General features: G+C 35.8%; 3 protein-coding genes across 5 annotated transcripts in view; all 3 read left to right on the forward strand.

Annotated features, from left to right (window-relative positions):
• LOC128193098 (hemicentin-1-like) overlaps positions 1–4267 on the forward strand; it is a 16051-nt gene extending 11784 nt beyond the window's left edge. Inside the window, exons 15-17 of the mRNA XM_052866352.1 lie at positions 1639–1701; positions 1820–1974; positions 3132–4267. Coding sequence (XP_052722312.1) covers positions 1639–1701; positions 1820–1974; positions 3132–3317 — 404 coding nt within the window. The 3' untranslated portion in view covers positions 3318–4267. The remainder of the gene's footprint in view (positions 1–1638; positions 1702–1819; positions 1975–3131) is intronic.
• Positions 4268–23088: 18821 nt separating this feature from the next.
• On the forward strand, positions 23089–33172 carry LOC128188166 (uncharacterized). Its single transcript, XM_052859056.1, has 7 exons — positions 23089–23228; positions 24625–24864; positions 25085–25387; positions 26169–26453; positions 31154–31447; positions 31767–32058; positions 32384–33172. The coding sequence occupies exons 1-7, from the start codon at positions 23180–23182 to the stop codon at positions 32754–32756; spliced, it is 1836 nt and encodes a 611-aa protein (XP_052715016.1). The 5' UTR covers positions 23089–23179; the 3' UTR covers positions 32757–33172.
• Positions 33173–47182: 14010 nt separating this feature from the next.
• LOC128162420 (GDP-fucose protein O-fucosyltransferase 2-like) lies at positions 47183–60649 on the forward strand. 3 transcript variants are annotated; one of them, XM_052825632.1, is made up of 10 exons: positions 47183–47358; positions 48109–48359; positions 49412–49437; positions 52916–53008; positions 53874–54004; positions 54465–54531; positions 56415–56537; positions 58456–58636; positions 58916–59045; positions 59394–60649. In XM_052825632.1, the coding sequence occupies exons 1-10, from the start codon at positions 47213–47215 to the stop codon at positions 59545–59547; spliced, it is 1302 nt and encodes a 433-aa protein (XP_052681592.1). In that variant the 5' UTR covers positions 47183–47212; the 3' UTR covers positions 59548–60649. The 3 variants fall into 3 exon arrangements, with proteins under 3 accessions (XP_052681592.1, XP_052681601.1, XP_052681588.1); XM_052825641.1 differs by lacking the exon at positions 49412–49437 and adding an exon at positions 51970–51995; XM_052825628.1 differs by lacking the exon at positions 49412–49437 and having other exon boundaries at positions 52890–53008.
• Positions 60650–61307: the final 658 nt, after the last annotated feature.

Below are 61307 nucleotides of genomic sequence, written 5' to 3' on the forward strand. Positions count from 1 at the left end.
CTCGACTATCGCTCGGTCACGCCGATCATCGGCTCTAATTTTGTTAGTCGATTACTCGTTACAAAGTGAATATATTTTGAAAATATTGCTAATTTTTTTATCAACGCGGCAGTTTCTGTTGTACAAATGTAGATATCAGTTTTCTTTGCTCGACCTGTTTGATCCATAAGTACGCTCTTTTCCATCGATGTCCCTGGTGGATTTTTGAAGCGGCTAATGATTGACCTTCTTTGATTTACTTAGGCAGACATGTACTCGAGAATAATTTATGTTTCCTCTTATCAGTTATTAATTGGATTGGGTGTTTGTATAATCAAAAATTTAATTTGAATTTGGTAGATATCCTATGTATGTACAAAGAAAACTTCGTATTTTGAAATACTGGTGTAGCTTGCTGACAACAAATAATTGTATACTTCAGAACTGTTACAAATGTATAAGGAATTGTTATATGAATATGAAAAACAACAGTAAAAATGTAAAAACTGGGTAAGTCTCGTTAGAAATGAACTTTATTGTCTGGGACTTGGAAATTATTGGGAACAACAAGAAGTTACTAATGTTAAACAATTTGTTCTACTAGTTGAACAGAATTGTTATAGTATTTTTGAAAATTCTTCAAAATGTATAGTGTACAAGGAAATAGCTTCACATTTTTGTTTACAGAAATATCTTTTGAAACGACTGTCACATAAAGAAAAGTCTCTGTTATGTAAATATAGAATATCAGCGCATTCCTTAAACGTTGAAAACGGAAGGTATAAAAACATACCTAGAGATGACCGCAATTGTACTTTGTGTAATTCTCAAGAGATAGAGGACGAATTTCATTTTGTTCTGATATGTCCTGCTTTTTCGAATATTCGAGAAAAATAAATAAAACCTTACTACAAGAAGAAACCTTCCTTTTTCAAATTTATACAGTTGTTTAGTTATGATAATTTTAAATCTACTCAGAAACTTTGCCAATATTTATTGAAAGCTTCGAAGCTGAGAGAAAACTTATTATGTTAATCACTTATGATGTTATCTGTCTTACGTATATTTACATATCTATTATATATTAATAATATTGTACACCATTTGATATATATATCATGTAGAATCCCCCGCCATTCGCCTGTTAATTGTATGTATTATATGCCTATGAGCCACATGGCTCCTTTGGTCAATAAAGAATCTAATCATATCAATAATTATCTCAAGGCGTTTGTTTTTATAATCATTAATCTTTGATTGTTGATTAGGCACGGACAATGACTTACCGTGAAACAGGTCACATTTGATTTGCCAGTGAGCTCAATTATATGTAAGCGTCCCAATGAAAAAGGAAAAGCCAGGGCATTTTCTAACGGATATTTAGATAAAACACTTTTCAATTCATTTTAAATCATATACATTTAGTATATGTTATCATAAGTTTTTAATGTTCTTTAGTTGAAGATAAGATGTATATGGCAGTAGCATTATTTGATTTTAAAAGGACTCACGGTTTCTAATACTAGTAAATCATCGAGTACGCGACTATCGCTCGACTAAAGCCTCCGATTAATCGATTAAGCCAACCGAGTAAAATTGACATCCCTACTATCTATCTATCTTAATTTTAGTTTTTCAAATATTTATTTTATTACACAGAAGAAGCGCCCGGCACAGAAATGTATGCAGTTGTTGACAAGAACTTGAAGAGAAACAAAAGGGGCAAGTTACATTTATTTTATTATCTGAGTGATAAGGTATGCCTTGGTGCGTTAAGATAATATGCTTGCATTTGTTACAATATACAGTAGCAAAGGCATCAAATATCCGTTACTTGTAGGTGATGTTGGAGAGATGTCCAACAAAGCAGGTCAATCGAAACTATTGACCAAAGAGACCGCCGGAGAGAAGAGGAAACAGAGAAATAACGCGGCAAATCAGTCAGTAGAGGAGAGAAACTTGTCAACTGAAGATGCTGCTCGGGCTTGCAAAACGGTAAGGCAAAAAAAACCCTCAAATAAAGATGCTTTGTTAAGAGTATTATTTTAAATAATTTACATTTTTCAGTGTCTTTTCTGTGATAACACTACGAATCGATTCAGTAATGTTCAGTACAATAAATTCAAATGACGTATTGTTGGGGCGCAAGCGGGGTTTGCATAATTAAAAGAAATAAAAATCACATAAATCAGTGAATATTCTTTTATTTAATCGTACAATTGCTGAAAATTATATAAAGTAATATATAAGGGATCATTGAATATTATACGGTGATGATTTCGGTCGGGGCGTATCAAATCTATCATAAAGCCTTTTCAGTCCATTTAGACTTCGGATTCGACCACGCCCCTATCAAAATTATCACCTTATAATACTCAGAGAATGATTCCTTATTCCTTTATTCATACATACTGTGTGCATTGTGTAGCTTAAACTTCAATTTTAATGTTTATTTTCGTATTTTCAATTCAATTATTACGTGTTACCATAAAAGTTGGGGATCATCTCCATGTTACAGTGTAATTCAAGTTTTTGTTTGTAAATTTAAGAAAATTCTATGCTGCGCAATAAAGTAGGAAACTCCAAGTATCAAAGTAGAAAAATTAAAATAGAACATCAAAGTAGGTATTTGCTAATGACGAAGATACATTTAAAAGATCTACAAAAAGTGTTATACGGCAGAAAATAACAAATGATAAATTACTAATGAATGGTTGAACATTTATTTTCTTTGAATTTTCTTTTGAGTGGACTAAATAATGTTATTGATTTATAAAGGTGGATAATTCATTAAATTTTATTTTCCATGAAAAAAAAATTCATTCCTTACAAAAACTACAATTGCATTCAATGTATTTCATCCCTGTTGAAAAACCGACGCTGAAAACTTTATGGACTTTCACACAACAAACAAACATTGAGTTTCGCTTAAAACAATAGTTTACCAACTAAGAAGAAAATTATTCTTTTATTCCCAAGAAACAAATCGAATAAAGGAAACACAGTTTTCAATATCCTTTCATTCAAACTTTCATAACCACTCACATTCAACTGTGTTTGAAGTTAGAATTATAGAATATTGGAATAAAAATGTACTTTATATATTGTTTTGAGATTGATTTTAATCAATGTAGAATTAATCTATATTGTAGAATAACGAAGGGTTGGTTTACATTGAGGTGGATTTTACTAACCAATCAAAACGTTCCAAAACGAATCAAGCCCCCGTTATCCACGGAGAGGACAATAGAACCGAGTACACCTTCGTGGATTTCTCCAAAAAAGCGCCACCTATCACTGACGCAGACGACAAAGAGGAAAATCAGGAGGAAAGTTAAATGCTCCGACATCTTTACATTAAAGAAATATTTGACCGAAACATGCAATACTGTAAGTTCCTAATTTAATGCGAGGAATTAGTATCCGCGTAAAATCGAGAGAAGTGCCCTTCGCGGATTTTAAAATCTCGCCATTTCTGAGTGTTCAGTACTATAAGAAATAAGGAGAAAAGTTCCACGTTTGCGATTTTATACTCTTGCGATTTGATACAAACCAGCGGGATCGCGGAATGAAGTACTCGCATAATATAAAGAATTTACAGTATACGAAATCCCTAAAGTAACATGTTTTTCGAAGTTTTTTGTTTCATTTTTTTATGTTTCTTGATTAATTATTTTCGCAACTTATTTTTAATTATTCAATTCATTTTTTTTTAATTTAACATGAATTTTTTTTCTAGATTTGTTTAATTTTGATTATGCCTTTTGTATGATAGTGTTATATATGTTAGATTTTAACTTTTACATTGCATTATATACATTTATATGCAAACATTATAAAAGGAATTTTTACCTACCATTGAATCAAATTACAAAATCAAAAATAAAATAAAAAAAACTAAAGAAGTGTAACACGTGATACCGTGAATTTATACTTGTCACTGGTATCAATTTTTAGTTTGAGAATTTTGACAAACATTTTCAAGTTGTATCTGTAATTTACTAATTATATAAGTAAATACCTACTCTAAGGTTACCGTAGCTTACATAACAAATTGTTTACATTGTTCTGAAATTTTGTCGGCTCCAAGTCGAACCCTGTATTATCAAAAATAGGAATGCTGGTGTTCATGTTTGTATTTATTTACTGTTTTAAAAAGTGTTTTCATAAGAAACATTTACTGCATGCACACTGTATTTTTATAACCTTTTTGTCAATAACACCATTTTAGTCAAAATGAAAAATACATTTTACGTGGACTAGTTTAAGGAATAAGAAATCGTTCTTTTGATGTTATGAGGTGATCAAATACGGTCAGGGTGATCAAATCCAATAAAGGCGTCCGAAGGGCTTTATAATTGATTTGGTCACCCCGACCGTATGTAATCACCTCATAATATTCAAAAAATGATACCTTATTACTTATATTTACATTATTTTTAGCAATTGTATGATTAAAATGAAATTTATTGAACTTTACATGGCAAAATCGACTCGTTGTGTTATCACAAAGACACTGGAAAATGTAAATATTTACCTGCTGCAAGACTGTTCTCTCTGTGTCCTTTCGTATCTGAACTAACTTCTGGTTGTAATGTAGTTACATGTAGTCTGCACTGCTCACTCTCAGTTCTCTTTTTTATTAAAACCGTTTATGCTTTCATGACTAATAAATTATAAAACATATGCTAACATCAATGAAACAGTGTTATTTACCACAAATAATCGGCCAGGTTAAAAATTGAATACAAATTTAGGTGTGGTGTTCTACCTATCAATAGAAACGGGGCGATTTAGGGGGAGGAGGAACCGATAGGCTATGTATTATATGCATGTTCTGTAGAAGCAAGAAAAGACGAATTTCACTTTTTTATTGCACTGTGCATCTTATTCAAAACCTAGAATCGAAATCTTTACTAGTATTGGCTTTAATACTAGTAATCAATTACTAAATATGGCCGACTCAGACTGCACTGTTTTTCTCTTATCTAACTTTCCTAGACAAACTGCCATATTCTTATCTTCAGTTTTTATGTTCAGACAATCTATCCTATATGAAAATAGCAATGTGTTAAGTTATTATTACTTGTATATTCATATTTATAAAGTGACATATAGGTCCGATGGGCCGGATGTTTATTCATTAAGTTATGATTTAACTATATATTATTTCTATATTTGTTTAGAAAACACGTGTTGCTATAATAGAACCATTTTAACAAGAGGTTGTGCTTTGGGTAGTTGTTGTAAAATAGCATTGTGACATAGGCCTGTCTATTTTATTGTAGGCCACCCAGCCATTGCTCTTTGAAATCGACAAGATTTGTCTGGCTTTTGAGCTATGACTACGCAATCGGTGTACATTTCACTTGAAACCAGCGTCATTTTAACTTGTTTTGACACAAGAAATAAATAGATACGTCCTGCTGAAAGTCCAAGGCCTTGTTAAAATGGTTCTAAATTATTTACTTATTTACTTACTTACTCTGTATTATGGAAGTCTTAAAAGTACATGTCTGGGAGCATATTATTATTATCATAATAATTTTTTCTATTAACATTACATTCAAATGATTTAATGATAATGCAAGTACTTTCCAATAATATGGTGTGTTTTTTTTTAATTTTTCCAATATCTTTTTTTTTATTTGTAACTTACCAATTTTTAATAAAAAAAGAGCAAATCTGAAGTAATGTTATATTTACAGGATAAACTGTAACATGAAGTAATGTTATATCTACAGGATCAAACTTTAACCTGAAGTGATGTTTTATCTACAGGATTAAACTCCTAAAGTAATATTATATCTACAGGATTAAAGAATAGGTAACGAGTTTTCCACTTTTAACACCATCATGCTCCATGCAGATGAGTGAACATGCTTGGAAGGTTCGCCCGAGACAGGACTTTGGTGTTAGGCACCTTGTCCTGCCATGAAATGCCCAGGATGGGGCGCAGACATCGCATATGAAAGGTGTTGAGCCTTCTTTCCTGCCTGGAATACGTTGTCCACGACTCGCTACCGTACAGCAAGGATGCGCCTCTGGTTTTGTTCCAGTCCAATTGAACACACCTTCATCATCAAAACCAGTAGAGGAGATTCGCATCCAACAGGGCAGTTCAGGAAACAGGTCAATAGAGAGATCTCAGGACAGGTCCAGAGGAAATCCAGGGAGGGGTCAAGCAATAAGACTCAGGAGAGATCTCAGGATTCGTCAAGGGGGAATTCCAGGGAGATATCTCAGGAGAGGTCAAGGGGAAAACTGCAAGAGAGGTCGCAGGAGAGCCTGAGAGGAAAACCGTCAGAGAAATCCCAAGATAAGCCGAAAGAGCATCCAGAAGATGGTAGCTGCAGAGAGATTAGCAGGAGTACACCACTGGCTCGTGGACCTGAAGAGTCACGGAGGAGATCACAGGAGAGGTCACGAGGGAATGACACCTCACCAACAAGACTACTGTACGACATTGTAAATCACATGTTCCATCTCCAGATGACGATGCAGAATATCAACCATGAACTCCAAAGTCAGACTGATATATTGAGGAGCATGAGGGACCAGAGAGTAGACAGGAATAGATCACCACCACCAGACAGAAGAAATTTCAACAACAAGAGACCTGGCAATTTTTATAATGGACCAATGAAGAGATTTGATAGGAGACAGTGAACTTTTAGGAGTGGATTTATTTAAGGTGTTATTAACTGTAAATTTGGGTAAATTATTTTTAGGCATGGGTCTGGGGGTGGACGTTAGAATATATTATTATGTGGATGCCTTTGAGGATATGTACATTGATTATAATTACTAATGTGGCAATTTGTATATATATAACTGCATGTGTATGTTCCAGTGATTTAAACTAATAAATTGCATGGTCATGTTTTTATATTTATGTATTGTTGAAACCCTTCAATTGTTGTGATTATTCATGGGGACATGAATCTTTTCAAAATGGGGGGTAATGTAAAGTTATGACATTTTTTCTGTATATAATAAGTCTAACTACGTTCGTCAATCTATTAATTATAAAGTGAAAGTAGACACGTTTTGTACATACGGTATAATTAAGTAAGCATTACATTGTTTTTCATCGGATACTTTACGTATGCATTCTAATATGTAATATTTTACTTATAATCCACGTGTTTAGTATTCGTATGTAAAATTTGAACTGCTATTTTACCTGTATCTGTGTAAACACGCATGCTGCAGACATACTGTTAATGTTTGTATTTTTAATGTCGGCGCATTGCATTATGGTTAATTTCCGGTTTATTTTCTTTGATCCGCCTAAATATATCCCTACTCTGTGAATTTTATTGAAATACAAGAAAGATGAGTTTTAAGGTAATTATTTAAGAAATATAATTTCAAATGAATTAAACTTACATTATTTTAGTATGTTTTATACATTTAAAGTACTTTTAATTGAAAGATCTATTTTCCGTTGCTTCTCAACGGATTTTTCTCCGTTGGGTTTGTACAGATTCATTGGAAACCAACGGTCCGTTTATCCGTTGATTAACGGTAGTATATAAACCCGTCAGAGTCCTTTGACGGGGACTTCAGCATTTTTCTTCATCTTGTAAAGACGTAGGTTTATTTTTGAATAGGAACTTTAAACAATTTTTCTCTTCTAAATCATTTAACAAGTAGGTGAATCTATCGTAATATTTAATATTCTTGAATTGATCTTTTTTGGGGAAGTCTGTAGCTGTTGTTGATCTAATATTTATTTGTCATTTATTTTTAATTGTTGAGTTAAATTAAGAACGTTTGTATTTATTACGAAAAATTGTTTAAATGAAAACATAATTTTATGTGGTGATTTTAACTGTCGTGTCAATGATAAACAAGATAAAAGTAAGAATTATTTGATAAACTTGTTAAAACAGCTTGATTTGGTGGATGTTTGGGATAGAGAGCATCCTGAACTCAAAGGTGACACATGGTGTAATGCCAATGATATTCCTTTTAGTAGAATTGACTATATCTTTATGAGTAACAATTTTTGTTTTCAAGTAGGTAATATTATAGTAAGGAAACTACCGGGTACTCATTCCCGCGGCAGAAGAATGAGTGATCATAGATATTTAAAAATGTATTTCAATATCTCTGAAAATTCCAGAGGTCCGAATTATTGGAAATTAAATATTTCGTATCTAGAAAATAAGGAATACAAAGATTATATTGCAAAATTAGTTGATGAAGTAGATCAAGTGCAAAATCCAATAGATAAATGGGAACTTTTTAAACGTAAAGTTAAGGAATTTTCCATACTTTATGCAAAAAATAAACGGAAAAATATGAGACAAAAAATCATCTTAATTGAAAGAGAAATAGAAACGATTGAGAATAGCCAGTGTAACAATATTGATTATGGTAAACTGAAAGCACTTTATACCACTTTGAATGAGCTTTATGACAAAAAAATTAAGGGGGCACAAATACGATCAAAAGCAAAATGGATAGAAAGTGGCGAAAAAAACACAAAATATTTCCTTAATCTTGAAAAACAAAATCAAACATCTAATATAATCAAAGAACTAAAAACATCAAATGGAGATATGATAAATACCACAAATTCAATAATCGGAGAAATGATTAATTACTATACGAATCTGTTTAAAACCACAAATATTCCAACCGACAAGATTTTGACTTATCTAGACAATATAGAGGTACCAATGTTGAACGAGAAAGACAAATTGATGTTAGATGAATTCCCTACTTTCGAAGAATGCAAAAACGCCGTACTTGATATGAAAGGAGAAAAATTTCCTGGCTTAGATGGTATACCCTGTGAATTCTACCAATGTTTTTGGAACATTATTGGACCAATTTTCTACGCCGCACTTAAAGAAGTTTTTAAACAAAAAGAAATGTCTGAATCTCAAAGGCTCTCTGTGATATCACTAATATACAAGAAAGGCGAAAAACAATTGTTAAAAAATTATAGACCAATTAGTTTAACAAATACAGATTATAAAATTATAGCTTGTGTTTTAGCTAAAAGATTACAAAAAATATTAGCAAACACAATTAATAAAAATCAAACGGCTTATGTTAAAGGCAGATACATAGGTGAAAATGCTCGACTAATATTAGATATATTTGAATATTGCGATTCGGAGAACAAAAACGGCATATTATTATTTCTTGACTTTGAAAAGGCTTTTGACTCGGTAGAATGGAACTTTCTTTTTGAAACACTGAAAAAATTTAATATTGGCGATCAATTTCTTAAATGGGTAGAGATATTATATAAAAACCCTAAATTTAAAATGAAAAATAATGGATGGTTATCTAAAACATGTAGTATGACAAGAGGGATCAGACAAGGATGTCCAATATCTGCTTTATTATTTTTATTTGTAGCCGAAATTTTGTCCATAAAAATTAAAAACGAACAAAATATATCGGGGATCAGCATAAATGATAAGGAAATCATTAATATACAACATGCGGATGACTTAACACTTGCTCTTAAAGACGAGAATTCTTTAGATTTGAGTTTGGAAATTATAAACGAGTTTTGCAATCATGCCGGATCAAAAATAAACATAAACAAGACCGAATGTATTCTTTTAGGGGGGCTTAAAGATATGTATGATGAAATCAATGGCATTAAAGCAACAAATAAAGCTGTCAGGTGTTTAGGTATTTATATAGGACATGATAAAGAAGAATGTTACAATAAAAATTGGATGAAAATATATCACGACATGGAAAAGTTATTTGAATCATGGAAACGTAGAAAACTAACGGTGTTTGGTAAATCATGTATAATCAAAACATTAGCAACTTCAAAACTAGTTTATATTGCATCTATATTGTGTATACCAGATAAAGAATATATCTGTAAGGTCCAAAGACTCTTATTTAATTTCATATGGGACAAATCTGAAAGAATCAAACGAAATACCTTGATAGGCGATATAATAGATGGAGGTTTATCAATTATAGATATTGAAAGTAAGTTCAAGGCTCTAAAAGCAGCGTGCACAGGATGAATGACCATCTTTAAGTCCTCCTTAAAGATAGCTTAAAGGTGTTTAAAGGTAGCTTAAAGACGATCTTTAAGCAACCTTTAAGCTACCTTTAAGCTATAAGTATTGCTTAAAGGTGGCTTAAAGAAAGCGTAAAGATGGCTTAAAGGCAGCTTAAAGACCATCTTTAAGCCACCTTTAAGCCACCTTTAAGGACAACTTATAGGTCCTTAATGTCCAAACTTCTTTAAGCCACCTTTAAGCCACCTTTAAGCTACCTTTAAGCCACCTTTAAGCCATTAAAGAAAATTTAATTCAATATTGTGCTTAATTTCCAACAAAATGTATTAGCTTTATGAAAGAAAAGGTATTAAAACGGTTTTTGTTCTAGAAAGAAAAATGAAAAAAAAAACACAAAAAAAAAAACCGGCCACGGCGAGAATTGAACCCGGGACCCTTAGTTTACTAGCATCACCACACATCCTCTGCGCCACGGCAACTTACATATATGTGAGCGTTTTTATATCCTATATATCAGTGGATATTGAATCACTGTATTGAATGTGTTTACTTGAAAAGATTTTGACAAACCATTCAGTTTGTAACAATCAATTATATCTAATTTATAAATTACATGCATGCATGTATTTAGAATGAAATACGGAACTTGGTCTTCAGTGAACAAAAATATATTATACCTAAATGGAAACTGTTAGGTTCACTATAGTAGGCTTTCTTAGTTAATAAATTTAAACCGAGTAGATATACGTTCATCTAATTTATAGCTATAAAAATGTAAGAAAGAAAATGAAATCATTTCTTTTATTAAATGCATTGATACTATTAGGGTATTTGTTCAATTTCCCGCAATTTCCCGGTTTTCATGATCGCGGCGCCGTTCCAATGTGTTTAAATATTTACATGTAATTGTATGTACATGTACATGATTTTTAAACTATCAATTCTATAACAAACAAAATTACCAATTACCGGTGACGTATTTACTGCATGTGGCAATTGCAAATGACTTGTACATACAATTGTATGATGTGCCAGGCCGGGTATATTTGACATATTTACCCTTATACATATATTTAAATAATCAACCCCTATTTATGATCACCGGTACATTAATTAATTAGCCTCAAGATTTTATTCTTACATACATGTATCGTTAATTTGTAGACGTAACATCTTTGAAACCCAGAGCTAGGATATAATACTTTGAAAATGAATTACAAATGTAAATTAACTTTTATTCACTAGACTTATCGTATACTCGTACATACTAAGATTCAACGCCTTTAGAAACCCTGACGTGCACCTGGGCACACGACACACCTGTTGTGTATATCTTGTATATTCTGTGTTAGTTCCAGGGGTTTTCTTAAGTTGGACAAACAATAGACTTTAATTAGATATACACAAACATGCACCTGGGCACACGACACAACTGCTGTGTATATCTTGTATATTCTGTGTTAGTTCCAGGGGTTTTCTTAAGTTGGACAAACAATAGACTCTAATTAGATATACACAAACGAACAAAACTATGTCTAGACAAACAAAGCAGTAATATCCTGTCCGATATAACAAAGGCAGTTGAGAGTCTTTTCATCTTTAACATGTATCTAGCAGATCTAGAGTTAGAAATAATGAAAATTGAAAAAAAAATACAAACCTAAACCGATTAACAAATTAAATCATGCATTTTTGGTTCATTATCTTTATTTTGTTTAATAACCGGATGAACTGAGAGAGAGAGAGAGAGAGAGAGAGAGAGAGAGAGAGAGAGATTTTTTTCACCGATTAATTTATAATAGGAAACAAACATACTTTAATTAGTTTTATGCACATATTAAGTTACAGAGACTGCGCTCATACCTACAATAATTTTGAAACCCCCCAAAAATTATAAAGAATTTTATAACGGCAATCTGTGTCCATCAGAGCGGTGCTGATGATAGCGATCTGTGTTTAATGGAGCGACGATTAAAACCGCCTGGAACCCCACCCCCCCCCCCTTTCTTGGAAATTATATTATCACTCGGATGACCCCCTCCCATCTCTATAAAGATCTTTTGCATTTAATATATGTTTTTATTGTTCAGCTTGATCAATATTGACTTAAAGGCCACTTAAAGACAGTGTAAAGGCAGCGTAAAGAGAGCGTAAATGCCACTTAAAGATGCTTAAAGGTGGCTTAAAGGTGGCTTAAAGGTAGCTTAAAGAAGTTTGGACATTAAGGACCTATAAGCACTTGCTTAAAGGTGACTTAAAGGCGGCTTAAAGGTTGTATAGCCTTTAAGCTCCTTTAAGTCACCTTTAAGCCACCTTTAAGGACTTGCTTAAAGATGGTTTTTCGCCCTGTGGTGGATACCGCGATTGTTATCTTCTAAGGGCACTCTATTTGAAATCCTTGAGAGTTTTATGGAAAAAGCTAATTTAAATCTTCATTACGTCTTACAGTTTTCTGAAACTAATTTAAATGCACTGGATAGAATAGGCAAACTTCCACTTTTCTACAAACAAATTCTAAGTTCATTTAACGAATGTAAACAAAGGTGTAACTTCGATAACATATCACCTAACGATATTTTAAAACAACCCATTTGGAATAATAACAACATAAAAATAAAAGGAGAAACATTATTTTTTAAAAACTGGGTCAACAGTAATATACTTTACTTAAAGGACCTAATAGATGATAACGGAAATATAAAAACACTACAAGTGCTTTCCACTATTATTAAGAGAAAGTCTAACTGGCTTTGTGAATATAAAACTTTATTATCAGTTATAAAACCATTGTGTAAAAAATATGATTTTACAAATGTTAAATATTTGAACATAAAAAATGAAGGGAAATTTCATTTTGCAACAGGGGTGTCATGCTTAAATAATAAAAAATGCCAATTCTTTTATAAAAACTTAATACACAAGAAATTTGTTAAGCCGTGTTATCAAACTAAACTTTCTCAAGAGTTTGCAATACCGATAAAGGATTCAAATCTATGGAAAAATATATACACGAGAAAAGTCAAAGATATAAATGACAATAAAATAGCTGAATTCAATTACAAAATGCTCCATAATATTCTCTGCAACAATGCATATTTAAGTAAATGGTTAAGGAACAAGGGGGATAACTGTAATATATGCAAAACAATTGAAAACACTAAACATTTATTATTTGAATGTAAAAATGTTGAACATATTTGGAGAAAATTAGGTTCCTTTTTATTATTCGACATAAAATGGAAACATATTATTCTAGGCTTTTATTTAGAACAAAACGACAAGATTGAGTCGTTGAATTTATTGATTTCTTTCATTGCTTATAAAATATATAAATACAAAATGTACTGTAGAATTGAATCTCTGCAAGAAACTGAAATAAATGTGTGTAAAAGTGTCAAAAATGCTCTTATTCAATATTCTTCTCTGTTACGTCTTATGAAATGTGACAAACAACGTCTTTTCTCAAAATTTGCTGATACATTGTGATATATACATGTACTTACACGTTTTTAATTTGTAATTCTATAAAGTATTTAGCTACTTTGAGAAAACAGTCTCATGTAGCATCGTCCACTGGGGAGTGTTTGGACTTTTTGTGTTGTAAGGACCCTGGTGGACCATAATTATCAAATAGTATCAGAGTACTTCTATATTATACATATGCTTATGCAATGCAATTGGTTGTTAAAATACAATTTATCCAATTTATGTATATTCATTGTTTGAAAACAAAATATATTCGACTTAATGTACAAGATATCTATGTATTAATCGTCAAATCTAGATTTATGTTTTCCTAACTTATTCCTGTATTGTTTATGAATTATTGTTATCTGTATAAAAACTGAATAATAAATATTATAAAAAAAAAAAAAAAAAAAAGAACGTTTGTAATTTATACTTGAATAAAACATCTCAATTTTAATAAATCTTTCTCATTCTATCCGCTGAAGTCCGTTTCTTTCATAGGTCTTTATAAATTCTACTATACAAATTTCCGGTTTTTATTAAATCGGAATATTTCAAGATTCATAGCTATCCCGTTACGCTACTAATAGAATGATATAAAGCTTAAATACTGTATTCTGTAAAATAACGACTTAGATGACCCAATGGTGTTAAACTTGATTCTGTTGGAAGCCTGTCGTCCAATCTATTGGCAGTCATTGTAACACTATACATGTACTTGGAATAAAATCTGAATTGTTTCAATTTTAAGCAGTGTTAGATAGTTAGTAAATTGTTTGTATTTGCATTTTATTTGTTTATATCAATAACAAGAAACGAAATAAAATCTCTGTATTTCCTGAGACTTGAATGCAGCTTGCAAAGTGCTTGATACTCCAAGTTTCTTTAATCTACTTAAAGTTTTGAAATATTACATGCATTTCGGTATAATGTCTCTATGCTATATCTCGCATATCTATTTCCGCCATATTTTGTTGATTTTACTAATAAATACAAATACCAGACACACATACCTATCAGTAACGCTAAATTGAAATCGATGTTAAAAATACCCCCCCCCCCCCCAACCAACCAAAAAAAAAAATATATATATATACAAGAAAAAAACTCCAACAAAAAACTCAAGATCTCTTCGCTGAAGCATCCTCTTCTTTTACTTTGTAAATTGTAAAATCCCTATCGGGATTCGAACTCATGACTTATAGATCCGTTGCAAACCCTCTAATCCACTGCGCTACACTATCAGATGGTAATAATGGGAAAGAAACAACATATAACTAGATGCTGTCGTTAGACAGTAATACCCGCATCAAGTGTTTACCCCTAAAAAACACTGTTTTGTACCAGTTTAATTAAAAATGAAGGCCACATGCAAGCTCAGGTAATACATTTAAAAATTATAATTTTCATAACTGAAGGATGAGATCCCTTCCTATATGATAACACACATGAGTAGCACTTTATGTGCAATTTAGGGTTGAACTGTTTGCAGTCAATTTCCAGTTAATCAATAATCTTAACATTTCATGTCATAGAAAGTATAATGGTCTATATAATTATTACAACCAAAATTAAAAATTAAATTATTCCCCCTCCCTGTGGCGGTTGCCAGTTTTAGATTTGCTTCTGTGCCTACATGTACATCATCGTGTGCACAGATTTAGAGAAGGGGTGGGAGTGAGGGGTCCAGACCCCCCCCCCTCCCCAATGAAAATTCATTTATATCAATAGTAAAATTACCAAAAATACACCTTGGACCCCTATGCTCTTACACACATGTAAACGCTCTTACCCATTGCGATTCAATGTTAGGTAACATTATTTGGGGGGTAAATATTTAATTAATATTTAATATACTTTATTGTTTATCTCAATAGGAAGTATACATCACAAAATGCAGGTGTCCTGCACCACCTTAAAGCTGTTATTTACCTAATAAAATAGTGCAAGTGGATTTAAAGAATAGGTCATAAAAATACATGCATGTTATAAATAACTGAACTTTGTCTGAAGTTACGTACACAACACAGGTCTGCAGGTATCATTAGCGGGTACTAGTTTTATATACACAGCTCTTCGATTAGATGGGTTCACGTGTATACATACATGTATTTGTTTTCCATATGCATAAAAGAATTACTTAAGATCAGCTAAAGGAATTCATTATTGTGTTTTAATTGAATTATCATTATGATGTTGACCAATATATGTAAGCATAATGCATGTAGTAGCAGTAGCACAATATAATGAGATGCCAGCATACATAAGTTCTACTTTCACTTTTTAAATGTCATCTCCCTTTGACAGCATACTGTATCGTCATCTTTTAATATTTAAATAAGCTTATCATCGTTACATATCCTATCGCATTTGTAAAGTTTCTCTCATTTTAATTGCAAAAGCTTTTTTTTTCATTTGTCAGACTTGCACTATTGAGCTGACCCCATATTGACCCTGTATAAACAATTTCGTATTAAATTTGTGTATTACATGTAAGAAAGTGTAGACACTTATCATTTTTAGACGGGGTCACGTGACCCCGTCTATAGGTTTACTGTCAGGCGAAGTCTCAAACCGGAAGGCACGCGTAGAACACATGAATTGAGTCTACGCGTAAGAAAATAGTGCAGAAAGTTTTCATGCATTTCAGTAAATATGTATTATAAAAACACGCATTAAATCTTTTTAAGTCCTCTGTGTGTAAACACAATTCTATCTAGAAAATAAACAAAAAGTTTTATTGATCAAAATATTCTTGCTCGGGTTCAAATGTGGAATTACTTACGTAACCGAAAGCACACAGCGTCGTTGACGATTCAGTTGGTGTACGAGCTCATTAATCAATATAGAAGAGGTTGATGGTGAAATCGAAATTAAAGTTCCCAAACGCAATGTGCCATTTTTGAAAAGTTGTGAATTTTATTTTGACAATCGTTCACCGTAATACTACCACACTTCATGCGCAAGCCGAAGTTTAAATCGGGACGGGTTATACACAGATGTTTTACAAATTAAATAGGTGTTTATTTGGCTTCCAGTCTACTTGTTATAGCGAACACGCTTATAATGAATTGACGCTTATGGCGAAGTGATTTTTATTCCCCGTGACTATATTACATGTTGTAGACTTGACGAATAAAACGAATTACGCTGATAACGAAGCAAAATTGCCCGTCCCTGGCGCTTAGTTATAACCGTGTTTTACTGTACTACCAAACTTCATGTGCAAGCCGAAGTTAAAATTGGGACGGGTTATACACAGATGTTTTACCAATTAAATAGGTGTTTCATTGGCTTCTAGTCTACTTGCGGTATGACTGCTGTTAGTCTCTAAAGGAATTTTGTACAAAGAAAATAAAAACAAGTCTGAATTTGCCTTTTCGTTCGTTGGCTCTTTAGTTGATTAAACTGAATTTAAATTTTAAACAATGCATTGTAATCAAAATCTATAATATATTACACATTTTGGAAGACTTATACCTCATGTAACGTATACAATCTTATCGTTTGAAGAACCAAGTTAAATTTTAATGTTCATGTTTTCCGGCTTAGTTGGAATCAGGCTTGGGGTGAATTACATTGTAAAATGATGCATTACATTACAATTACTTCCTGAATTAGGGCATTAAATTACCATTACCATTACTGAATTTTCTTGAAGTAATGCTTTACATTACCATTACATGAGTAAAGTAATGCATTACCATTACTTTGTGAAAAGTCAATAAGTTTTAAAAAAGTAATTTAAAAACTAAAAAAAGAGTTTTTGTAAATATTTCATAAATAAAACATGCTTAAAATATGTACAGGTTCATGTTCATGTTCACTATCAGGTTCAAATTTAATGACTTATACAAGATTGCTGTTGCACTTGTAGTTCTCAAAGTAAGGTTGGTCCCGTAACATTTACACGCTAATGGCGGAGTTGACAATCTCTGTTATTTACGTCTCTGATTTTCGGAGTATGCTTTTTAATGAAAGGAACGGTTTTATCGTAATTCGTGTATGTGATGCACGAGTTTACACAAAAATGTAGTAAGTGGCGAACGGATTTATTTTTACCTATCAATTTTGCATGAATCAGAAATGAAGAAAATCGTGTCAGATAAGTCGGTTTTAAAAATCAAAATGGCGACCGTGACAAATCTTTTTATTGTCAAAGTTCTTGGAATCTTATTGTAAAAAAAATATTTCTAACGTCAGGTGCCTGTGTTTGTTATCGGTATACAATTGTTTACTTTGTTTGTTAATTCAGCAGTTTTAGTGTTTTCGGGGTTTTCATAAAACTTTTATTACGGATACCGTCCGACTTGTGGATTTTCCCTTGGATAACAAAATTGAATAAATGTAATGATTAAAATTATCTACTTTGATATAGTTGTTTGATTTTCCCGGTTAGTTTTTAACAAATTTTCCTTGGGGTCTTATTTTACATAATATACCGTTGTGTCAATATTCTAAAATTATGAAGGCCGGGATTGAGTAAAATTTAGACAAAGTATCAGACAATTGCAAAAAGCCAAATTAACATAGATTGTAACAATTAATTAAAACTCATAAATTTTGGAAGCATATTCGAGGAAATCCAGGCCAATTACAAATTCAATCTTTCAAGACCCCGTCTTTCAGTACTCTCAGTACTTTGATTATATGAGTTATAATAGGAAGGAAGGAGTATTTCTTTCTAAATGTATTATAATGCATCAAATACAATGTAGATCATGACCTTATGTGACTGTTCTGACCCCACGAAACAGGAAAATATCTTCTAATGTCATTGTGATGCATCATATGGTGTAAAGTACATTAATGAACCACAGGTGTTGTCTTTAACACCCCCTCCCCCCCCCCGCCTTTATGAAATAGGAAATCATGATACACTGTATATTTTGTTAACTTCTGAGATCCTCATCCCTAAACCATATTATTTATTCTTGCTCTTTGTGTCATTGCACGTAAAATTGTATATAGATTAAGCCCCCTTGGAGACACTCTGACATTCTAGAACTAGAAATAATAAAGTATTTTACCTTATCCATCTGTAGTGTTTGATCCATGTGGGTAATTCCTAGCCTAATGATGACACAGCTTTGTTTAGGAGACTTTACAATTGCCCCAAATAGGCGAATACACATGCATATAACATTTTGTTTATAAATCTTAAAAATTGAATTAAGCAATTTCCAAAATGTTAATGTGCATCAGGAAAGAAAAAGATCAAGAAATGATTTAAAATTTGCCACTGTGCACATGTAAGAATGTATTAAGAAGACTGAACCAGGTTAGATGGGGGGTAGGGTGGGGTGGGGGGTGAATGTGGAGTATAAACATTTATAATTTGTATCATTTATTGTTATTAATTTTAACTTGTCAATGGATACTAGTTATTGATCCCAAGGTAGAAATATGACCTCTGATCATATCTAAATAGATCATTTGTCAATTATGCAAGGTGTAATGAATAACATTTTTTACCAGTTTATAAAAGTTTTTAGACACCCAAATTATATTTAGATTTTAATAGATCATTCGACAATTAAGGGAGGGGGGGGGGGGAGAACAGTTTATATTTGAGTTTGTTTGGGGGTGGGGGTTCCAAGTCATATATTTGACAATTTTCTAATCTAATTTAAAATAAGACTAGGCCATACTACAGTCAGGAACATGAATAGTATAGAACAAAACACAAACTAATACATGTATATATACCTAGGAAGTATTACAAAACATAGATGATTGATCTTTATCTGGGTTCTTAAATTGAGTTATATATCATGTACATATTATATTATTCTTTCTTTGTTCAAGACATTTCAGATGGTATGTAGGTCATGATCCCAAGTGCTCTTCCTGAAATTAACAAATATCATAAAAACCATTGAGATCCCCACCTTGATCCAAAGATATTTTTCCTACTTAGGTCATTGCGCATCAGATCATTATGGCATGTAAGTCATGACCCTAAGGGGTCATCCTGACCCCCTTAGAATCAGAAATAGTCAATTATCTTTAAATTATTGATGTTTGATGATTCTATCTCTATTTATTCTTTATTATTAAGTCTCCCGAATGAAATTTGGAGACTTATTGTTTTTGTACGGTTCTTAATACATGTATTAATATTCTTCGTCTTCTTCTTTTTCTTCTTTCCTGCTCTGAACTTGTTTCTCAGAGATGGCTGAACAGAATTGTACAAAACTCTAGGATATGATAGGCCTGCATATCTAGTTGTGCATCCTGGTTTGATTTTTCTCATTTTGGGTTAGACAACCACTTTTCGGGGGGGGGGAGGGGGGTCAAAAGGGTGTGGGGTCTAACATTGAACCTTGTAGGAAGAATCGTAGACTCTATTGTAAATGGTAACTTGAAAACGGACAAAGATAATAATAAAGATTATAATCATGACCCCTAAACCATATATATTCATGTTTCTGAAGTCTAGGGGCATCAAATATTATGTAGGTCATGGGCCCTGTGGGTGGTCGTGACCCCCTCAAACAGCAAGTCCCTTAATATCTTCAAAACAGTTGAGATCCCCACCCTTAAACATATATATTCTTGTTCCTTGATGTGTCAAGGGGCATCAAACGGTATGAAGGTCATGGGCCCCGGGGGTGGTCATGACCCTCCTCGAACAGGAAGTGCACGAATATCTCGAAAACGGTTGAGATCCCCACCCCTTAACCATATATATTCTTGATCCTTAAAGGGCATCAAAAGATATGTAGGTAATGGGCCTCAGGGTTAAATTTAATTTTTCAAAACCGTAATGCACATCTATGGAACAGTTCCTATCATATCCCAAGATATGATGTGTTTATCCATTAAATCATAAAAGGAGTTCTAGGATCTATGTTTTTTTGAAGTGATAAACGTCATTTTTCTGCTACTTTTTGACTCCCTGGATGAAATTTAAATTCTTAAAACCTTACTGCACATCTATAGAACAGTCCCTATCATATCCCAAGATATGATGTGTCTATCCATTAAATCATAAGAGGAGCTCTTGGATCTATGTTATTTTTTTTAGTGATAAACGTCAATTTTCTGCTACTATTTGACTCCCTGGATGAAATTTAACTTTTTAAAACCTCATTGCACATCCATAGGCTGCCAATTATATCCCAAGAGATGACGTAGCTACTCCAAAAATTGTAATACGAGTTCCATATTTTTTTTTGCAAAAAAACGTCATTTTTTATTGCCCACTGATCCCCTTAATAAAATAAAAAATTCTGGAACCTGATCACACTTCAATATGACAACCCCAATCATATTCTAGAAGATCATTTGGCTACTGCAAAAAAAAATGACGTTTGTGAAACCACTTTTTTGGTAAAAAAAAAGAAAAGAAGAAGAAGTCATTTTTCAGCCATTAAATGACTCCCATGACAAAATTGAAAATTCCGAAACCTTATTGCGTATCTAAAGGATACCCTAAAACATATTCCAAGAGATGATTTGTCTACTATTGAAAATGTAGGAGGAGTTCGAGGAAGAAGGTTTTTTGTGAAAAAACGTCATTTTTTACCAATTATTTGACCCCCAGGACTAACAGAGAATTTTAAAAACCTTTTTACACAACACGATACCCCAAATCAAACTCCAAGAGTTGAGTTTGATGGTTTATAAGATGTAAGAGCAGTTTGAGAAAGTAAAACGTGACAGACTGACGGACGGACGGACGGACTGACGGAACATGGTATTAAGAATATACCCGAACTTTCTTTAGAAAGTGCGGGTATAATTACACTTGGTTTTATTGTTCATTTCGATAAACAATACGTCACAACATGGAAGTGTCCTATACTACATTATTCTCAAATTTAAAGTTCAATGTCATAAGTAAAATTTGTTTTAAACACAAAAAGTATTTATGAAATGAATTATTTTTGTGATAACAGTCGATATTTTTACTATATTATGAAATTTTGTTGAACTTTCAGCAAAACAGAGGAAATTGGGCCTAAATATTTCAGATTTTTGTTATCACTGAAATATTTTTGGTAGCACTGTAATATTATTTTTATATGTTAGTCAACATAATTTTGCATACTTTCTGTTGGTTTTATCTCACTTTTTTACTTAGATAATAGTTTGTCACACACTACAGAAGTATTGAAAAATGCCTAAAAACGATAAAAGACACCATATCTCAAAATTTGGGTCATTGACCTCATATGCATTTAATGCCAACAGAGAATGGTCAATATACTTAAATTGATACTATAAATATTTTAGTATTATCATGATTAAGTTCTCTTTGTTAAATTGGATCAAAAATGGATAAGAATTTGAAAACTGATAGAGGAAATTCGGACTGGAATTTATATAAAAATTGTGAATGAAAACTTTTAAATACTTTGTATTTATTTCGTGTCTCTGCCATTCATAAATTGTATTTCATTTTTAAAAGAGTCAAGCAAATTGTATTATTTTCATAATTAAGAAAATCTCAATCATATTGTAAAATTTTTACGAATTTTTCTTAAATTTTCAAAAATTATTCAACGATTATTAACTCAAAAGCAAGGTCATTGACCTACTTTTTTTAATATGAAAAATAACACTACCATAAAAGGTATAAAACACACAATATATGTTTTTTATCATCATAAGTGGATTTTCTTTTCATTCTGAGTAAACGTATACCCTAACATTATCAGAAACAAACCAATCTAACTTAAAAACACGTTTCTCATTTGAACAATGTTGAAGTGTTGTCCTTGGAAATGTCTGTAAATGTCTGTAAATGCTTCCTGTTTCATCACAATTTTATGAATTTTTAAGGTCTTCCTTTACCAGCGGACTACCTTATTGTTTTCGTACTTTTTATTATCTTTTACCAAATTTTGTGCACGTGATTTTTCAAAAACTATTTGACCGATCTCAGCCTTTTTTTCACACATGATTGTATATGGCCTGCATTTATTTTGTTTTGGAAATTTCTGATGACGACACTTTTGGTTCCGATTAACGGCCGATTTTGTAATTTATTACGACTAATTTTGTGTACTCATAAACTTAGAAATTATCAGAGATAAAATAATGAAATTTTCAGGATACTTAGACCACAATTTGAAGTTGTGCCTATTATTTTTGTTTTACGCAAGTGGCGCCATTTCTTGGAGCTCGTCTGCGTCCAAAAATTGGCTACAAATCTAATAAGGGGTGAAGAGACTCGTAAACTCTATTACAAATAACTTAAATAATTAAAAACGATCAAACCTTTTTAATGCATTATACGAGAAGAAGCAAAGGTGTTGATTGTAATAACGTCTGTTTGAAAAATTCATTGCCATACCAAATTATAACGTAACTAGGGCTTTTTGTACATTATCTGAAAGTGGTGGTGGTGGGGGGGGGGGTCATTTGTTAAATATTGTATCGATTATCCATGGTATCATTTAAAAATAAAATCGCACGGAAGACCTACTCGTTACTTGTAACGAGATCGTATCTATTTTTCCCCCTACATGTAATACTTGTAATTAAGAAGAGTTGTTGAAAGGAATTGAGTTTTGGTAGGTACTTGTATAGGATTTGCCAGTAAATTTAGAATAAAGCTAACATATATGTTTCATCAACAAGATAATTTTCATTTGTGCTTATGCACCGAGAGGATTTTTTAAGATCTTCCTGGTTTTGGTTATCTTCCATGTGTTTTTAATTTCATTTAAAGTGAATAAAATTCGCTGTGAATGTTTTAAGGTGTAGAAATGATGCTGTTTATTTCTCTCTTTATTATATTAGGTTTATCGTGGCAAGGTAAGATTATATTAAACTTTACTTATCAATTAACGCAATTATAAATTTTGTTCATTTGTGTTATGAATATATATTTGATATAGCATTTGATTAATCCATTCATCTTTTATTTTCTCTGTATATAGAGTAATATTTTAATCGATAAATTAGATAATGTGCATACTTAGAATGAACCTGTAACCAAAAGCGTGAAATTAAGTCGTAATTTCCATGCGACAAAAGTACATAGATTAATAGTGGACAAAAAATATTAGTATAAGGTTGCAAATACAATATCGATACAAAAAGGCCGCTTATATCTACCTTAATGAACCTAAGGTCAGAGGATAATAAAGAGTTCGTTTTCCATTTGCCCTGAGATTTATACTAAAGAGGTTCGAAAGTAGTTCTTTCAATCATAATGCGAGTTTGGGAGACTGTAGCTTGACATTTTTAGAACACAGAAAGTACGTGTAGAGACAAGTAGTTATCATAAAAAGAACCTTCAACTCGAAAGAATTGAGTACCTCAATATCGGAATTATTACTGCTACAAACAACATTTAATTACTTTTTATATACTTTCAAGGGATATTTCATTCTTAAATTTGTAGTAAATGTCTTGTATCTTTAGAATTTGTAAATTCTAATGAAAAGTGACAAATGTCAAGTTGACAGAGAGTATCGAAATCACAGTCAACACAGGGTCATACAGTAAACGCATAATAAAATGCGAAGGCAAGTATTTTTATTGTATATGATATATCAAATGATAAGTCTCTCTATGGAATGTGTAAAACTTTAAATGAAACATTTTATTTGGTTTTCCATATTGTAATTTTTTTTATATTGCGCATGGAATTTCGTATTTTTACCCACTCGGTCAATGAACATATATTGACAACGAAAGCATTATTATTTTAATTTTTTTATATAAATGAAAAATAAAAATTTATATATTTTAAACATTCCAAAGATATTAAGATAAGTTATTATAGACACAATTCATAGCAACAGCTAAAATGTTAAAATCAAGTTTTAAAAAAGGCAGGAGCTTGCATCAACCGATCGCCATAGTATTGAGAAATATAAAACGACACATCGGGGTTTTGTGCGAATATAACAAGGAAAATGTATTTCAACGGCACCAGACATTAAGGATATTTATCAGATAGTGATGAATGTTCCAAACTTTGAAATAAAGAATGAAAAATTTATTTGCAATAGGTATCATGTTTATAAAATCTGTTAGGTTCTTTTTCAGAGACAATTTTTGTACTTTTTGCATTTTAATGAACTTGATTATGGAAATCTTTTTTTTTAAAATGAACATTATTGTTTCTATATTATCTACGACACCTTATCCGGTTGTGCTGAACAATTAGATGTAAACATAGAAAACATTGATATTTTTTCAGATCAGTGTGTATGTATCTCAACCAGGTTTAATTCCGGCACCGTTACGTTCGAATGGACCAAACCCTCGAATATAACAATTTATGATATAATGACTATTAGGGACAGAAAACATGATAACTGGACTCAAGTTACTGATAATACGTTCGACGTGAGTGATGCATTATTGTTTGATTCCATCAGTATCATTGTGACAGTACCAGGTCTAAAGTCAGAGATTAACAACACATTAACATATACAGGTTTGATATTTGTCTTTTTAGTTTTTCCTACGATTTATGAAATTTTATATATTTGAACGATTTATGTCAATGAATATCTGAATTATTTTGTTATCTAAATTCAAAGAAAAAAACACATCATTTCTTTATTATTTGCTTATCCATATTAAATCATAAGGTTTCTATGAAAATATGCATGTATGGATGCATCTTTGAGCTGCGTTCAAATTTTATTTTGTAGTTTTGAAAGTAAAAGTTCAAAATGGAAAATCTGCAAACCTATCCTGGGTTGCTCCATATTTTCCAATTGCTAAAGGGTACACCGTATACCATAAAGACAATACTACCAAAGAAATACTTAAAATAGATGGTAAAGATGGACCGGGAGAATCGGATAAATATAAGTATCTCACAAAACCTTATAATTCGACAAACATCATGTTGGAAGTAAAAGACGTTACTCTGGGTGATGCTGGATATTTCAATGGTGGAGCAGACGAAAAAGCAGCAACGTCAGGTGGTGGGGTCGTTCTTATTGTGTACGGTGAGTCTATATAAACAATATTTATACTTTGTTATCAATCGCATAGTTGTTCAGGAACCATATGAGGGTAAACAATTAATTTATTTGTTTCAAATTGATTACACATGAGACAATTAAACATTGGCTTTTTTACTGACATGTATCAACTACTACAAGTTCGTAGGATTGTTCTATCATATATATATCTATCGCTAGAATCTAAAATGTATTTAAAAGCATAATTCATAATTATTAATTTTCTTCTAAAAATTGTAAATAATAAAGATACAGGTTGCTTGTTTCAAATGTTTACTGTAAGCATAGTGATCTACTGATTTGGGCATAAAAAGTTTAAAATATAAAATATGTAATTTGCAGTCATGACAATTTCGTATTAAAATCGGTGGGTTAATGGTAAATTATTCAAATGTAACATGTATATACACAAACTCATTGTTTTCAGGCAAGAAATATAGATTTAGTACAAGGATTTTAAATGAGTAATACGAGGGTTGTTATGTCACTGTTGCGTTGTGAATATAACAACATACAAACAACCAAGTAGAGCAGAAGCATTTTGTAATACGAAAATTGATTTCATTTACGAATTGCATTTTTAAAACAGTCATACTAGCATTCTTAAAACTGTGATTGATTTTTATAGGTGTCTGGCAAGTCAATGTTTTCTGTAAAGTTGTTACAGGGTACATGTTTTTAGATTTTTCAAAAATAAACAACAAATACTAACCATATCATTTATATATACTATTTTATTTTTTCATTTTTCGTTTTTTTTTAACAGACAAACCAAAAAAGCCGGAAATTAGAGGGGATCTAAGCGTACTAATAAACACGTCATCAGAACTGACGTGTTCCAGTCAATCAACCTCAGCCCCTGACTACTACTCCAAGCTCGCAACCTTGTCCTACACCTGGTTTGTCAACGATACAAAGATGGGTGAAGAAACTAATCAAACTCTGAGATTAAAGGTCACCAGAGGTCACAAGTACAACAATTACTCCTGTAAAGCGACGGAATATGAACTGGAGTCTGACTGGAGTGATACAGTCCAGATCGAGTCTCTGTGTAAGTATGACTGGAGTCTGACTGGAGTGATACAGTCCAGATCGAGCCTCTGTGTAAGTATAACTGGAGTCTAATCGGAGTGATACAGTCAAGATCTAGTCTCTGTGTAAGTATCACTGGAGTCTAGCAGGAGTGATATAGTCAAGATTTTTCCTCTTTGTAAGTATGACTGGAGTAATATAGTTCAGATCGAGTCTCTGTGTAAGTATGACTGGAGTCTAACCGGAGTGATACAGTCAAGATCGAGCCTCTGGGTAAGTATGACTGGAGTCTGAACGGAGTGATATAGTCCAGATCGATTCTCTGTGAAAGTACGACTGGAGTCTAAACAGAGTGATACATTCCAGATCGAGTCTCTGTGTAAGTATGACTGGAGTCTAAACGGAGTTATGCATTCCAGATCGAGTCTCTGTGTCAGTATGACCAGAGTCTAAACGGAGTGATACATTCCAGATCGAGTCTCTGTGTAAGTATAACTGGAGTCTGATAGGAGTGATACAGGCCAGATCGAGTCTCTGTGTAAGTATGACTGGAGTCTGACTAGAGTGATACAGTCCAGATCGAGTCTCTGTGTAAGTATGACTGGAGTCTGACTAGAGTGATACAGTCCAGATCGAGTCTCTGTGTAAGTATGACTGGAGTCTGATAGGAGTGATACAGTCCAGATCGAGTTTCTGTGTAAGTATGACTGGAGTCTAACCGGAGTGATACAGTCCAGATCGAGCCTCTGTGTAAGTATGACTGGAGTCTGATAGGAGTGATACAGTCCAGATCGAGTCTCTGTGTAAGTATGGCTGGAGTCTGACTGGAGTAACAGTACAGATCGAGCCTCTGTGTAAGTATGGCTGGAGTCTGACTGGAGTGATACAGTCCAGATCGAGTCTCTGTGTAAGTATGGCTGGAGTTTGACTGGAGTGATACAGTCCAGATCGAGCCTTTGTGTAAATATGACTGTAGTCTTACTGGAGTGATACAGTTCAGATTGTTCCTTTGTGTAAGTATGACTTGAGTTTGACAGGAGTGATACAGCACAGATCGAGCCTGTGTAAGTATGACTGGAGTCTGATAGGAGTGATACAGTCCAGATCAAGTCTCTGTGTAAGTTTGGCTGGAGTCTGACTAGAGTGACACAGTCCAAATCGAGTCTCTGTGTAAGTATGACGGGAGTCTGATAGGAGTGATACAGTCCAGATCGAGTCTCTGTGTAAGTATGGCTGGAGTAGGACTGGCGTGATATAGTCCAGATCGAGTCTCTGTGTAAGTATGACTGGAGTCTAACCGGAGTGATACAGTCCAGATCGAGCCTCTGTGTAAGTATGACTGGAGTCTGATAGGAGTGATACAGTCCAGATCAGGTCTCTGTGTAAGTATGACTGGGGTCTAACCGGAGTAACAGTCCAGATCGAGCCTCTGTGTAAGTATGACTGGAGTCTTACCGGAGTAACAGTCCAGATCGAGCCTCTGTGTAAGTATGACTGGAGTCTAACCGGAGTGATACAGTCCAGATCGAGTTTCTGTGTAAGTATGACTGGGGTCCAACCGGAGTAACAGTCCAGATCGAGCCTCTGTGTAAGTATGGCTGGAGTCTTACCGGAGTAACAGTCCAGATCGAGCCTCTGTGTAGGTATGGCTGGAGTCTGACAGGAGTGATACAGTCCAGATGGAGTCTCTGTGTAAGTATGGCTGGAGTCAGACTGGAGTGAAAACTGTCCAGATCGAGTCTCTGTGTAAGTATGACTGGAGTCTGAGAGGAGTGATACAGTCCGGATCGAGTCTCTGTGTAAGTATGACTGGAGTCTGATAGGAGTGATACAGTCCAGATCAAGTCTCTGTGTAAGTATTGCTTGAGTCTGATAGGACTGATACAGTCCAGATCGAGTCTCTGTGTAAGTATGGCTGGAGTTTGACTGGAGTAACAGTACAGATCGAGCCTCTGTGTAAGTATGGCTGGAGTCTGACTGGAGTGAAACAGTCCAGATCGACTTTCTGTGTAAGTATGGCTGGAGTCCGACTGGAGTGATACAGTCCAGATCGAGCCTTTGTGTAAATATGACTGTAGTCTTACTGGAGTGATACAGTTCAGATTGCTCCTTTGTGTAAGTATGACTTGAGTTTGACAGGAGTGATACAGCACAGATCGAGCCTGTGTAAGTATGACTGGAGTCTGATAGGAGTGATACAGTCCAGATCAAGTCTCTGTGTAAGTTTGGCTGGAGTCTGACTGGAGTGATACAGTCCAAATCGAGTCTCTGTGTAAGTATGACGGGAGTCTGATAGGAGTGATACAGTCCAGATCGAGTCTCTGTGTAAGTATGGCTGGAGTAGGACTGGCGTGATATAGTCCAGATCGAGTCTCTGTGTAAGTATGACTGGAGTCTAACCGGAGTGATACAGTCCAGATCGAGCCTCTGTGTAAGTATGACTGGAGTCTGATAGGAGTGATACAGTCCAGATCAAGTCTCTGTGTAAGTTTGGCTGGAGTATGACTGGAGTTTGACAGGAGTGATACAGTACAGATCGAGCCTGTGTAAGTATGACTGGAGTCTGATAGGTGATACAGTCCAGATCGAGTCTCTGTGTAAGTTTGGCTGGAGTCTGACTGGAGTGATACAGTCCAAATCGAGTCATTGTGTAAGTATGACGGGAGTCTGATAGGAGTGATACAGTCCAGATCGAGTCTCTGTGTGAGTATGGCTGGAGTCGGACTGGAGTGATATAGTCCAGATCAAGTCTCTGTGTAAGTATGTCTGGAGTCTGATGGGAATGATACAGTCCAGATCAAGTCTCTGTGTAATTATGACTGGAGTCTGACTGGAGTGAAACAGTCCAGATCAAGTCTCTGTGTAAGTATGACTGGAGTCTTACCGGAGTGATACAGTCCAGATCGAGTTTCTGTGTAAGTATGACTGGGGTCTAACCGGAGTTACAGTCCAGATCGAGCCTCTGTGTAAATATGACTGGAGTCTAACCGGAGTTACAGTCCAGATCGAGCCTCTGTGTAGGTATGGCTGGAGTCTGACAGGAGTGATACAGTCCAGATGGAGTGTCTGTGTAAGTATGGCTGGAGTCCGACTGGAGTGAAAACAGTCCAGATCGAGTCTCTGTGTAAGTATGACTGGAGTCTGACAGGAGTGATACAGTCCAGATCGAGTCTCTGTGTAAGTATGACTGGAGTCTAACAGGAGTAACAGTCTAGATCGAGCCTCTGTGTAAGTATGGCTGGAGTCTAACAGGAGTAACAGTCCAGGTCGAGTCTCTGTGTAAGTATGGCTGGTGTCTGATTGGAGTGATACATTCCAGATTGAGCCTCTGTGTAAGTATGGCTGGAGTCTGACAGGAGTGATACAGTTCCGATCGAGTCTCTGTGTAAGTATGACTGGAGTCTGAATAGTGAAACAGTCCAAATCGAGTCTCTTTGTAAGTATAACTGGAGTCTGACAGGAGTGATACAGTCCAGATCGAGTCTCTGTGAAAGTATGGCTGGAGTCTGACAGGAGTGATACAGTCCAGATCGAGTCTCTGTGTAAGTATGACTGGTGTCTGACTAGAGTGATACAGTCCAGATCGAGTCTCTGTGTAAGTATGACTGGAGTCTGACTAGAGTAACAGTCCAGATCGAGTCTCTGTGTAAGTATGACTGGAGTCGGACTGGTGTGATACAGTCCAGATCGAGTCTCTGTGTAAGTATGATTGGAGTCTGATTGGAGTGATACAGTCCAGATGGAGTTTCTGTAAGTATGATTGGAGTCTGACTAGAGTAACAGTCCAGATCGAGTCTCTGTGTAAGTATAACTGGAGTCTGACTAGAGTGATACAGTCCAGATCGAGTCTCTGTGTAAATATGACTGGAGTCTGATAGGAGTGATACAATCAAGATCGAGTCTCTGTGTAAGTATGACCGGAGTCTGACAGGATTGATACAGTCCAGATCGAGTCTCTGTGTAAGTATGACTGGAGTCTAACCGGAGTGATACAGTCCAGATCGAGTCTCTGTGTAAGTATGGCTGGAGTCTGATAGGAGTGATACAGTCCAGATCGAGTCTCTGTGTAAGTATGGCTGGAGTCTGATAGGAGTGATACAGTCCAGATCGAGTCTCTGTGTAAGTATGGCTGGAGTCCGACTGGAGTGATACAGTCCAGATCGAGTCTCTGTGTAAGTATGACTGGAGTCTAACCGGAGTGATACAGTCCAGATCAAATGTCTGTGTAAACAAATATGTATATTTTTTAACCATTTCCAACAATAATTTTATCACAATCATAATTATTTGGAGCAGAATGAAGTAGAGCGGAATAATCTTATTACTAAAACCAATTCAAATCTTACATTTTTTTTTCAAGCTGAAGTTTACATAATTATTCAAATTATTAAATATCTTTTAATAGACAACTTTGTTTATAAACGTCGTTTAAATGGTTATTTTCCTCTTCTGCTGAAGCATATTATTGCGTCTCGATTAAAAAAATATGTACATTCATTTTAGCATTCTTAAAACAAATTATTGTTGACAATCGAAATAGAATGAATGAATATCTTTGCGACTGAGATAAAACTGCAAAATATTACATCAGAATTAAATCCTCTGAAGAATCCAATCACAATATTTTAAAACTAACAAACCGGGTAACCATAAACAATTTAGTAGGTCATTATAAAAAGGGCGTCCAAGTGTCTAACTTCTTGTTTCCTTTGATTTTAGATGGACCAGATAAAATAACAATCACTCCACATCCAAATACTAGTATGCAGGATAACGGAATGGTCACTATAAGAGAAGGCGAAACATTCGGTCCATACCAATGTCTCGTCGATTGCCACCCGCCCTGTAATGTAACCTGGACATACATGAACTCTACTGGTCATCTTGAAGTCATTTCTAAAAACGGCAATTTGTCACTACCGCAGATAAACAAAGACATTAAATTGTTCAAGTGTGTAGCAACATGGGGAACTGAAACAAAGAAAGAGAAGAACATAACACTGAATGTCCAATGTGAGTTATTTTAAATCTATTCAATGATGGCGTGTCTTACACACATTGCATGACAACACCAAGGTCAAGGAAAGACGTATACATGTACATAACTACTGATTTTGTTTGATGGAGAATAAGCAAGTAAATTTTATTTAAAAACCCACAAAGACCGCAGTGTTTTGTAGGAATTTTTTTTAGAAATATGATAATTCAAAGAAGAAAATCAAATTGAATTATTTCTTTTCTAGAAAAAAAAACCCCGTAAATGCTAATGCGTAAACTTTTTTGATACAAGACAATATTTAAACTAAAGAGATATAGATAATGCATATTTTAGATTTGGGAGAACCATTGATCTTAGTAAACAACAGTCATAGTTCCGACACTAATATGGATTTACAAGAAAACATACCTTTTAATGTTTCATGCCTCGTGGACGGAAACCCAATTCCTAACGTGCGTCTGACAAAGGGGTCTGAGAATATCTCAACAAACAGCAAAAATACAAAGTGGGCGAACCACACATTTGTTTCAGCAGGATGCGCAGATGCAGGAAACTACACGTGTGTAGGAGGTTCTGAAGGATTCGGCGTTAGTGAAAAGACATTCAGAATAAACATACTATGTAAGTATAATCGTATTCTTCTTCCAATTAATATCTAATCTGGCTGTTGCTTGACAAACACATAATATATCTTTATTCAAATTGCTGTGGTTACAAGCGCTTTGAAATTCGTATGTAAATGTTTTGGAGGGAAGATGTACTTTGAATTTAAAATAAGTGTTATTAGAAATGATATAATAATCTATTAAATCATCTTGTCAAGTAATACCTGTAATTCTTTAAAGTGAAACCTTTTACATAATCACCAGAAATATTGTATCAATATTTTTCACCCGAAACAATAACTCTTTTAGAACACTCAACTGTGTAATTTTTTTTATATTAGGTAGCGTACGAATCGATGATTCGATTCCTTTTCACAAAAAATATGGTTCCCCGAGCGGAATAAATGTAAGAGTAGCATCGGTTATCCCAGTTATTGCCAACCCCATTCCCCAATATCCTGCTATCAAGTGGGTTGGTCCAGGAACAGAACAAATCCATTTCAATGTGTCCGGACGAGGAGTTCCTTACAGGCACTGGATCAACACTTCTTTTCCAGTATACAACCACAGTTATTTCGGAAACTATACCATGATCTACGGAGATGAAACAATTCTTACCATTACAATAAGTGAACGAGGTTTATTCTTTGTTAACAAATATAATTGCATTTCAATATGTTCATTTTACAATAATTATAAGCTATCAGTCCCTCTGTAATTTTTTTCATATTCTTCCATTAGCAAGTATTGTATTACAATTTTCAGAATACAATAATATTCTATTGACATAATGCAATTACATTTTATTTGTAAAATGTTGACTTCTCTGCGTGGTTTCTTTTTGTCTATCAGACAGACCTCAAACACCACAAAACTTTACCTGGCATTCCTACGCGGGTGGTCACATAAACTTGACGTGGGTGTCGGGATTCAATGGAGGCCCTGAACAGTATTTTGTTGTATCCCTCGAAAAAGACAAATGGGAAACAGTGGCTAACGTTTCTGATCCTGGTGAAGGCAGTGTCGTGTATTTCAACCCCGGATCTTTGGCCCCGGGTCAAAAATATCGATACCGCTTGGAGAGCTGTAACTCAATCAATTGTTCCATAGTATCTCCTGAAATTACAATAAATGTTGAAGGTATAATTACAGAACTTTTTGTATCAGCACTTACAACTTATGATACCTTATAAGTTAAGCATGAATTCAGGAAATGAAGATGTGTAAATTTGAGTTTCATGTTGTGGTTAGTTTTTTTTTTAATAAATGCAACGTGTTCTTTAAAGACAATGCAGCTCTTTTGAAATAATATTTACATTGCTGATTAGATAAACAGTAAATAAATATGCTTAAATGATGATTAATTTCTAAATTATGCTTCAATAAATGATGACATTTCTATTTATATAAAAATCGAAGTTGAAGATATATCTACTGTATCACATTTGGAGGCAAACAGAGTGGAACACCTGTACGTTATAATTGGAGCCTCGGTCGCCGTCCTCGGACTCATTGTTATCCTTGTGGTAGCTCTGGTGATCAGTTTTCGAAGAAGAAAAAACAAAGAGAAAGATGAAGGCGATAATAGTAAGTCTTTTTTAGAGAAGAAAAAACATATATATGCATACATATTTTCTGCTTTATTTGTTTCCTTTTCCTTTAATTTGGGGGGGGGGGGGGCATTTAGCGGCTCACTTGAGCCAAAGTTTCTAGATAGTCTTTCTGACAGAAATAATTCGATTGTCTTTCGTCGATGGCGTTATGGTTATTTTTTTTATACTTTCGTTTTCTTCACAGGAACAATACTGTCAATTCAACCAAGCTTGATAGAAAGCAGTATCATATAGAGTGTTTCAAGTTCGTTAAGAAAATGCATTTTAAAGGTGAAAATATTGGGAAAGAATGAATAAAGGGTTTTAAAAACCCTTTTCACAAGAGAAACAAACAAATTTGTAATATGTTACTTTTTGCATTGTCAGGGAAAGGGTCACGTTTGAGAGGACTAGATGATCAGGGAAAAGGTCACGTTTAAGAGGACTCGATGGTCAGGAAAGGGTCACGTTTAATAGGACTCGTTGGTCAGTTAAAAGGTCACGTTTAAGAGGGTCGATGGTCAGGGAAAGGGTCACGTTTAAGAGGACTCGATGGTCAGGGAAAGGGTCATGTTTAATAGGACTCGATTAAGGGTCACATTTTAGAGGACTCGATGGTCAGGGAAAGGGTCATGTTTAAGAGGACTCGTTTGTCAGGGGAAAAGGTCACGTTTAAGAGGACTAGATGGTCAAGTTAAAGGGTCACGGTTAATAGGACTCGTTTGTCAGGGAAAGGGTCACGTTTAAGAGGACTTGATGATCAGGAAAAGGGTCACATTTACGAGGACTAGTTGGTCAGGGAAAGGGTCACGGTTAATAGGACTCGTTTGTCAGGGAAAAGGTCACGTTTGAGAGGACTCGATGTTCAGGGCAAGGGTCACATTTAAGAGGACTCAATGGTCAGGGGAAGGGTCACACTTAAGAGGTCTCGATGATCAGGGGAAGGGTCACATTTAAGAGGACTCGATGGTCAGGGAAAGGGTCATGTTTAATAGGACTCGATGGTCATGGAAAGGGTCACGTTTAATAGGACTCGATGGTCGGAGAAAGGGTCACGTTTAATAGGACTCGTTTGTCAGTTAAAGGGTCGCGTTTAAGAGGGTCGATAGTCAGGGGAAGGGTCATGTTTAATAGGACTCGATGGGCAGGGAAAGGGTCACGTTTAAGAGGACTCGATGATCAGGGAAAGGGTCGCTTTTAAGAGCGTCGATGATCAGGGAAAGGGTCATGTTTAATAGGACTCGATGGTCAGGAAAGGGTCACGTTTAAGAGGGTCGATAGTCAGGGAAAGGGTCACGTTTAACAGGACTCGATGGTCAGGGAAAGGGTCACTTTTAAGAGGGTCGATAGTCAGGGGAAGGGTCATGTTTAATAGGACTCCTTGGGCAGGGAAAGGGTCACGTTTGAGAGGACTAGATGGTCGGAGAAAGGGTCACGTTTAATCGGACTCGTTTGTCAGTTAAAGGGTCGCGTTTAAGAGGGTCGATAGTCAGGGGAAGGGTCATGTTTAATAGGACTCCTTGGGCAGGGAAAGGGTCACGTTTAATAGGAATCGATGGTCAGGGAAAGGGTTACGTTTAAGAGGACTCGATGGTCAGGGGAAGTGTCATGTTTTAATAGGACTCATTGGTCAGGGAAAGTGTCACGTTTAATAGGAATCGATGGTCAGGGAAAGGGTTACGTTTAAGATGACTCGATGGTCAGGGGAAGTGTCATGTTTAATAGGACTCGATGGTCTGGGAAAGGGTCACGTTTATGAGGATTCGTTGGTCAGGGGAAGGGCCACGTTTAAGAGGACTCGATGATCAGGGAAAAGGTCACGTTAAAGAGAACTCGATGATCAGGGGAAGGGTCACGTTTAACAGGACTCGATGGTCAGGGAAAAGGTCACGTTTATGGGGATTCGATGGTCAGGGGAAGGGTCACGTTTAAGAGGACTCGATGGTCAGGAAAAGGGTCACGTTTAAGAGGACTCGATGATCAGGGGAAGGGTCCCGTTTAATAGGACTCGATGATCAGGGAAAGGGTCACGTTTGAGAGGACTAGATGATCAGGGAAAGTGTCACGTTTAATAGGACTCGATGGTCAGGGAAAGGGTCACGTTTAAGAGGACTCGATGATCAGGGGAAGGGTCATGTTTAATAGGACTCGATGGTCAGGGAAAGGGTCACTTTTAAGAGGACTCGTTGGTCAGGGAAAGGGTTACGTTTAAGAGGACTCGATGATCAGGGGAAGTGTCATGTTTAATAGGACTCGATGGTCAGGGAAAGGGTCATGTTTAAAAGGACTCGTTGGTCAGTTAAAAGGTCGCGTTTAAGAGGGTCGATGGTCAGGGAAAGGGTCACGTTTAAGAGGACTCGATGGTCAGGGAAAGGGTCATGTTTAATAGGACTCGATTAAGGGTCACATTTAAGAGGACTCGATGGTCAGGGAAAGGGTCATGTTTAAGAGGACTCGTTTGTCAGGGGAAAAGGTCACTTTAAGAGGACTAGATGGTCAGGGAAAAGGTCACGTTTATGGGGATTCGATGGTCAGGGGAAGGGTCACGTTTAAGAGGACTCGATGGTCAGGAAAAGGGTCACGTTTAAGAGGACTCGATGATCAGGGGAAGGGTCACGTTTAATAGGACTCGATGATCAGGGAAAGTGTCACGTTTAATAGGACTCGATGGTCAGGGAAAGGGTCACGTTTAAGAGGACTCGATGATCAGGGGAAGGGTCATGTTTAATAGGAGTCGATGGTCAGGGAAAGGGTCACTTTTAAGAGGACTCGATGGTCAGGGAAAGGGTTACGTTTAAGAGGACTCGATGATCAGGGGAAGTGTCATGTTTAAGAGGACTCTTTGGTCAGTTAAAAGGTCGCGTTTAAGAGGGTCGATAGTCAGGGAAAGGGTCACGTTTAAGAGGACTCGATGGTCAGGGAAAGGGTCATGTTTAATAGGACTCGATTAAGGGTCACATTTAAGAGGACTCGATGGTCAGGGAAAGGGTCATGTTTAAGAGGACTCGTTTGTCAGGGGAAAAGGTCACGTTTAAGAGGACTAGATGGTCAAGTTAAAGGGTCACGGTTAATAGGACTCGTTCGTCAGGGAAAGGGTCACGTTTATGAGGTCTTGATGATCAGGAAAAGGGTCACATTTACGAGGACTAGTTGGTCAGGGAAAGGGTCACGGTTAATAGGACTCGTTTGTCAGGGAAAAGGTCACGTTTGAGAGGACTCGATGTTCAGGGCAAGGGTCACATTTAAGAGGACTCAATGGTCAGGGGAAGGGTCACACTTAAGAGGTCTCGATGATCAGGGGAAGGGTCACATTTAAGAGGACTCGATGGTCAGGGAAAGGGTCATGTTTAATAGGACTCGATGGTCATGGAAAGGGTCACGTTTAATAGGACTCGATGGTCGGAGAAAGGGTCACGTTTAATCGGACTCGTTTGTCAGTTAAAGGGTCGCGTTTAAGAGGGTCGATAGTCAGGGGAAGGGTCATGTTTAATAGGACTCCTTGGGCAGGGAAAGGGTCACGTTTAATAGGAATCGATGGTCAGGGAAAGGGTTACGTTTAAGAGGACTCGATGGTCAGGGGAAGTGTCATGTTTTAATAGGACTCATTGGTCAGGGAAAGTGTCACGTTTAATAGGAATCGATGGTCAGGGAAAGGGTTACGTTTAAGATGACTCGATGGTCAGGGGAAGTGTCATGTTTAATAGGACTCGATGGTCTGGGAAAGGGTCACGTTTATGAGGATTCGTTGGTCAGGGGAAGGGTCACGTTTAAGAGGACTCGATGATCAGGGAAAAGGTCACGTTAAAGAGAACTCGATGATCAGGGGAAGGGTCACGTTTAACAGGACTCGATGGTCAGGGAAAAGGTCACGTTTATGGGGATTCGATGGTCAGGGGAAGGGTCACGTTTAAGAGGACTCGATGGTCAGGAAAAGGGTCACGTTTAAGAGGACTCGATGATCAGGGGAAGGGTCCCGTTTAATAGGACTCGATGATCAGGGAAAGGGTCACGTTTGAGAGGACTAGATGATCAGGGAAAGTGTCACGTTTAATAGGACTCGATGGTCAGGGAAAGGGTCACGTTTAAGAGGACTCGATGATCAGGGGAAGGGTCATGTTTAATAGGACTCGATGGTCAGGGAAAGGGTCACTTTTAAGAGGACTCGTTGGTCAGGGAAAGGGTTACGTTTAAGAGGACTCGATGATCAGGGGAAGTGTCATGTTTAATAGGACTCGATGGTCAGGGAAAGGGTCATGTTTAAAAGGACTCGTTGGTCAGTTAAAAGGTCGCGTTTAAGAGGGTCGATGGTCAGGGAAAGGGTCACGTTTAAGAGGACTCGATGGTCAGGGAAAGGGTCATGTTTAATAGGACTCGATTAAGGGTCACATTTAAGAGGACTCGATGGTCAGGGAAAGGGTCATGTTTAAGAGGACTCGTTTGTCAGGGGAAAAGGTCACTTTAAGAGGACTAGATGGTCAGGGAAAAGGTCACGTTTATGGGGATTCGATGGTCAGGGGAAGGGTCACGTTTAAGAGGACTCGATGGTCAGGAAAAGGGTCACGTTTAAGAGGACTCGATGATCAGGGGAAGGGTCACGTTTAATAGGACTCGATGATCAGGGAAAGTGTCACGTTTAATAGGACTCGATGGTCAGGGAAAGGGTCACGTTTAAGAGGACTCGATGATCAGGGGAAGGGTCATGTTTAATAGGAGTCGATGGTCAGGGAAAGGGTCACTTTTAAGAGGACTCGATGGTCAGGGAAAGGGTTACGTTTAAGAGGACTCGATGATCAGGGGAAGTGTCATGTTTAAGAGGACTCTTTGGTCAGTTAAAAGGTCGCGTTTAAGAGGGTCGATAGTCAGGGAAAGGGTCACGTTTAAGAGGACTCGATGGTCAGGGAAAGGGTCATGTTTAATAGGACTCGATTAAGGGTCACATTTAAGAGGACTCGATGGTCAGGGAAAGGGTCATGTTTAAGAGGACTCGTTTGTCAGGGGAAAAGGTCACGTTTAAGAGGACTAGATGGTCAAGTTAAAGGGTCACGGTTAATAGGACTCGTTCGTCAGGGAAAGGGTCACGTTTATGAGGTCTTGATGATCAGGAAAAGGGTCACATTTACGAGGACTAGTTGGTCAGGGAAAGGGTCACGGTTAATAGGACTCGTTTGTCAGGGAAAAGGTCACGTTTGAGAGGACTCGATGTTCAGGGCAAGGGTCACATTTAAGAGGACTCAATGGTCAGGGGAAGGGTCACACTTAAGAGGTCTCGATGATCAGGGGAAGGGTCACATTTAAGAGGACTCGATGGTCAGGGAAAGGGTCATGTTTAATAGGACTCGATGGTCATGGAAAGGGTCACGTTTAATAGGACTCGATGGTCGGAGAAAGGGTCACGTTTAATCGGACTCGTTTGTCAGTTAAAGGGTCGCGTTTAAGAGGGTCGATAGTCAGGGGAAGGGTCATGTTTAATAGGACTCCTTGGGCAGGGAAAGGGTCACGTTTAAGAGGACTCGATGATCAGGGAAAGGGTCGCTTTTAAGAGCGTCGATGATCAGGGAAAGGGTCATGTTTAATAGGACTCGATGGTCAGGAAAGGGTCACGTTTAAGAGGGTCGATAGTCAGGGAAAGGGTCACGTTTAACAGGACTCGATGGTCAGGGAAAGGGTCACTTTTAAGAGGGTCGATAGTCAGGGGAAGGGTCATGTTGAATAGGACTCCTTGGGCAGGGAAAGGGTCACGTTTGAGAGGACTAGATGATCAGGGAAGGGGTCACGTTTAAGAGGAATCGATGATCAGGGGAAGGGTCATGTTTAATAGGACTCGGTGGTTAGGGAAAGGGTCACTTTTAAGAGGACTCGATGGTCAGGGAAAGGGTTACGTTTAAGAGGATTCGATGATCAGGGGAAGTGTCATGTTTTAATAGGACTCGTTGGTCAGGGAAAGTGTCACGTTTAATAGGAATCGATGGTCAGGGAAAGGGTTACGTTTAAGAGGACTCGATGGTCAGGGGAAGTGTCATGTTTAATAGGACTCGATGGTCAGGGAAAGGGTCACGTTTATGAGGATTCGATGGTCAGGGGAAGGGTCACGTTTAAGAGGACTCGATGATCAGGGAAACGGTCACGTTCAAGAGAACTCGATGATCAGGGGAAGGGTCACGTTTAACAGGACTCGATGGTCAGGGAAAAGGTCACGTTTATGGGGATTCGATGGTCAGGGGAAGGGTCATGTTTAATAGGACTCCTTGGTCAGGGAAAGGGTCACGATTAATAGGAATCGATGGTCAGGGAAAGGGTTACGTTTAAGAGGACTCGATGGTCAGGGGAAGTGTCATGTTAAATAGGACTCGATGGTCAGGGAAAGGGTCACGTTTATGAGGATTCGATGGTCAGGGGAAGGGTCACGTTTAAGAGGACTCGATGATCAGGGAAAAGGTCACGTTAAAGAGAACTCGATGATCAGGGGAAGGGTCACGTTTAACAGGACTCGATGGTCAGGGAAAAGGTCACGTTTATGAGGATTCGATGGTTAGGGGAAGGGTCACGTTTAAGAGGACTCGATGGTCAGGAAAAGGGTCACGTTTAAGGAAAAGGGTCACGTTTAAGAGGACTCGATGGTCAGGGAAAGGGTCACGTTTGAGAGGACTAGATTATCAGGGAAAAGGTCACGTTTAAGAGGACTCGATGGTCAGGGAAAGGGCCACGTTTAATAGGACTCGTTGATCAGGGAAAAGGTCACGTTTAAGAGGGCTAGATGATCAGGGGAAGGGTCACGTTTAATAGGACTCGATGATCAGGGAAAGGGTCACGTTTGAGAGGACTAGATGATCAGTGAAAGTGTCACGTTTAATAGGACTCGATGGTCAGGGAAAGGGTCACGTTTAAGAGGACTCGATGATCAGGGGAAGGGTCATGTTTAATAGGAGTCGATGGTCAGGGAAAGGGTCACTTTTAAGAGGACTCGATGATCAGGGGAAGGGTCATGTTTAATAGGAGTCGATGGTCAGGGAAAGGGTCACTTTTAAGAGGACTCGTTGGTCAGGGAAAGGGTTACGTTTAAGAGGACTCGATGGTTACTGCCTTTTTTAAGCTTTGTTGGTATCTGTAAGAAAAAGAGCTACAAGACAAAATTCCGAAATTTCAAAGCTAATATTAAGGCCATTTTTCTTTGCAAAATAAAAGTTTATAGCTTAAAACATCATATCTGAATATCTAAAGTAAATCTGACTGTTAATTTATTGACTACCCGGCCTCCTAAAGTAAGCTGCAGGTCTGAAGCTACTGGTCTGAAAAAAGGACGACATCGGATCTACCGTTTATTACGCTTTATGTGGTGCAATTTAAGGCCCACAGAAACTGTTTGTCTGTAATTTTATCTTCTGAATTATAAAATGGCAAGGTAAAGCCCATGCTTTTTCGTTCAAAAGTTCAAGTCGTTACATATAGCTAAGAAATGATGGTACTCTCCATGGCATTGCAGTAGGTGTAATATTCTCTCTCTCTCTCTCTCTCTCTCTCTCTCTCTCTCTCTCTCAGAATTCTGATTTGCTTTTCCTCTGGCAGATACAACATCCGGTGGAGAAATGTACGCCACAGTTGATAAAAGTCGTCAGAAACCAAAAGCTGGTGTAGTGAAGGATGACGTCACGACGAAACAAAATGGTATCTATCTATCTATCTATCTATCTATCTATCTATCTATCTATTAGGCATGGCAACGAGAACTCGACTATCGCTCGGTCACGCCGATCATCGGCTATAATTTTCTTAGTCGATTACTCGTTACAAAGTGAATATATTGTGAAAATATTGCTAATTTTTTTATCAACGCTGCAGTTTCTGTTGTACTAATGTAGATATCGGTTTTCTTTGCTCGACATGTTTGATCCGTAAGTTACGCTCTTTTCTATCGGTGTCCCTGGTGGATTTTTGAAGCGGCTAATGATTGACCTTTTTTGATTTACTTAGGCAGACATGTACTCGAGAATAATTTATGTTTCCTCTTATCAGTTATTTATTGGATTAGGTGTTTGTATAATCAAAAATTTAATCATATTAATTATCTCAATGCGTTTGTTTTTATAATTATTAATCTTTGATTGTTGATAAGGCACGGACAATGACTTACAGTGAAACAGGTCACATTTGATTTGCCAGTGAGCTCAATTATATGTAAGCGTCCCAATAAAAAGGAAAAGCCAGGACATTTTCTAACGGATATTTAGATAAAACACTTTTCAATTCATTTTAAATCATATACATTTAGTATATGTTATCATAAGTTTTTAATGTTCTCTAGTTGAAGATAAGATGTATATGGCAGTAGCATTATTTGATTTAAAAAGGACTCACGGTTTCTAATACTAGTAAATCATCGAGTACTCGACTATCGCTCGACTAAAGCCTCCGATTAATCGACTAAGCCAACCGAGTAAAATTGACATCCCTACTATCTATCTATCTTTATTTTATATTTTCAAATATTTATTTTATTACACAGAAGAAGAATGTATAGAGCCCGGCACAGAAGTGTATGCAGTTGTTGACAAGAACTTGAAGAGAAACAAAAGGGGCAAGTTACATTTATTTTATTCTCTTAGTGATAAGGTATGCTATGACGCGCTAATATGCTTGCATTTGTTACAATATACAGTAGCAAACGCATTAAATATCCGTTACTTGTAGGTGATGTTGGAGAGATGTCCAACGCGGCAAATGAGTCGGTAGAGGATAGCAACTTGTCAACTGCTCGGGCTTGCAAAACGGTAAGGCAAAAACAAAAATCCTCAAAAAGATGCTTTGTTAAGAGTATTATTTTAAATAATTTACATTTTTCAGTGTCTTTTCTGTGATAACACTACGAATCGATTTTGTAATGTTCAGTACAATTAATTTAAATGACGTATTGTTGGGGCGCAAGCGGGGTTTGCATAATAAAAAGAAATAAAAATCACATAAATCAGTGAATATTCTATTATTTAATCGTACAATTGCTGAAAATTATACAAATATAAGAAATAAGGGATCATTGAATATTATACGGTGATGATTTCGGTCGGGGCGTGATCAAATCTATCATAAAGCCTTTTCGGTCCATTCGGCCTTTATTGGATTCGACCACGCCCCTATCAAAATACTTTATTCCTTTATTCATGCATACTGTGTGCATAGTGTACCATTTACTTCAATTTCAATGTTTATTTTCTTATTTTCAATTCAATTCTTACGTGTTACCATGAAAGTGGGGGGTCATCTCCATGTTACAGTGTAAGTCAATTTTTTGTATGTAAATTTAAGAAAATTCTCTGCTGCACAATAAAGTGGGAAACTCCATGTATCAAAGTAGAAAAATTAAAATAGAACATCAAAGTAGGTCTTTGCTAATGACGAAGATAAATTTAAAAGATCTACATAAACGTGTTATAAGGCAGAAAATAACAAATGATAAATTACTGATGAATGGTTGAACATTTATTTTCTTTGAATTTTCTTTTGAGTGGACTAGATAATGTTATTGATTTATAAAAGTTGATAATTCATTAAATTTATTTTTTTATTAAAAAAAATTCATTCCTTAGAAAAACTACAATTGCATTCAATGTATTTCACCCCTGTTAAAAAACCGACGCTGAAAACTTTATGGACTTTCACACAACAAACATTGAGTTTCGCTTAAAACAATATTTTACCAACTTAGAAGAAAATTATTCTTTTATTTCCAAGAAACAAATCGAATATAGGAAACACAGTTTTCAATATCCTTTCATTCAAACTTTCATAACCACTCACATTCAACTATGTTTGAAGTTAGAATTATAGAATATTGGAATAAAAATGTACCTTATATATTGTTTTGAGATTAATTTTAATCAATGTAGAATTAATCTATATTGTAGAATAACGAAGGGTTGGTTTACATTGAGGTGGATTTTACTAACCAATCAAAACGTTCCAGAACAAATCAAGCCCCCGTTATCCACGGAGAGGACAATAGAACCGAGTACACCTTCGTGGATTTCTCCAAAAAGGCGCCACCTATCACTGACGCAGACGACAAAGAGGAAGATCAGGAGGAAAGTTAAATGCTCCGACAACATCTTTACATTACAAAATTATTTGACCGAAACATGCAATACTGTAAATTCCTAATTTAACGCGAGGAATTAATATCCGTGTAAAATCGAGAGAAGTGCCCTTCGCGGATTTTAAAATCTTGCCATTTCTGAGTGTTCAGTACTATATGAAATAAAGAGAAATGTTCCACGTTTGTGATTTTAAACTCTCGCGATTTGATACAAACCAGCGGGATCGCGGAATGAAAGTACTCGCGTAATATAAGGAATTTACAGTATACGAAATCCCTAAAGTAACATGTTTTTCGAAGTTTTTTGTTTCATTTTTTTATGTTTCTTGATTTATTATTTTCGCAACTTATTTTTTATTATTCAATTCATTTTTTTAATTTAACATGATTTTTTTTTCGAGATTTGTTTAATTTTGATTATGCCTTTTGTATGATAGTGTTATATATGTTAGATTTTAACTTTTACATTGCATTATATATATGCTAACATTATAAAAGGAATTTTTCTTACCATTGAATCAAATTACAAAATCAAAAATAAAATCAAAAAACTAAAAGAGTGTAACACGTTATACCGTGAATTACTTGTCAATGGTATTAATTTTTAGTTTGAGAATTTTGACAAACATTTTCAAGTTGTATCTGTAATTTACTAATTATATAAGTAAATACCTACTCTAAGGTAGCTTACATATATGTAACAAATTGTTTACATTGTTCTGAAATTTTGTCGGCTCCAAGTCGAACCCTGTATTATCAAAAGTACCAGGAATGCTGGTGTTCATGTTTGTATTTATTTACTGTTTTAAAAAGTGTTTTCATAAGAAACATTTACTGCATGCACACTGTATTTTTATAACCTTTTTATCAATGAAGCCATTTTAGTCAAAATGAAAATTACATTTTACGTGGCCTAGTTTAAGGAATAAGAAATCGTTCTTTTGATATTATGAGGTGATCAAATACGGTCGGGATGATCAAATCCAATAAAGCCGTCCGAAGGGCTTTATAATTGATTTGGTCACCCCGACCGTATGTAATCACCTCATAATATTCAAAAAATGATACCTTATTACTTAAATTTACATAAATTTTAGCAATTGTATGATTAAGATGAAATGTATTGAATAATACATGGCAAAATCGACTCGTTGTGTTATCACAAAGACACTGGAAAATGTAAATATTTACCTGCTGCAATACTGTCCTCTTTCACTCCTTTTCACTTTCACTTTCACTCCTGTTTCCTTCCGTATCTTAACTAACTTCTGGTGTAATGTAGTTACATGTAGTCTGCACTGCTCACTCTCAGTTCTCTTTTTTATTAAAACCGTTTATGCTTTCATGACTAATAAATTATAAAACATATGCTAACATCAATGAAACAGTGTTATTTACCACAAATAATCGGCCAGGTTAAAAATTGAATACAAATTTAGGTGTGGTGTTCTACCTATCAATAGAAACGGAACGATTTAGGGGGGGGGGAGGAACCGCTAGGCTATGTATTATATGCATGTTCTGTAGAAGCAAGAAAAGACGAATTTCATTTTTTTATTGCACTGTGCATCCTATTCAAAACCTAGAATCGAAATCTTTACTAGTATTGGCTTTAATACTGTAATCAATTACTTAATATGGCCGACTCAGACTGCACTGTTTTTCTCTTATCTAACTTTCCTAGACAAACTGCCAAATTCTTATATTCAGTTTTAATGTGCAGACAATCTATCCTATATGAAAAAAGCAATGTTAACTTATAATTACTTGTATTCATATTTATAAGGTGACATATAGGCCCGATGGGCCCGGTGTTTATTCATTAAGTTATAATATAACATACATTTTTCTATATTTGTTTAGAAAACACGTGTTGCTATAATAAATCACTTACTTATTTACTTACTTACTCTGTATTATGGAAGTCTTAAAAGTACATGTCTGGGAGCATATTAATATTATTATAATATTATTTTCCTATTAACCTTACATTCAAATGTTTTTAATGATAATGCAAGTACTTTCCAATTATATGTTTTGTTTTTTTAGTTTTAACCATATCTTTTTTTATTTGTAACTTACCATTTTCAATAAATAAAAAAGAGCAAATCTGAAATGATGTTATTTTTATAGGATCAAACTGTGACATGAAGTAATGTTATATCTACAGGATCAAACTGTAACCTGAAGTAATGTTATATCTACAGGATTAAACTGTAACCTGGGCTCTCCTCAGGAGGTCTCATAGCTGCATATTTGTATGTACATGTAGCTCTACAGGGAAATGCCAGGCAGATCTGCAGCTATACTCTGTCCCAAGATACTTTGGATTCACGTTTGGCTTAATTGTTTGATATTTATAAATATCTCAGGATCCAAACGATGTTCATTCAAAAGTATGAAAAATTTCCAAGATTTCTCAGTCAAAACGCCCCTGTTAGCTTATCAGGTTTCAATACAATGCTAAAATATGTGATGTCTACGGAGATTTTGCATTGCAGCAAGCCCGGATGATAACGTTGAAATATTGCGCGATGTATTCCGAGTGTATTCCGAATGGAGAAAAGATGTAAACATTCCCCATTATAAATCTCCGTAAGGAATCTGTTTTCGTTCCTGTGAATTTTTCCGAGTGAAAGATGATAATGTGTCAATGAAATTATCTTGGAAAATATCCCTTTCAACTATTTCAATTGCACTTCTTTCACAGGTAAGTGTAATTTTATTAAAAATCGTCCAAACGTGAATCCAAAATATCTTGGGACAGAGTATAGAGTTTTACATCTCTTGTGACCTTTACCACATAGAAAGAATATCAAAGAGTTCTGTGATTTGGGCAAATATCTTTTTTAAGAGCTCAAAAATGAGATAGAAAATATCCTCTCTTTTTTTTATTTGAGAATATCTCCTCCGTGATCCTGTTTTCAATTACATTCATCATTTCCGTTTTATCATTGTACAACTTATTTATGGATATACATTAAACCTATAAATCGCACGGTTCTTGGTAATATACAATATCAATTACACGATCGTGCTAGATCTAGAGTCGACATACCGTATTTTCTGTGATTATTTTTTTACTGCGGGTTGTATGATATATTCGCAAAAATGAAATATAATTATATAATTGAATGCTTTTCGTTGCAAACACAGCACTGACATGGACAGATGTATTAGCCACATTACAGGTCGAACTACAAATAATAAATTGTGTAACACATTTTTCTTGCACAGAAAACTGCATAAAATTATATGATATCACATATAAAGTTTTCTCAACAAATAAGACGGGAAATCAGGTTTATAACAGACTTAATATCACGATCATGTGACAACAGTCTATCTTACATATGATTGTGGAAAATAAAATATTGAAATAGTATTCAGTATATCCTGTACAGTTATTGCATCAATATCAACGCTTCCGAGTACTTTCGGTTCTTTGATTTTTACGATTTATACGAATAACATCGGGCTCGATATTCGTATTTCATCATGGAGACCAAGGAAGCTTGGCATTTGACACTCGTTGTATTTATTTGCTGGCTTGCTGTTTTTGTGCGTGCAGATGCTGAAGATGATATAGCATTTAGTGCAGGGGAGAGCGACACGACAAAATTTGGACAGGCAAAGTCTGTGAGGTATGTCTTCTTCCTGTATAGTTCAGACCACCATGTGAATTAGAAAAGAGAAAGGCCACGTCAACATCGTCTGAACCATGTGAACTACGGGCGCTGTTTAAGCACAGGCCTCTGAATTTCTATCAATAAGCCATTAAATGTAGGGGAAGAGAGAGATATATATACCCTATCTTTATAGGCCTCTGAATTTAGATAGGGTATATATCTCTATCTTCCCCTACATTTAATGGCTTATTGATAGAAATTCAGAGGCCTGTGGTTTAAGTTCGCGCTATTGTATAATAATACAGTAACACTGTTAATATTTTACAAAAGGGTGAACTTTTTTTGCGAGTGCATGTAGACTGAACTGAAGTGCATGTATGATCCCTAAGTTTGTGTAGAAATTAATCCGCTAACATACTGTTTGCCTATATACATGTAGTACTTTGAATCCTAGCATAATTTGGTTTTAATATGCCGGAATTGTTTGCCAGTAATTTTGTTTCAACAATTTCAGGGTATGAGTTTGCATAGAAATGCATTATTACCCCCTCTTCATCTTCACTAGTAAAGGGTCCAATTCGTTATTCTCGGGGTAATTGGACCCTTTGCTTACTAAGATGCCCCCTTTTCTTACGCTTTATTCTGTGTTTACTGGAATGAGCGTAATGCAGGGCATGCTCACCAATAAGGGAATTGATATAACACAAATACTACAATGCTTATGCAAACTGATTGGTTTTATGTGGAAACCTATTTCTCATTCAGATATTTACTGTATGATGTTAACCCAGGAGAGGGGTTTAATTTACGTCGTGATGTGTACATGAGAGTGACCAACCTCGTGAAGGAGCTGAACAAAGAAGAGCCGTGGGTGCTGGTCCTCCCACCCTGGGGCCGGCTATATCACTGGAAATCGCCCGACCTGGAGCAGATTAAGATTCCATGGTCAACTTTCTTTGATCTTCCCAGCTTACGGGAACATGTCCCTGTCATTGAGTTTGAAGAATATCTGAAGTGTATGTTATCTGCTCTATATATTGCATTTTTTAATATGTTATATCAGTTCTATAGCCTTCTGTTATTTGTTCGTTGTCCTTGAAAGTTGAAACAACCTAGCACAATACATGGTTCTCACCAGAAGAAAAATATTTGCACTTAGCATTTACACCTGGGATATTGATTATGATTTGCAATTTAGTTAAATAATTGAGAAATGAAATCAATGTAAAAGGAAAAAAAATACAGCAGATAATATCCCTTAAGTTTGAAGAAATGTTCAATTCTTTTTTACTTCACTATTTATCAAATAATTATGAGAATATACAATAGCACCCAATACCCTGACATATGATTAACATTGTTTTGATTTTGAGGATGAATCCACAGACACTTGCATGGTGTTATATATTTGTCTCATTATAATAAAATCTTACATGTATACGCTCTACCTAACGATACACAAAGATGTATTAGTAGGTAGAGGGTATAAACTGTATACAGAGAAATATTTGCCCCCATTTTATTTTTGCCCCTTTAATTTTGCCCTTGTTGTCAGCAGTTAAATTTAAGACTTGGTAAATTGTAATGTCTCAAAATTTCGCTCTTTAAACACAGCTATATCTTAGTAAATTCAAGACAGGGCAAAACTGTTTGCAAGGGAAGAAGGGCAAACATTGCATGGGGCAGAAATAACCCTGTATTCAGTATTGTTTATTATTAGAAAAATATAACGTTAGGTGCTTGTGGGTAAGTCTTGTATAATATGTATCCCCCTCTCTCAGCACTGTGATTATGATCTTTACTTTGTTGAAAGTGAAAGGGGAGCCAGTCATAGATTAGGTTTATTACCTTGCTTTGTTTGTAGTGAGGGGGGAGCCAGTCATTGATGAGGTTTATTACCTTGCTTTGTTTGTAGTGAGGGGGAGGCCAGTCATTGATGAGGTTTATTACATTGCTTTGTTTGTAGTGAGAGAGGAGCCAGTCATTGATGAGGTTTATTACCTTGCTTTGTTTGTAGTGAGAGGGGAGTCAGTCATTGATGAGGTTTATTGCCTTGCTTTGTTTGTAGTGAGAGGGGAGCCAGTCATTGATGAGGTTTATTACCTTGCTTTGTTTGTAGTGAGAGGGGAGTCAGTCATTGATGAGGTTTATGACATTGCTTTGTTTATAGTGAGAGGGGAGTCAGTCATTGATGAGGTTTATGACATTGCTTTGTTTATAGTGAGAGGGGAGTCAGTCATTGATGAGGTTTATTACCTTGCTTTGTTTGTAGTGAGAGGGGGAGCCAATCATTGATGAGGTTTATTACCTTGCTTTGTTTGTATGGAGAGGGGAGTCAGTCATTGATGAGGTTTATTACCTTGCTTTGTTTGTAGTGAGAGGGGAGTCAGTCATTGATGAGGTTTATGACATTGCTTTGTTTATAGTGAGAGGGGGAGCCAATCATTGATGAGGTTTATAACCTTGCTTTGTTTGTAGTGAGAGGGGGAGCCAGATATTGATGAGGTTTATAACCTTGCTTTGTTTGTATTGAGAGGGGAGCCAGTCATTGATGAGGTTTATAACCTTGCTTTGTTTGTATTGAGAGGGGAACCAGTCATGGATGAGGTTTATAACCTTTCTTTATTTGTAGTGAGAGGGGGGTCAGTCATTGATGAGGTTTATAACCTTGCTTTGTTTGTAGTGAGAGGGGAGTCAGTCATTGATGAGGTTTATGACATTGCTTTGTTTATAGTGAGAGGGGGAGCCAATCATTGATGAGGTTTATAACCTTGCTTTGTTTGTAGTGAGAGGGGGAGCCAGATATTGATGAGGTTTATAACCTTGCTTTGTTTGTATTGAGAGGGGAGCCAGTCATTGATGAGGTTTATAACCTTGCTTTGTTTGTATTGAGAGGGGAACCAGTCATGGATGAGGTTTATAACCTTTCTTTATTTGTAGTGAGAGGGGAGTCAGTCATTGATGAGGTTTATGACATTGCTTTGTTTATAGTGAGAGGGGAGTCAGTCATTGATGAGGTTTATTACCTTGCTTTGTTTGTAGTGAGAGGGGGAGCCAATCATTGATGAGGTTTATGACATTGCTTTGTTTATAGTGAGAGGGGAGTCAGTCATTGATGAGGTTTATTACATTGCTTTGTTTGTAGTGAGAGGGGAGGCAGTCATTGATGAGGTTTATTGCCTTGCTTTGTTTGTAGTGAGAGAGGAGCCAGTCATTGATGAGGTTTATTACCTTGCTTTGTTTGTAGTGAGAGGGGAGCCAGTCATTTATGAGGTTTATTACATTGCTTTGTTTGTAGTGAGAGGGGAGTCAGTCATTGATGAGGTTTATTACCTTGCTTTGTTTGTAGTGAGAGAGGAGACAGTCATTGATGAGGTTTATTACATTGCTTTGTTTGTAGTGAGAGAGGAGGCAGTCATTGATGAGGTTTATTACCTTGCTTTGTTTGTAGTGAGAGGGGAGTCAGTCATTGATGAGGTTTATTACCTTGCTTTGTTTGTAGTGAGAGGGGAGTCAGTCATTGATGAGGTTTATGACATTGCTTTGTTTATAGTGAGAGGGGGAGCCAATCATTGATGAGGTTTATAACCTTGCTTTGTTTGTAGTGAGAGGGGGAGCCAGATATTGATGAGGTTTATAACCTTGCTTTGTTTGTATTGAGAGGGGAGCCAGTCATTGATGAGGTTTATAACCTTGCTTTGTTTGTATTGAGAGGGGAACCAGTCATGGATGAGGTTTATAACCTTTCTTTATTTGTAGTGAGAGGGGGGTCAGTCATTGATGAGGTTTATAACCTTGCTTTGTTTGTAGTGAGAGGGGAGTCAGTCATTGATGAGGTTTATTACCTTGCTTTGTTTGTAGTGAGAGGGGAGTCAGTCATTGATGAGGTTTATTGCCTTGCTTTGTTTGTAGTGAGAGGGGAGTCAGTCATTGATGAGGTTTATGACATTGCTTTGTTTGTAGTGAGAGGGGAGTCAGTCATTGATGAGGTTTATTACCTTGCTTTGTTTGTAGTGAGAGGGGAGGCAGTCATTGATGAGGTTTATTACCTTGCTTTGTTTGTAGTGAGAGGGGAGTCAGTCATTGATGAGGTTTATTACATTGCTTTGTTTGTAGTGAGAGAGGAGACAGTCATTGATGAGGTTTATTACCTTGCTTTGTTTGTAGTGAGAGGGGAGTCAGTCATTGATGAGGTTTATAACCTTGCTTTGTTTGTAGTGAGAGGGGAGTCAGTCATTGATGAGGTTTATTACCTTGCTTTGTTTGTAGTGAGAGGGGAGCCAGTCATAGATGAGGTTAATTACCTTGCTTTGTTTGTATTGAGAGGGGGGTCAGTCATTGATGAGGTTTATAACCTTGCTTTGTTTGTAGTGAGAGGGGAGTCAGTCATTGATGAGGTTTATTACCTTGCTTTGTTTGTAGTGAGAGGGGAGCCAGTCATAGATGAGGTTAATTACCTTGCTTTGTTTGTATTGAGAGGGGAACCAGTCATTGATGAGGTTTATGACATTGCTTTGTTTGTATTGAGAGGGGAACCAGTCATGGATGAGGTTTATAACCTTTCTTTATTTGTAGTGAGAGGGGGGTCAGTCATTGATGAGGTTTATAACCTTGCTTTGTTTGTAGTGAGAGGGGAGCCAGTCATTGATGAGGTTTATAACCTTGCTTTGTTTGTATTGAGAGGGGAACCAGTCATGGATGAGGTTTATAACCTTTCTTTATTTGTAGTGAGAGGGGGGTCAGTCATTGATGAGGTTTATAACCTTGCTTTGTTTGTAGTGAGAGGGGAGTCAGTCATTGATGAGGTTTATGACATTGCTTTGTTTATAGTGAGAGGGGGAGCCAATCATTGATGAGGTTTATAACCTTGCTTTGTTTGTAGTGAGAGGGGGAGCCAGATATTGATGAGGTTTATAACCTTGCTTTGTTTGTATTGAGAGGGGAGCCAGTCATTGATGAGGTTTATAACCTTGCTTTGTTTGTATTGAGAGGGGAACCAGTCATGGATGAGGTTTATAACCTTTCTTTATTTGTAGTGAGAGGGGGGTCAGTCATTGATGAGGTTTATAACCTTGCTTTGTTTGTAGTGAGAGGGGAGTCAGTCATTGATGAGGTTTATTACCTTGCTTTGTTTGTAGTGAGAGGGGAGTCAGTCATTGATGAGGTTTATTGCCTTGCTTTGTTTGTAGTGAGAGGGGAGTCAGTCATTGATGAGGTTTATGACATTGCTTTGTTTGTAGTGAGAGGGGAGTCAGTCATTGATGAGGTTTATTACCTTGCTTTGTTTGTAGTGAGAGGGGAGGCAGTCATTGATGAGGTTTATTACCTTGCTTTGTTTGTAGTGAGAGGGGAGCCAGTCATAGATGAGGTTAATTACCTTGCTTTGTTTGTAGTGAGAGGGGAGTCAGTCATTGATGAGGTTTATTACATTGCTTTGTTTGTAGTGAGAGGGGAGTCAGTCATTGATGAGGTTTATGACATTGCTTTGTTTGTAGTGAGAGGGGAGTCAGTCATTGATGAGGATTATTACCTTGCTTTGTTTGTAGTGAGAGGGGAGCCAGTCATAGATGAGGTTTATTACCTGCAAGGGTTTAAGGGAGGCTGGACTAAGTGGGAGGAAAAGATGAACATCACCGAGTGTAATGAGGGAACAGGGTTTGTGCAGGCAAGTAATTTAAAAATGATAGAGATTGGCATTGATTTTACATTAACTTAGGATTTGCAAAAAAACTTTAAGGCCTGAGAGATAGTTATCATGACTCTAATCATCTGACAATTCACATTTATTTAAACAATGAAATGCTTTCTTTTCTGATTCATTTGGGATATGAGGTTAGCGACATTGCAGGAAAAATACATAACCCGCGTCAGCGAGTTATGTTAATTTTTCCGGCAATGATCGCTACCTTCATAACCCGCATGAATCATAAAAGAAAGCATTTTATTGTTTATATTTACATTTTCTTTAACTAATTAATAAATTGATTATGAAAAGTTAGTAAAATTCACTTAATTACTGTTAAGTACATAAGTGCGTTAGCTGAAAGAAACAGCCAAATTGTCTCCTCTGAGACTTTGAGTCTGGCATCATCAAGATTATTTCGTGCAGTCCGTGATTTTACTAAGGTCGCTGTAGGTTCAGACCAATCAATAAACAGGGCGTGTCAATTTCAGTCCTGTCACTTTCGGCCGCTGTAGATTTCGACCAATCGATAAATGGGGCGTGTAGATTTCAGTCAGGCTGTTTCTATACAGCTATGAATTAACTATAACTTTCCGTAAGAAATAGAGGAAATTATACTTGGTAGATGTACCGTAAATAAATGTTTATCACAAACTGCAAAGTCATTTTCAATATGACGAGCAAATGCTTTTTATCAAAATACATGAAAAAATATTAATTCTTATAGAATACAAATCTTTGTTTGTTTTCAATTTGATCTTAATTTTTTTATTTACTATAATAAAGTGAAGAATAAAAGGAAATATTCTTGTTGTGTGACAAAATTGTTGGTTTATTTTTTGTAAAGGATGAGGAGGGAAATTGGTACAGCTGGTTTTTTGGGTATGAAGAAGTGTATGCCAAGAAGTTTGCCTGTTTGTCCTATATGGGGCATGCCACATTCATAAAGCCGTTCCTACTGAAAAATACCACTGGCAGGTAAAGTACTCACTATCGAATGAGTAGTGATTGTAATTACAAAGAAATGTCTAACTCATCATGTTGAGAGGTGCTTCAAGACAACTGATCATTTGGTGGTTTGTGGTCAACCCCACTCTATGTGTTTTCATACTGTGAAATATACTCTCCAAATTATATATGTTACATTTATTTGCTAATTAAAGAAAATATGTTCCATAGTCATAAAAGAGTTCAACATTTAGAAAGTAATACAATTAACAAATTTTCTTTTGGATTGAAAGTGTGTACAAAACATTTATAAGATTGTAATTGAATGTGCTAAAAATATAATACTAGTTGCATGTGTAGTTCAGATTAGTATTATAGGGTTTTATAATTTGAAAGGACAACAATTGTACTATTCCCTTACCAAAATAAAACCCTAAATGTAGCCTCTCTAATCTGTCTGATGTCACATTATTTTGGATTAAATTTCTAGGTGTGTAATGCTTCCCCGGGCCGAGGTCCTTTTACATGATCACTTTGGGAACAGTGAATATTGGAAAGTGAGTAATGGCCACTCGTAGCTAGATTTTTAGTTGGTGCCCCGCTAGCTCGATACATTCAAAATTCCTATTGGTTTCAATGTGTATGCATGCGTATGCTGTTCTTAGCGTAGTGTTTCAGTACTGCATGTCACAAGGATTTTGGACTTCGATGGGGCTGTATTTGAGTTTTACTGTAATTTATGCATTAGTCAATCCTTCAGTAACTGTTATATTTGTACATGACTGCATATAAATATGTTTCTTTAGAGTGTTTCTCATGTATGAGTCCAGTTGAAGGCTTGACTGTGGAAGGGTGTTTGGAGGAGCAATTTTTTTCACCAGATAGGTACATGGTGTTAGCTCACTACAGCCAATTAAAGATTTAGGGGAGCAAAATTTTTTATCACAGCTATCTAATGCCTCATTGTATGGAATTTTACTCATGAATGCCGAAATAAATTAGAGTAAAAAAAACCTGCCAATCTGGCAATCTCCTAGTCATAGGAATGCACCAGGGAAAATAGTAAAATGATACATGTAGGTTTATCAATGAAACAGTATGCTTATCTTTGGACAGCTGATATCTATGATACATTGGTATACATGTACATGTATACTGATTGCAAGTTTGTTTTTCCATTTGGAATATCACTCAAACAATCCATTATTTTATTTGAATCAAAATGTAACAATTTGCTTTTTGATTTGAACATTTGTATTTAGTTCAGTTTACTTAGGAAGGACAGAGAAACTAACCCATGGCTTTTATGGAGAGCATAGCTCCCAGTACTGGAGTGTAAGTGGGTGTGTCCTTGAGTGCGTGTGTCCTGAGGTGTAAACATTTCTTTTCTCTAGACCCTCTGTGGTAACTGCGGTACTGCTCTTTTACAGGGCAAAATGACATAGTTTGGTGAAATATGACAACAATTGTTTCAATTTCATCATTTAATTATATACATACTAAAATTTCGGCAAGGTATATCAATTTGCCCTGCAAGAGAGCAGTACCACAGTTATCGGGTGGAGGGTCTCTCCTCCATCTCTGTACCTACCAAGTTTTCAGAGGATGTCCATGTGAAATCCAGTCAGTGTGTAGCACATTGAATTTCTCGGTACTAAAGAGAGTAATGCATTGTTTATCATTTATTCATTTTCAACCTCTTATTAATGTAATGTATAGAATCTCTAGTAAATGTTATATTATAAAGGGCAGGTAACTCTTACCTGACCACAATCTAATTAAAATTAGATGTTAGGTCTGCTCACTTACTCACTACACAAATGACTAAGCAAGTGGATCTAACATCTAATGTAAATTAGATTGACCCGACCATAAATATTTGGTTGAATATATTAAGAAAATACATGACTGTATGAATACATTTTGATAAAACAATATTATCCAGATATTTGGTGGGAACTGTTTTGCCATGTTCCATTATATTGCAGGGGTTTCCTGGAGTTCCCTGGTGTTTCACGTGGACAGCTTCTAGATGCAGATATCGTTTTCCTTACTCCATAGACATTTTCTGATATCATTTGTCTGATAAGCACTGTAAATCACTGATAATTGTGTCCTATGGTTATAATGAAGTAATCATTATAATCTCACCTTAAGTTCTTTTCATTATTTACATCCGCTTAGCTGCAATTTGGTACATGTAATGACAAAACAAACCATATATAGTTAGTATGTGTATACATATGGAGTCTTATTTCTTGATTAGATTAAAACCCAAGTTTATGTACAATATTAGTGTTCTAAGTACATATGTAATAAAATTATAATGAACTATATTCACAAGTATTTAGCATTTGTCAAAGCAAATCAATTCACTGAACACTGTAATTCAAAGTTTATCCCAGTCTTCTAATCTCCCCGTCTTCCTCTCTGTAAACAGGCCAGAAGAAGCATGGTGTTTGCCAAACACCTGAGAGACATCGGAGATGAGTTCCGGCGGGAAAACCTTGACTCCACAGATCCCGAGGATAAAACGGAGTTGGAGGACTGGACCAAGATGAAGGTACCGGTCACCACATATCCTGTCATATAACATACAGCATGTCCTGTCATATAACAAATAGCGTGTCCTGTCATATAACATACAGCATGTCCTGTCATATAACATACAGCATGTCCTGTCATATAACATACAGCATGTCCTGTTATATAACATACAGCGTGTCCTGTCATATAACATACAGCGTGGCCTGTCATATAACATACAGAATGGCCTGTCATATAACATACAGCATGTCCTGTCATATAACATACAGCATGTCCTGTCATATAACATACAGCATGTCCTGTCATATAACATACAGCGTGTCCTGTCATATAACATACAGCGTGGCCTGTCATATAACATACAGCATGTCCTGTCATATAACATACAGCGTGGCCTGTCATATAACATACAGCCTGTCCTGTCATATAACATACAGCGTGTCCTGTCATATAACATACAGCGTGTCCTGTCATATAACATACAGCATGGCCTGTCATATAACATACAGCGTGTCCTGTCATATAACATACAGCGTGGCCTGTCATATAACATATAGTGTGTCCTGTCATATAACATACAGCATGTCCTGTCATATAACATAAAGCATGTTCTGTCATATAACATACAGCATGTCCTGTCATATAACATACAGCATGTCATGTCATATAACATTCAGCATGTCCTGTCATATAACATACAGAATGTCCTGTCATATAACATACAGCATGTCCTGGCATATAACATACAGCATGTCCAGTCATATAACATACAGCATGTCCTGTCATATAACATACAGCGTGTCCTGTTATATAACATACAGCGTGTCCTGTCATATAACATACAGCGTGGCCTGTCATATGACATACAGCGTGGCCTGTCATATAACATACAGCAAGTCCTGTTATATAACATACAGCGTGTCCTGTCATATAACATACAGCGTGTCCTGTCATATAACATACAGCGTGTCCTGTCATATAACATACATCATGTCCTGTCATATAACATACAGCGTGTCCTGTCATTTAAACATACAGCGTGTCCTGTCATATAACATACAGCATGTCCTGTCATATAACATACAGTGTGGCCTGTCATATAACATACAGCATGTCCTGTCATATAACATACAGCATGTCCTGTCATATAACATACAGCGTGGCCTGTCATATAACATACAGCATGTCCTGTCATAAAACATACAGCATGTCCTGTCATATAACATATAGCGTATCCTGTCATATAACATACAGCATGTCCTGTCATAAAACATACAGCGTGTCCTGTCATATAACATACAGCATGTTCTGTCATATAACATACAGCATGTCCTGTCATATAACATACAGTGTGTCCTGTCATATAACATACAGCATGTCCTGTCATATAACATACAGCATGTCCTGTCATATTACATACAGCATGTCCTGTCATATAACATACAGCATGTCCTGTCATATAACATACAGCATGTCCTGTCATATAACATACAGCATGTCCTGTCATATAACATACAGCGTGTTCTGTCATATAACATACAGCATACCAGGGTGACTCTGTGTTATGTATTATACAGAACTTTGGAGAGGACACTCAAGTTCTTTAACTTGTGTCCAATGTGGATAAAAACTGATTAACAATGTACACAATAGTACAAGTCTAGTGTACATTTATACTTCTTCATAGTCATATGATATTTTATTTAAGTAGTTGCAGCATTCCCTACAAAGCATATAAATAACAACAAAAATTTCAAAATGTTGATACCCTTTTTTCTTGTATTTGCAAATGTATTTGTGAGCCATAAGAATTTGTTGTTTGTTTAGAAGTGAAGTGTTAAAGACAATGTGAAATCAAAACCCTGCCCATGGTTACGATTTATACAGACATTTTTGTATAATTTATTTAATAATTTGTCTTGTTTCTACCCCAGAGGAACCATGGTGATGCTGTAGGGGGCCCCTATGTAGGCGTCCACTTACGGAGAAGGGACTACCTGTATGCCAGGGAGGGAAACCTACCCTCATTGAAGGGGGCCGCCAAACAAATCAAGAAAATACTCAAAAAGTACAACCTTCAGAAGGTCTTTGTAGCCACGGACGCTCCCAGTGAAGGTAGGCTCGAGTAAAACTAGGAGGACTTTGAATATATATTAGATGTTATTATTCATAAGTAAGGGGCATTTATTCAAGGACCGGTTCATGGGGGGAAATAGGGGGATGATAATGTTCTTTTGAAACGACATGAACTTTTCTTGAATGTCAATAACAGTTGGTCTACATATAGCTGACTGTTTGTCTATGTCTCTACATTAGTTTGTTCAAATACGAGTACTTGCTTAAGTTCTAATTAGCATCATTGATTCAACTTTTGAAATGTTACCTTTGTTTCAGAATTTGAAGAATTCAAGAACTATTTCAAGAAATCAAAAGTTTACAGATTTGTTCCATCTAAGGAAATTAAGGAGAAATACAAGGATGGAGGGGTTGCGATTATAGATCAGTGGATTGCGGCCCATGCAAGGTACAACTCTAAAGCATTTAACCAAAAAAACCTGTGGTTGTTTTGACAACTCTATGTGCATTCACTTTATGTGTGTTCATACTGTTCTAAACAAATGTTTCTGTTTTACATTATTGTTAAGTTCCTTTTACCTCCCTTTTTACATAATACATTTTTTGAACGTAATTATAAGGAAATATTTGATGTGCTATGAAGAGAAAAATAAATTTATTTAGAAAATATTAACTGACCCAGATATTGCCATACAGAATGAGTTGACATCAAGTTACTGTGAAAAACACAAACTGTTTGAATGTCAGATTGAATTTTTTGATGATAAATATTTCAATTTGAACTTTTATTTTTCAGGTATTTTATTGGTAGCTATGAATCTACTTTTTCCTTCCGTATCCAAGAGGAGCGAGAGATTCTTGGATTTGACCCTGACACGACCTTCAATAGACTCTGTCCAGACAATGATTCTGACTGTGAGAAACCGTCTATATGGAAGATAGTCTACTAAGGGTCCTAGGCATTTATATAATTCCAAAGTGTTCAGAGCTTTATCTTTTTAGTCTTTGAGATGAAAACATACTGTTATGGTATTATTGTTTTATTTGATGGGAGCTTTAGGTTTCAAATCCTCAATAATTATATAAGTTTTTTATTCTTAGAGATGATATCAAATTGTTATGGCTTTGGTGTTTTATTTGACATGTTTGTATATGTTTAAAACCTTTTGTGTTAGTTGTGTTTAATTTGTAAAACAATCTTGTCACACAGATTTTTATGAAGACTGTGTGTAAAATGAATATTAGATCTTGAAATCCACATCTACAATGAATACTGGGATTTGTAGTTAGAATGTTCCCAGATTGATGTCTGACTTATATAAATACAGTAAAACTTGATCTTACCAAACATGGATGTAATGAAATTAGAGCTCTAGTGAATAACTCTGCAGTTCCTCTCAAATGTTAATCATATACCGGGTAAATGTTTTCAAACAGGAATATGTTGGTTATGTTTAAAACAATGTTTTTTTTTTCAATCCCTTTACTGTCAAAGTCGCTGAAATCTTCCATATTATAAAAGAGATATTTTTATGCAATTACATCACTATGCAAAACCTGTCTGATAATCATATCTTGGTGATTTTGTTCATTATTGTCATTGTGTTGTGTTGTCAGTGATGTATATGTATGTTTGATGATTATGTAATGGTGGGGAATGGAGAATGGACGCTGAGCAAAATGTATGAATGTACAATGTATCTAATTAGGAATGAAATAGAAATTCTCTGATTTTTTTGTTTTGATGAATGGCTTATGCACACTTCACTTGTATTGCAGCATTTCATCCTCTTGTGGGTGGATTCACCCTAGTTCGATATTTTTGATTTACCAATCAGTAGATCTTCTCTGTTTCTTGGATGCTGAGGTATATGTATTAGTAATGTGTTTCTTGGATGCTGGGGTACATGTATTCATTTGATAATTATGCTGAAAGTACACAGGGTTTAATTCATCTCCATTTTATTTATGTATTTCCATTTGTCACAAATTCTGTTTTTAATATGATCTACATTATTGTTATTATACAACTTTAATAAAAATTCACGAAAAGACAACGTATTTATTTCCTTGTTTACTGAATTTCACAAAGTCGAATTTATGGGCCATCAGGACACTGCACGCGAACTAGACAAGTTACCGACTAGACAAGTTACTGATAAACCTCAGGTTTAATTTCACTTGAGGTAAAATGATATGCAACAAAATACTTCGATTATCTGTTTGTGATTACAATATTTTATGCTTTTATAGAGCTATGATCTTCCCTATAAAGACTTTAAATTTGAAATATTGTATATAGAAAGTAATAATGATAAGGAGACATTTAATTATTTTAGCATCGGGAGGCGTTTTAAGAGAGAAAACTTCACTGGGATGTCTGCAGAAGTTCCGCTCCCTCGGTTTACTTTTTGTTTTGTTATTATTTTATTTTTGGAAGGGGTTTGGGGGGAAGGGGCTAATAAACTTTAATACTTTCTTCTTAACTAATTTTTCACTGATCTTGAAACGGAAATAAGTTACTTTACTGGTATGTTTGCTGAAGTTCCCTCTCCTCGTTTTGTTTTATGTCTTTTGTTTTGTTTTGTTTATGGAGCGGGGGGGGGGGGGGGGGGGGGGGGGGGCTAGTAAACTTTAATACTTTCTTCTCAACTAATTCTTCACAGATCTTGAAACGGAATAAAACGTTACTTCACTGGTATGTTTGCAG

Source organism: Crassostrea angulata, chromosome 1 (assembly GCF_025612915.1).
Source record: "Crassostrea angulata isolate pt1a10 chromosome 1, ASM2561291v2, whole genome shotgun sequence".
In the NCBI taxonomy this organism is placed as follows: Eukaryota; Metazoa; Mollusca; class Bivalvia; order Ostreida; family Ostreidae; genus Magallana; species Magallana angulata.

Coding starts and splice junctions, on each gene's coding strand:
- LOC128188166 (XM_052859056.1), top strand. CDS start 23,180: ATGATGCTGTTTATTTCTCTCTTTATTATATTAGGTTTATCGTGGCAA. Junction 26,454..31,153: donor AGTCCAGATCGAGTCTCTGT/GTAAGTATGACT, acceptor CTTTGATTTTAG/ATGGACCAGATAAAATAACA. Junction 32,059..32,383: donor AGAATAAACATACTATGTAA/GTATAATCGTAT, acceptor TATATTAGGTAG/CGTACGAATCGATGATTCGA.
- LOC128162420 (XM_052825632.1), top strand. CDS start 47,213: ATGGAGACCAAGGAAGCTTGGCATTTGACACTCGTTGTATTTATTTGC. Junction 48,360..49,411: donor GTTTGAAGAATATCTGAAGT/GTATGTTATCTG, acceptor CTTTGTTTGTAG/TGAGAGGGGAGCCAGTCATT. Junction 56,538..58,455: donor AGGACTGGACCAAGATGAAG/GTACCGGTCACC, acceptor TTTCTACCCCAG/AGGAACCATGGTGATGCTGT.